Source organism: Amaranthus tricolor, chromosome 12 (assembly GCF_026212465.1).
Source record: "Amaranthus tricolor cultivar Red isolate AtriRed21 chromosome 12, ASM2621246v1, whole genome shotgun sequence".
In the NCBI taxonomy this organism is placed as follows: domain Eukaryota; kingdom Viridiplantae; phylum Streptophyta; class Magnoliopsida; order Caryophyllales; family Amaranthaceae; genus Amaranthus; species Amaranthus tricolor.
Window position 1 is genome coordinate 5,070,477 of NC_080058.1, and position 59,524 is coordinate 5,130,000.

Sequence of the window (59,524 nt, forward strand, 5' to 3'; positions counted from 1 at the left end):
CATCAATAGAACCCTTTATGAACATTTAAGGTTCCTTCAAAATATTCAAAGCACCACATTCACCAAAACACCTAAAACATTCTTTATCCAAAACACGTAAGGAAATTAGTGTCATTTTAATTAAGTTGGGAACATGAAGAAAATGGGTAAATGTTTTATTAACATCATCAAAAATAATGATAAATTTTCCATACATGTAGTTTGTTAGGGATAACAAAATAGGTCGTTGGATACGGTATATCCTCCCCTATATTCATATTTATCTAAAATTTTCATATTTATCGGCTACCACCTATCCGTCAACTATGGCGGTTAAAATTTTTATACCCACGCCTACCCACATGGGTATGCATTTAAACTCATCTTTATTCACTATGACCAACTAAGTATACCTATCATGAGTATACCCACCTGTTAAGTATACCAATAAGCCAAGGAGATATATACGATCCCAAAACCATAGGCAATGGGAAGAAGGGCTCTAATAACTTATAAAATGTGCACACCTTCTTTCATTTGTCGATATGGGATAAACCATTCCAACACCTGATACCCACCTCAAATTCACTCCAAGTCCATGTGATATATATACTTTATAAATTCTTACAAATTTAATTATAAATCTAATTTTAATTTTACAATATACAATGTAACAAAATAAAATTAATATCCTTAATTTTTCGTCAATAGTTTTTAATAAAATACGAAAATGATTTACATTAGTAAATCTTAGATATAGGGTGGAGGGCTATGGGGCACGGCGGGTTGGTTTGGGATGTGTAACACCTCATACCCCCTACCCTCAGGGGTAGAACTTTTTATACCCATACGTGCCCATTTACTACCCATCAAAATCATGCTCATACCCACCCTAGTTAGGACGGATGCGATATAAAATGTATAATTTTATCCACTTATCATCCCTACTTATACTGACATTTCTACTTTCAATCAATTCATAAGTTGAAAAGAAATTTGAGTTATGAGTTATGACTCATATGGTAGAAATATTCTTTCATAATCTTACGCTCATCATCCTTGTACTCATGAGTCATGAGTAACTACTAGAGCACCAAATTATTCTTCAATAAAATCATTTTGATGGAACTAACTTTTTTGGACTCAATCATTAGATTATTCACTTTTTAACTTCTTAAAATCTTTTTAAGATGATCTTTTTTTCTACAATAGTTGCAAGTTATACCTCTCTTTTCTTCGGTTGACTTCGTGACAAATATAACATCATTGGACTCATTAGACTATTTTTATGCAAATTGAGAATCAATAACAATAAGGTCCTTTTAAGCTAACACTTTTTTAACATCCTCACTACACAAAGTGTTTATGCCATATAACAAAGTCACTCTAAAATTCTTATACGAGGGTGACAATGAATAGAACAAGATAACCAAGTCTTCAACCTTAATAGAAACCTCAATGTTGTGTAAATCTAGAATAATAGAGTAAAACTCATCAAGATGCAATTTCATAGGCTTACATTCTTATAATGGGGATCATATAAACAATTCTGTAAGAGAAAACGACATGTTGAATAACTTCAAAAATGAATCACCAAGAACATCTTAAGAACCTCAAAATTAACCTCAGGGTACGGTACCAATTCAAATGCTAGGTGTACGACCAAGTGAAAATGAAAAAAAAAAACCAAAAAAAATGTTTCGCATCAAGTTAAACCAAATAAGAAATTACTATATTGTAATAAAAAAAATCCCATTAAGTTAGCCAAAAGTCCTCCCAACTTTGCATTGAGATTTATTTATTTTTTAAAATTTTTGATTCAAGCTACAAAGGTAACGAAAATGTTTCGCATTGAGATAAATGTATTTCTCCTAAAGGTGGTCTGTACATTGTACATATGCTATATTAGAAATAGGTTAATTAGTTGATATTGCTAATTGTATTGGTCACTATATTATTCAATCTATCTAATTATTAATTAATTTACTAACAACTAGACGGCATAAAATCTTGCTTCCCACATGAAATGTATAATCCAAAGAAGATTGGGTATTTGTTAAAAGAATTAAAAAATCATATATCAGACGTCTTTGTTATTTTGATGGGGTTAAAAATTTATAAATTTTTTTGTTTGAGATTATAATACATATATTATATTAAAATAGTTCATCAAAATACGTGCACTTTTTATTTGTTATTAAGGGTTTATTGAAAACAACGTTGCTCTTTGTTATTATCAATAAGAGTAAGGCTGAGTCTATCTGAGTCCCGAAATTCGCATAGGTATAAGTCAGTACACTTAATGATATTGAGATAATAAAGTATTGTTATAGACGATCAATGCAATTATGATGTCATTTGATAAAGAAATATTTAATTAAGATTGTCCAAGAAAATCTAAAATTCTTTAGTTGGTTTTGACAGTAATTAAATAATTAATTAATGTACTTTAAATCTCTAAAAATAAATAATTAAAATAAGCTCAAATCTAAGAAGATGGAGTACTTAATTTTAATATTAATTATATTATAATTACATTAAACGAGGTACAATCTTGATTATAGTTTAGTCTCTAGGTGTTATATTGGTCCATATTCCATTACAAGAATCAATGTCTTATACCTTGTGCAAAGCATAAAAAGTCGTGGTAATATGCTGTAATTTTTTGGCATTATTATACATTTTATTTTCTTTATTAATTTATAAAAAACCCAATTCGTAATAAAAGAATCATTTATTTGTCACCTTCTAAAATCCCTTAAAAATATTTAATATTTATATAATAGGCTCTAGACTCGATATCGTACATTTTCTTGGGATTTAAGGACCGTCAACAATAGACAATTGCATGCAGCCATGCACATCCCAAAATGATATTCCATGCATTTGTAATTTTAGTTTTTTTTTAAGTGAAAAGAAGAAATTGGATTGTATTTTAAACTTTTTCTCTTTATTAATTTGTTATATGATGGCCGATAAAATTTAAAAAAATCGAGTAAAATTCAGTTGTCAAAGTAGCAGAAATAAAACTTGAGATATGCAGTGTTTTTTAAGCAAAAAGAAGCAATTGACAGTGGCAAAAAGGGGCATTTTCTCATTGTAATTTAAATTCAGACCCTCTCATTAATCTGCTATATAATGGCTAATAAAATATCAAAAATTGTACAAAAATCAATGGGCAAAGCAATTGAAATAAAGTTATATAATTATTTTGAAAAATTAAGTTTATTTTGGAGTTATTGAGTTGAAATGAATTCAATATATGTTGCAATAAATCAATTCAAAATCCAAGGGAAATAACATGATGAGCATAGAATTTGAAAACGTGAGTGTTTTTTACATAACGTGAGGCATGCAAGCAAGCAAGCAAGAAACAAATGATTCTTCAGAACAATGTTTGTGGAGCAGGAATAAAGATTTCTTGATGAACAATTCAAAAAAATATTTACTTAATGAAGTATTATGTTTGTGGAGAAATGTCGGGTTACTTAAATGGAATCACTAAGGCTTGGTCGATGCTTAAGTTCGTGGTGTTTAGTCTCGAGCGAGTATTATGCTCAATCTCGATCTTGAGTCTTGGTGAAGACTCACCCAGTCTCGGTCCGACCAAGACTGGTAAGGGATGCGCAAATTAAAAAACAACGATTATGTTAATTTTGTTTCCAAAATCCTAATTAAATTTTTTAAAGGTGATTTACCTTAAAATACTTAAGGTTAGGGTTAATAGAACAGGTATTAATTTAGAGTCGCAAATTGAGAATTTTTGGTGAGCATGGGAAAACTTCTTTGCCGTCTTTGTTTCTTATCTTCTTACATAGTAAAAGTTTATTCTCAATGTTTATGTATTTTGCGTACGTAATTATTATATTGATAAATGGTAGTCCTTCAAAACTTAGTAAATTGATGTCTTATAAGTGTTATTCAATTCAGAGTGTATATAAATATAATATTGCATCTGTGTGAAATCTTGTGTCAAATTTTAATTGATTGTTTTACTTCTTTCGTTTCTTTTTGTTTGTTCGCTTTATCTTTTGCACGCATTTTTTAGCAAATTTTAAGTTTTAATATCTTTAAGTACATATCATAAAATAATTATATATTAAAAAACTTTACATCAACACAAATCTAACAAGATCACACATGAATGTTTTTTTTCTTTGATATATACTTTAAAAATCTAATTTAAATTTCTCTTTTAAAATAAAAAAACTTAAAGTGGACAAACAAAAAAGAACAAAGAGAATATTATTTATAGATTAAGATTAAAATAAAATTAAAATTAATCGATAAATTAATATTAAAAAAATCATATAAGATAATAATAATAAATAGTAGAGACTAAAATTCTAAACGAAACGATTCATTTGACAAATAATTATTGGCTAAAACAGACAAAAAAATTCATATAATATTTATTATTTGGTTAAAAGTTAATTTTTCATGTCTTAAAAGTTATTTGTTAAACATATATTCTTGCTCAATAAATCTTAATCGCTTACTTTAAAAAATTTTTTGAATAATAACAATATTGTGACTTTTAACACTCAATTGTATAATCTGATTTATAATTGCTCTAATTTTTAAACAAATTTAATTAGAAAAACATCCTTATATGTATGATTGGTTTATTTATTTGATTTTGGCCAACTTATGTTACATCTTAATATAATAATAATGTTATATAACTTTAATCCTAAATAATTGAGATTAATAACTAAATAAATTAATAAAATAGTTTTAATTGTACTCCACACGGATTTATAATATGCTTTTTGTTTATTCAGTTTAGTTTATTTTCATCCGATTAAGTTATATTTATTTCGACTTTATTTCACTTACTCGGCCTAATACTTTTACTTTCACATTTAACTTTACATCAACTATTTATTCAATTTAGTTCAACTCTATTTAGCTAAGTTTACTTCTATTATAAAATTTATTTTTACTTCAATTTTATTTAATTTGGTTTAGTACATTAAATTAAGGATATTGATATTTTGTATAAAAATTAACAAATTATTTTTATTATTAATAATTTTAACTTTTCAAGAGAATTTAATTTATAAATTGAAAAACAACTAATACTTTATATAATTATTTAACTTTCCAATAAAAAATAAATGGTCAACTGACAAAGTATGATTAAATTATTATATTTTCAAAAGCAAAAATAATATTAAATTTCATAAATAAATACTAGATTCTTTCTTATATACGAGGCACGGTTCAACATAAACAAATTTAATTATTAGATCTTACTTTTTTGTGGTCAATACAATACAACAAAATATTGTTCGCACGCACAAGTTAATAATTCCTTCGTTCTGAATTACTTGCACTTTTGATGGTGACATAAGAATTATAAAATATCATCTTCAATTTATTTTTGTCTATTTTATCTTCTTTTAAACTATAGGTGAAAAAGTAATATTGTAATTAATGAGAATAAAATAGGAGTAAAATAGAGAACTTTTTAAATTTCTTTTTGACAAAAATTCAAATAGTGCAAGTATTCTAAAACAACTAAAAAAGAAAATAAATCAAAAGAAATATAAATAAAAAAAAAGTACATCATAAATTAGCAACACTTCAATAACCCAACACAACATATCAATGATCCATTGCCAAATCACCAACACAACACTACATGATTTTCATAATTAATCATATCACTAGACAAAAACACACATAGTAAATTGAAGTCCAACATTAAATCGTCTACACAAGACAACACAATTTTCATAGTTAATCATATCACTTAATAAAAAACATAGTAAACTAAAATCTAACCCCAAATCGCCTCCACAACACAACACAATTTTCATAGTTAATCATATCACTAGACAAAAACACACTATATAGTAAACCGAAGTCCAACATCAAATCGCCTGCACAACACAACACAATTTTCATAGTTAATCATATCACTTGACAAAACACACTACATAGTAAACCGAAGTCCAACACCAAATCACCTACACAACACAATTTTCATTGTTAATCAAATCACTAGACAAAAACACACTATATAATAAATCGAAATCCAACACAAATCGCATGCACAAAACAACACAATTTTCATGGTTAATCATATCACCAGAAGGAAACCCACTATATAGTAAATCGAAATTCAGCGCCAAATAACCTGTATAACAAAACACAATTTTCATAGTTAATCATATCACTAAACAAAAAACACACTACATAGTAAACCGAAATCCAACGGCAAATCGCTTACACAACACAACATGATTTCCATAATTAATCATATCACTAGACAAAAAACACACACAATATCATCACTGCATAACACAACACGATTTTCACAGTTAATCATATCACTATTAAAAACACACATAGAAAACTGAAGTCCCATAATTTAAAAAAAAAAAAAAAAAAGTCAGAAGCACCACCCCACATCTCCTATCACGTGACCCCTCACTGGTAAGTGTGGAAAGAGAAGAGAAGAGAAGAGATGAGATGAGGTAAAGACTAAAGAGGTGAGGGACCCATCACCATCACCATTACCCATTAATTTACAATCTCCACAAACAACCTCCCATTAAACCCCAAATCAAAAACCCTTCCCTTTCATTTCATTTCATTATCTCTCATCTTTATATACCCCTCCCCCCTATTCCCTTTCCCTATTCCCTATTCCCTCCCCACGCTGTCCTCTCAGTCCTCAGTTACAGTCTCAATCCCTGTCTTCTCTTCATGGAGTCTTTGTGTTTTTCTTTCTGATTCTGTTGCATACTCATACTGTTCTTTCAGACACTTTTTTTCTGCTCTTAAATTGTAAAAAAAAAAACAATAAATACAAGTAATTCTCATACTATATTCTTCTATTTGCTTTAAAACAAGCTATAGTAATAGTAATAGTAATAGTATAGTAGTAGTCTATACAAATTGTTTGTGTGTGTGGGGATGCAGCAGCACCTGATGCAGATGCAGCCCATGATGGCAGCTTATTACTCCAACAACGTCACTACTGATCACATTCAGCAGGTTTTTTTTTTTTTTTTTAATAATTTTTCTTGTTTCTCTCTCTATAATGATTTGTTTTTCTGTTGATTTTTCTGGGTTTTATTCTTTTTTGATCCCGGAAAATACCCATTTCTGGAAATAAGAAAATATGGACGACGTTTTGATTTTGTTAATTTAGTTCATTTAATTGGTGATATTGCACTTGGGTGAGATTTGGAATTGATTTTTGTTTTTATTCTTCATGTTTTTATGTTCTTCCTTATAATCAATCATTCTTTGAGTGCCTAATAAGTTTTAGTACTATTTTTAAAGTTCATTCATGATGCTCTGTTATTCTCTCCGTGATCAAGCTTTGTGGTAAAAGTCATCATCATCCTACCGGTCTATCTCGCTTATAGAAAAACTATGAACAGGGTAACAGACAAATTAAAACGGGGAGTAGTAGTTTCTAAGTATTGTATTGATAAAAGTACTAATGATGAAAACTTTATAGTTTTTTGAGCATATTATGAACTTGTACTTCTATATTAGCTTACATCAACTCGAAAATTTTGATTGAATTGGTTTCTTAACGGAGGTTCAATCTCTTCCACCTATAACCTGTGTTGCATTCACAATTTTAGTCTATAGACCTTACGCATAAGGGGTATGATATGATTGGATATATATTGACTTAATATTTTAGTTGAATCAGTTTCTTAATATGAATTCAAATCTCTCCCCCATTTATTTTTGCAGTGACTTGTGTTGTATTTACAATTTTAATCGGAAGACCTTTCGGATTAGCTTAAATTTTTGGCTGACTTATACACCTCTATGAACAAATAGATTAACATGTTCCATAGAATTTTGCCATAACATGATATTTTGACATGGATCTTATTAAGTCATTCTTCAAAGGTATGTAACTTCTGTGAAGGGTCACAGTCTGCTACAACCATGCGTATTTTTATTAGAATGGTATGGTCAATTATGTGTTCCTCTCCTCCATCATTTGTGTAAGTTTTCCCATCATTTTTTTCTCTATTTTTGCCCTTTAGATTTTCAAAAAGGTAAGACTTGTTTATGAAAAAGAATCTAGTTTTGCATGCACCTTTTTGTGTTTCTCATTGCCTCCATCTCTCCCAACACTTCTCACTTTTGTTGTTGCTAAACTTTCTTAGGACAATTTTCCCTCAATCTATTTTCTCCCCTTTTATTTGATCCCACCATTTTTCTTTTTAAAAGTTTATTGTAGCAATCTCATTGAAATAGAGAAATACTTATGAGTTGTTATTTGTTCATTTGAATTTGCTATATTAATACTCCCTCTATTCCCCTAAAATAATGCCTTTTTTATAAAGCAAAATTCATTGGGTCAAAGGAAGTATTCAACGAACCATCATTTTGGTTACATAACAAAGTAAATTCAAATGGATAGAAGAGTATATTGATCTGTATTTGTAACTTAAACATTCCTTGAGAAGTTAAGCTTATAGTGGTTTTTTTAATCAAGGTTTATTAATTGTTTGTGGGGTAATAAAAAGAGAATGTTGACATCTATTGGGTTTTAATTTTTACTTTCCTTTTGGCCTACAAAATGTTAATTGCTCTAATTTCCAATCACTTTCACGTTTAATTATTAATTATAGTTTTTTTTAATTGATGTTTTTTAAAGGTTGAACCTTTTTTAAATTGATGGTTCCTATTCTTATATTTTGGTTTTCTATATGTCTAAGAATGTTGTTCATACTTCATGAAGTATCATCCTAACTTACCTTTGTTCTTTTGATCTAATAGCTATGCAATATTTTTTATTTCTTACACTATAAAGATTAGTTTTAAATGAACCAAAATTTTTTAACAATGTTCATCTATCACTCTCGATTTGAATTTTATTCTTAATTTATATTTTAAAATATAATCAAGTTGTATCTTTTTTAATTCGTATAAAAGCTTTTTTATTATCAACTTTGAAGTAATTTTTAATGATATAAGGTTTGAATTAGTATATTGAGGGGACACATAGGGTGGAATGGAGGGAGTACCAAACTGATTGGGCTTTTTTCTTAGTTTCCTACATTAAGTTATTACCCTTTTAACTTTCATATTGTTCAAGCTTTTTTAAGCCATAGTATTCTTTACTTAATTATATAACTAAAAATTATAAAGTTGATTTTGAAAACTATATATTAAAACGAATCAATAGTGGATAGTGAATATAAGGAACAAGATTAGTGGGTGAATAGTAAATACTAATTGTACTGAAGGAGAATTTGTCACGTTGTTAAAAAACTCACACTGAAAGTCTCAATGTAATTAATTCAAAGGGACAAATGAGTATTTAGTAAGATAATGAGGGGACTACTTTTATACCGTTTTTTAATCATAGTGCAAAAATGTTGTAACGTAATGTTGATGCGATAACAAAAGTATGCAATTATTATATTGCCAAATAAAACAGCTGAAAGCATGGCATGTCCCTGCCCAATATGTTTTTTTATACTTCCTCCGTTCCATAATACTTGCTACATATTTTATTTTTGTCAATTTCATATTACTTGCTACATTTCTGTTTTTAGTAATAAAACAATCATTTAAAGTTCTATCTACCCCTATTTTTATCCTACTCTATACTCTATAATAAAATATATACTATACTCTATAAAGTAACCTAACAACCTATTTTTTCTTATTCTTTTTCAATTAACAATAATAAAATACTATACTTTATAAAGTAAACAATCAGCTACAGTGTAGGTCAATCACTTTTCTTAATTCCCGTGCCCATGCAAATGTAGCAACAATTATGGAACAGAGGAAGTACTTTTACAACCCGAAATATATCAGTTTTTCTAAAAGTTTTACAACGCGACCGTTGCTATGTGACGTAATCTTCTTTTTTCACTTGGTATTAATATAATTTTTCACAAACTTCTAAAATCTACAATCTCCAGACTGTACTTTTTTGTTGTGTGAGCCTACAAATTTGATTCTTGCAAATATAATAACCAAAATATTGTGAACTCTCCCAGCTTCATTTCTCATTTGTCATTTCATTTGTATAATAAACAAAGAAATCATGTACTTTATCCGTTTTGAAATAGATTACTTGTTTAAAATTATTTATTATTTAAGCTTATTTTATATTTTGCGGCTAATGGTTAGAAAAATACTATCAAGAATGATCTTATTTGATACGTTTAATTACATACTTTCATAATATTAATTTAATAATAACTTTTAATTATGTATGATTCAAGATATATAGTATTTTCAAAATAACGTATTGAACTGCGTAAAAAGTGAAATATAACAAGTATAATAAGACAGACGAAGTACATACCTCCATTCTAAATTATTTGCTACATTACAAGATAATTCACTACTCATTTGTCACCATTAATTTATGATTAATTTTTTTAATCCATAAGTTAAAACATACTCCGTGAAGTTGGATTTTGTTTTACTCGTTTTAATGCAAAGATTATTAATTTTAAATTCTTATAATTTTTTTATTATACTTAAAAGATTGAATTAGCGCATTATATCGCGTAAAAAGTAAAATATAACAAGTATAATGAGACAGACAAATATATTACTAAAATACTCTTACTTTGCTCATCATTTTTCTTGTGATATTAAATTACCCATGTGTTGTTTAATCCTATTAGTGCATGAAAATTAGGCATATCATGGTATAGTATCCTAGCATTAGAATTGTCTTTTCATTAATTGCTCACCGGTCAGCATATGCTCTATTTTAAAGTAAGTAGACTCTAGTAATAGGACAAGCTGTATCCCTTAAAAAGTAAGGAGTAAAACTCACCTTCCATTAAAAATCTGATGTTAACTTGTTCAAGTACAGGTACTTGCCACGTGTATGGTTGGATATGGTGGATGTTAGTGGGGTGTTTGGGTAGGGAGAATCCTTGCTAAAAGACGAGCTAAGGTCTTTAGACTGTAGGGAAGGAAGTACTGTTTTGCTAAATATGAGTACTTTGGTTTGTATGAGATATAAATGCTGCTAAACTAACTTATTTCCATAAAAATGGGTATGAAAAATGCTATTCAAAGGGTTGAATTGAACCATATATGATTCATTTGTTCTTGGGGAAAAGGTTGATTGGACTTTTCATTAAGTTTTACCATTATAAGCAAATATGGGAAACTTTTTGTTCTCATAGAAATGGTTAAAGATGAACAGTTTTTGATGTACAACTTCTTAATGGTTGTTTATGTGTTGGTAGTCAGAAGTTGTATGTTGTATGGTTGTACTTGCTAAATAATGGGATTCATGCTTTTGACCACTTGAAGAATGGAGTAACTAAGGTGTAATTACATGAGCTTTTGTCTCTTGTGTGTACTTTTGTTTTTGGTTGGTGATGCACATGCCCTTTTTGTGGGAGCTCTATTCTCCGTATAGTGCAAAAATGCGGTAATGGACGAAAGCATAGATATCTATTAAAACAGCTTAAAATGCGGTTTTTTAACACCTTTACATCGTAAAAACATTAGTTCGGTATTTTTGAAAAACTTTACAACGCAGCCTATGCGATGCTGCCTTGTTATTGTACTATGCTTTTGAGAACTCAAAACATCGGTTCGATATTTTTGAAAAACTTTACAACGCGGCCAATGAGATGCTGCGTTGTTATTGCACTATGCTTTTGAGTACTTTTACCAAAAAGAAATTTAGGCTAAGAAATTTATTACACGGAAATTCAATTACAGTTATGGAAATTTAGGCTAACCTTTCTTTATTACTTGGTACTTATTTCTCAAGGTGAGAAATTTGCAGTTTTACACTGCAACTCATGGTTTTTACTGGTTATGAGTACATCAATAATTTCTTTCCCTTTTCATACTCCTTCAATGTGATGAGCTGTGAGGCATTAGCATTGCTATCCTCTTAAATTCTATATGTATCATAGAAGTATTAATCACCAGCTATCAGCTTGATTGTTGCTGGCATGCTCTACCTTCAGAGCAGTGAACTCCTGGCCTAAGATCTCTTTATGGTCCAAACTTTCCTTTTTCCGGAAAGTCGAAAGTGAGTTGTTTATGAACCTGGACCACCTATGTTACCTGGATTCTTATACACATGTCTGACTTGGATACGTATCCAAGTGTCTAGCATGGCTATTTTCTGAAATATTTCAATATTTTGAATCAAATTGAAGTGTCAAATGTCATACCCCCGGTCACATTATTCACTATTTTCCTGGCGAATCGCGAATTAAATTAAGCAAAATATGGTCGGTTTTAGGCTATTTTAGTGTCATTTTGAGCGAATCGCAAAAGGCGAATTAATTGGCTTATTATGCAACACTGGTCATACCCAAGTCCCGAGTGTAGTTTTAAACAAAGGTAAAGAAAGTGGAAGTCAAGGTAACTATGTGGACCACAACTAGAGAGGAGAAAAAGGGGGGGAGTATAGGTTGTCAGTAACTCAGTCTAATCATTGAAGTGTAGCAAACTTGAATCTCACAGGTACTTCTAGAAAGCTTTATCATTTAGTCATCTGTGTAAGAAATTTTTTTTGCTGTTGAGAATTGTAGTCAAGCTTTTAGAAAAGGAGGCATCTCAGTATTTCTACTCCCAAGTAATGATGCCTTATTCAGTTAGCATATTGTAAAATAGGTACCTTTTTTGATAAATGCCCTATTAATGGTGGTTGTAATGTTGATGGTCTTGAACTTTTTTACAAACCTAGTTTCACAAATTTTTTTCATACCCCATGCCAGGAGAGATTTGGTGGAAGAGAATGGGAATTGAAGAAAAGAAAGTCCCAAGTCCTTGTTTTGGTGTACCGAAAGCACTTAAATTTGATCAAAGTCCCCAAGAAAATCGTCTTGGAGGGCATGTATTTAAGGTTGAGATTTTATCCTAAATCTCAACTAAAAGATAACATAAGACTATAAGAGTAATATTGTGCACATCTGACCTTTCAAACTCTGGCTAGGTGAGAGCCCATTGTTGGCACTGGAGTAATGGAATGTCATTGTTCATATCCTACTTTCTTGCGGGCATCTAGTAAATTTGCATTGTTTGAATCTTTCCTAAGTTATGTTGATTTGGGGATATGTTGTACTAGCAATTTCCGCCATCAAACCATTAGAAAAGATTACCAAATATTAATTCTCTTTTCATAAGGAAAATGGTAGATAGCATTGGAGAATTGCATAAACTTTGAAGGCTATCAATAACCGTCATTCCTCGAGGACAAGGTTACCTATGGCCACGTTCTTTTCCCTTCAATTGGCTTGTGACTGGGGTTTGTAAATGCATTGTTTTTTTAATCTCAATCTTGGGGCTCGCTGTTGAGAAATTGTTACATTATTCTTTGGTTAACAATTCGTCCTCGAGGAATGAATCATGGATGTACAGACATTCTGTCATGCAATACAGCTAAAAAACAATATTTGAAGAGATTTATTTTATGCACTAGATGATTTCAGTCGTTAGCTGCTTTACCTAGAAACAGTGCATTCTTAAATATGATCGTTGTAGATTACTGTATGATCACTCTATATTTTTTGTAATCTAACGCTTCCTTACATCTTGCTTTTGATCTATGCAGTACTTGGATGAGAACAAATCATTGATTCTGAAGATTGTGGAAAGCCAAAATTCTGGGAAGCTAAATGAGTGTGCTGAGTAAGATACACCCGCAAGCTTTTGATTGTTTTAATTTGATTCGTATTAAGTTGCAGCATCAGAGTTGAACTTTTTTGTGTTTAAAAGCATACTCGTCACACATATACTTTTCTTGGGTTACAATTTTCGAAGAATCAGATATGGTAACACTAATCATTTTCATTACATTTACATGGTAATAACTTGAGATGTGATATGGTTTAAGCCCTTCGGTGTGTATTTAGATTGGATTTCTGATGACAGACATGACACTAGAATATCGTTCTGTTTAAATTGTTCGGAACTCATTTTCATTGTAGATTATGTTATTTATGACCTAGTTTAGGAGTGGAACACACTTCACAGTTTATTGCGTAAAATTTCCTCTTCATTTGTCGTCCACCCGATGTATTAATACTCTTATGTGGAAAGCGTGAGCGTGTTCATCGCCATGGCATATTCATTGTTGTGCTGTTTAAACCATTGCAGAAATCAAGCTAGGCTGCAGAGAAACCTCATGTACCTCGCTGCTATCGCTGATTCCCAACCCCAACCTGCTACCATGCATTCCCAGGTACAAATCTTAAGGGGCTTCCCCGTTTTTCGTGCTCATTGAAAATCTATTGCAGGATTCGCTAATTGAAAAAAGCGAATTATGGTCGGTTTTAGGCTATTATTGAACCATTTTGAGCGAATCGGAATCAAAAAGGCGAATCAGCTAGCAAATTATGTTTCACTGGTAGTTGAGATATAGTAAACTTCGTTATGTGTATATAATCTGAATTTCCGTGAACATCATGCAGTATGCTCCAAGTGGAATGATGCAGTCCGGGGCACACTACATGCAGCAGCAGCAGCAGCAGCAAGCTCAATCAATGTCACCCCAAGCAATAATGGCGGCACGCTCTTCAATGCTATACAGCCAGCAAGCATACCCAACACTTCAACAGAGTCAAGCCCTGCATGCTAGCCAAATGGGGATGAACTCTCCTGGTAGCTCAGGCCTAACAATGCTGCAAGGCGAACCTCATAGTTCGTCCAGCAGTGGTATGCTCGGAGGATATCATGACTTTGGACGTATCAAGCAAGACATCGGAAGCTCAGATGGTCGTGGTGGGAGTTCAAGTGATGGCGGGGAGGCGCTCTACTTGAAGTCTGGTGATGATGGAAACTAAAATCGTAATTGTAATAGTAAGTAAAGCAAGTTAATAGCTGGCGAGTCGGTCTTGAGGAGTTTAGTACTTAAGTAAGTAGTACTTTGTAGGAAAATCTAGTAATGGTTTTTTTAAAGAAAATATTGCTGCTTGAAGGGCTAAATTTTCTGTGATGGAAAACTTTGATGGGTATTTGCTCGGAGTTCCATCTTCTTGGTTCTTTTAAGTAGTGAAACTCGAATCGGAATTGCCCTAAGCTCTTTAATTATCATGTAAATTGTAGGTTTCAGTTTTCTGTTTCTTGAATATTTTGTGCTTGCATATTTTAAGTTTTTCCCTCTATTTTTCTAAACTTTCACCAAGACTTGGTAGAAGTTGTCCTTAATATGAAGTCTAAACATGATACTTTACTATAAGCCAATTATGCTAAACCTAATTACATAAAAGGTTAGGTTTGCTCTTTGTGCTTGGTTTTTTATAAACGATTAGATTAGATGATTGTTAAGCTTTGTTAAAGAGATTTAAATCAAAATCAACTTGATTTACAATAGATTAGGTTAATTTGATTTGACTCGCTTAATTAGTTAAATTAAATTGGTTTTAAGTCTAGTCATAGGGTGATGTTCTATTTGTTTCATTTGGGTTTGAGTTGATTAATAGTCGACTCTAATCTTTTAGATTAAGACTCTGGTATTATTATTGTATGGGTTTGAGTTGACTTGATGGAATGTGTATACCAAATTCAAGTTAAGTTTGAATCAGGTAATGTCCTATTAGAGTTAAGTTTATGATATTGTTCTAAGTATAGATCAAATTCAAGTTGAAAATAATAATTTTTGTTCGAATTTCAAAAGACTTTACATAGAAAACATCATTTGCAGTAAATGTTGAAAAAGAATTATACTTGTTTGTGAAGAATTGTAAAATCTCATAACTTCATATTAAGTATTGACTAAATATTTCTATAAATGAATAATTCTACTATATGTATGATTTTATTTTCAAAAAAAACTATTAATTTAATCGGTTCAAAATAAATACTACATGAAACTAGTTAGATTGTTTATTCAATTATTTGTTCAAATTTTGTCAATAGTCAATACTATTTCAATCAAGTTAGTTTTCGGTCTTGGTATTGGATCAATTTGTTAGGTTAACACAATTTAGGTACAAGTCAACTATACTTTCGTTTATATCACATTTGATCAGATTTATTATTAAGCCATTTTTGTTGATTTAAATCTGGATCAAGTTGACATATAATGACCATATCAAATTTTTGTTAAGTTTGCATGTATCATTACAAGTTTCATAGACTTTAGGGCACTTTATTATTGGGGTGGACATTAGGAAAGTATGCAATTACTTGTACAATTTGTCGTGAATCAAAAACTCACCTCCATCATCAACATCATCATATCCTGTATATCTCGCTCATAAAAGCTAATAATATTAGAGATGCTCAAACTCAAGACATCAAGCAATAAAGTTAAGTGTTCTAGCCGCCGGGCTACAATCCAATCCTTTATCCTAAAACTCTCATTCATATCCTAAAAAGTTAGTTTTTTTATTGTTCCATCAGGCCGATTTCCGGTCAATAATAGCACAACACCATCAACCTACAAATCAAAAAAAAAGTGACCGTAGTTGATTGATGGTGTTGTGCTAGACAAAAACTGTATATGGTTTGGTATCAAAGAAACAAAACTAGAATTGGTCGGAACGTACATATTACATATGGCATATGATGAGGTCCTAGTAACCCAAGGGGCATTCATTGAAGAAGCAAGAGAAAAACATATGCTCTAGAAAAGTACAAAGCAGAATATATGTTGAAAGCTTTATTGACATCCCTTCCTTTTAAGGGAGTAAGCAAAAGCAGACAAAAACTCCAATATTCTATCTGAAATACATAAGAAAAACCCAGAAAAAAACTCTGCCAATCAATCAAAAACGATACAAATAGCATATATGTATTCTAATATACAGTCTTAGCACATATCATACATTGTCAAAACTCAAACGCTGGCTTTGTCAAGCTTCAGCAACTCCATAGGTTCTTGCAGGGCGGGATTAATTGGAAACAACTCACACTGTGCATACTGTGCCATCAGCTGATCGACAAGTACCAGCGCCACCATTGCTTCCACCATTGGTACAGCTGCAATCACATTTTTACTAGATTAGTCAACAATTACCCGAAAAAACTACTAATCGGATTATTACTATTAGTCCTGATTATCAAATAACAATCACTTGTTGCAGTAGATGCTATTTGAAAATTTTTATCTGAGCACTTAACTATTGAGTAATAGTATATCATGATTTTTCTGTTCAAACAAGACTGGTGTAACTTAGTAAAGATACTTTCTGCAACTAACCAGATTAATTACCATCATTTTGTTCTCGTCTGTTAAAAAGGGTATATAAGCACTACTCATCTCTCCCCAGAAACACACCAGTTTGGTTGGATATTAGATCTAATACACACCACTATCAATTTAACTCAAACATTTCAATCATCAAGCTTTGTTGGTTCATTTGCAGATATTTATGAAGGATATTTAATTGTAGAAGTTGGCACTATCATAACATTGCATTGCATTTGCATTTCATAGTAGGCATTAATCGAGCCACACCAAATGCAAACAAGTATTAGCGTTCCAGATTTGTGAAACACAAACGAACAATTGTTTAAAAAAATACCTCGTGGGACAACACAAGGATCGTGACGCCCTCGGGCAATAAGCTCTGTTTCCTCTTTACCTCTTGTAACAGTATGTTGTTTTTTCTGCAACAACATTAGACAAAATCAACAAACTTTCTTGCTCTTTTCAACACAGGACCATGTAATCAGTAATTGTGTGAGCAAGAACACAACAAAAAAAAAAGACTCTAACCCCAATAGTAGAAGTCGGCTTAAATGCTATTCTCATGTGAATAAGTTCACCGTTTGATATTCCTCCCTGTTCAAAGAAAGAGCCAGTATCAACAATCTCAGGAACTTTAAAGAACTACAGTTACTAACTTACTATTGCAAAATTAATGATCAGGTTAGCTAGAAATTGGCTTAACCTGTATACCACCAGAACGATTTGTTTTTGTCCTGATCCTCCCATGGTCATCCATGTAAAACTCATCATTGTGTTCACTCCCGGTCATAAAGGTACCTACCGATAAACAGATCATATTCTAATCAAACAGCTGTAATACTAAAAGAAAACTTTCTCCTAGGACATAATATTACTACAACAACATTGCATTGCCCCAACACCACTAAAGTAATTTCCGAGGGACTCTTGATAGCAAACATCATATGCAACTTTAAACACCTACCTGCAAATCCACTCCCAAACTCAAAACCCTTGGTTGCAGGTAATGATAGAGCAGCTTTAGCCAACTCAGCTTCAAGTTTGTCGAAAACTGGAGAACCAAGTCCCTGATATAACATTATTTGTTAACAAATTCAGTCAGAAACTGTGATTTGAGCTTTGTAAACTAGCAATGGATCTTAAAACTATCATGGATTGCAAGACTGAAGGGATCTTACACGTGGAGCATTTTTAACTATACAAGTGACAACACCACCTACGGAATCCCCTTTAACTCGAACAGCATCTATAGCTTGAATCATTTTTTCAGCATACTCCGGATCTGGGCATCTGACAATATTACTCTCTACCTGATAAAGATTTGAAACCAAAAACACTGTTATGAAAGATAGAGTTAACTATATAACCTAGTTCAACCCACATAAACATGCTTCTGCAGAGTACAAAAGATTATTGGAAAGTAAACAAACATGGGAATGTAAACTTTATTTAGTGAATGAGAGGGGAAGAGGATTGAAATTGCCTCTTTCAGAAACCAATCTAATTTAGCTTCAATATTCAAATTCACAAATGATGAACCTCACAATAAGCTTAAGCCATAATATAGAAGCTAAGAAATGTGAGTCCAGTTAGCTAGTTGCAGACGAATACATAAGTAGCCCAACGAATTATTGAGTCAAAAAGTAGATCACTAAAAGTGGCCAGAATTCTGATGCCAGGGTGTCTGGTGGACAAAGAGCTTAATGGTTTACATATGGACATACGATATAGTATAAGAAGGTATAATCTTCAGAGTGTGAGCATAAAACAGCTTGCTCCCAGATTTGGTTATTGGTACAGGACGGGGACTAGATGATACTAGCCACATCCATTGAGTAGAACAAAAACAGGTGTATGTAATTGGGAATAGTTCTACTTGATGGGTAACAAAATTTATTAATCAACAGTGGTAAGTTGTACATTATATGAACAAATTGCTATAAATCAAATTAGGTATCACTTGCAAATTAAGGTTCCTCTTAGGGTGTTCTCTGGTCCAGAAATGAGAGGAATAGGGTTAGAGTTTTGCAACATCGGCAATTTAATTATGGGGGATTGCACTTTCAGAGGGAGCCATAAGATTGGCAGAGCCACTCAAAATTTTCAATGCATTGCATCAATATTTCTTGTAAACTCCCATCAATGCATATCAATTGGAAGCCATTAAAAATTATTAAGAACAATCACTATCTCAATCTCAACAACCAGAATTTTAGTCCTAAAGCCCCTTTGAAAAATTTGTTGCCATGGTTGAAGACATGAAGTCTTTGTAATGAGGTAGGTTCTCTTTTTCCCTCTCTAGAAAAAATCATGGCCAGCCTACATGGCATAAGAAAAACTGGTTCTTGAGTTTGATACTTTGATCTGTGATAACTCTCAACCATATTGAGGTACATGAAGGTCTAAATGTTACAACAAAAATATAGACGTAGTTGACAATTTGATGACCAATAGATCTTGGGCGTTCAGGACACCGAATAATGGTAGTATATTAGCCAGTAGCATTATTGATTTTTACATGGTTAATGGTTCTGTAAGCCCTTCCCAGTTTTCCAGCAAGTTGCACATTTGCTACAAAAGTGAATGTCTTTGAAAAATAATTTGATCTCAACACAATTTTGCTGGGTCATTCACATATTTAGATACCTTATTAAGAGAAAAGATCGGGATAGAAATTCTAATAATACCTGTTCAAGAGTCAATGTTTCATTGTTAATCAATCCCTCTGGCAGTACAACCTTGTGCACTTGGGATACATAAGCAAGCACCTGAAGAAAAAAAATCATTTGTCATCAGAGAGTTATATCAAACCAGACAAACAGAAGACATGACCGGAGTACTCTCTACATCTAAGATAATAAAATGATCATCAAGCAAGCAAGCAAGAAAAAAATTACTGACTCCCTGAGAACTATGGTCATCATTGCGGTAATGTAGCAGTTTCACATATGGGGTGTTTAACAAGTATTAACATAAAGGCATCAGTAACCTAAGTTGAGAGATTTGCAACACCTACACTCTAGCTTAAGTTTAGTTTTTACATATTCTTTAGAGGTGACAAAAAAAACAAGCAATTTGTTTCCAGAAAGTTAGTTGCTAACATAAATTTTGATGCTACGCGCTGAATTAAATCGATAAGTGGCATATACTACATACAATATCTCCGTAAAAATTTTGTTAAAAAGCACAAGCTTAACAAAACAACTAAGAATTTAAAGAAAAAACTGCACCTCAGTTCCTGCGAACTTCTTGAGTATCTGCTTAGCTATTGCTCCAGCTGCAACTCTTCCAATAGTTTCTCTGGCAGAAGATCTTCCACCACCCTGCATGTCCATTGGAATGAAGATTAATAAAATACATAACAGAGAACACTTTGGTCATGCCGCTTTCTGGAATAAAGAAAGAAGATCAATTCATTCGGTCAGTGATTACCTGGATAGACCTAACACCATATTTGAAATCATAGGTTGCATCAGCATGCGAAGGCCTATAAGCTTTAGACATCTCACTATAATCCTAGTAAGAAGCAAGAGGAAATGAATTTCCCGTCAAAAACTCACAGAAACTATGATATTTCTGAAAAAAATATATCAACACTCCGTATTTTTATTGAGTCCCAGAAATACATAAAACACTTTAACACACAGCCAGAAATCAACACAGAAAATGACAAAACACAGTTTTGACATGCAATAAGAATTACTTACATGTCCTCTTTGGTCAGTATTAGGTACATTTACAGCAATTGGTGATCCAGTAGTGAGACCTGCAATGAAAACAAGACTGATCAGGCACCAGAATCTTAAGTTAATACAAATAATGTCTGCATATACCCGATACATATTTCAGCAGGCTTCTACAAAGCAAACTAACCGTCAGCAATGCCGGAAATTATTTTGCATGTATCCGTCTCTTTCCTAGGAGTAGTGATTCGGCTTTGACCAGGCCTCCTACAAAACATCATAAATAAGTCCATGAAAACAAGACAAAAAGAATATAAATGACACACCTAAGGGGACATTTTTTTATATGTTTCTTAAATACTTTGTATCACTCTTACCAAACTCACTAATCCTATTGCAAATCGTGAAATAAAGTGATTTTTAGGCCACTTTATGCTAATTTTGGAACTTTAGAAGAATTGTGAATCCATAAAAAAGATTAAATGCTCTGCACATTTCTCTTTCACTTAAAAAATATTTATCGAGTCTCTAGGAACAAAAAATGACCTTTCATAGTTCAATTAAGAGTGAGCGCTAAAAAAATGACAGAAATAATTTGAGTCATTTCACTCCATTATAATTATCCATATTTTTGTGCACGGTAGCCGAACCCCCTAATTTTGATTTTCCTCAGTTATTAGCATCAAGTCAGCAAAGAAATTTACTAATCAAGCCTGAAAACCTCCATGTTAAATACCTTCTATCAAGATCTTTTTGTAAATCTTCCTCACACAAGGGAAGTCGGGGAGGGCAGCCATCAACGACACAACCAACACCACCACCATGTGATTCTCCATAAGTTGTAACACGAAAGTAATTCCCATATGTGCTTCCAGCAGCTTGAACTTCTGCAATGTATAGAAAATCTCTTGTGAGGTAAGAATATGTTTTGAAGAGTCGGATATTTTTTATAAGGAGACAGTACAACAACATTTCAAAACCTTATTTTCTAAAAATGTAGTTGTGACATCAACCCATAAAAACAAATAGGGAAATTAAAATTTTGTATTTCTAATTGGTTACCAAAATAAACAATAGATATCATTTTCATATCCCTGCATGTACTTGAGCTCAAAAGACAAAAATTCCCATCATGGGAATCTAGATTAAATTAAGAAAAATTGAAGAACGGTAAATTTTTTTAAAAAAATAAACAACTAAAGAACTGTTTTATGCATTTAAGCTACCACCACAATTACACAACACAACTACACAACACGTCAACATGAGTACACAACTGACATTTTGTAAATTCGTTCTGCACTAAAGAAACATAACACAGCTTTAACATCTCAAATAGGTCTATGAAGTCAACTCAATACCATGCGAGGGATCTAAAATGAATCAAAAACTATATTCCCAGTTTTATAGTTGCATGTTTACCTATAGTTTCCCGTCCCAATGTATAGTCCAAAACTTCCAAGCTCTTTCATACAATTCTGCTATCTAGTACCTGGAACTGCTGTACTAAGAAGATTAAAGAATCCGACCCTTGGAGAAGCTAGATTATGATTATAGTAGACTCAAAGGAGAAATGAATTTTGGAGTTTGGGAAGCTAAATTAGAGCACAATCATTAAAAGTTTATTACTGTTCATTTCTACATGACTGTATAACCTAGTTTTAGCTGTATATAAAATTTTTCCAATCTATCCCCTTTAATCTTCATCAAATTACTACTCCTGTTAATGTATATTGATCAGCATAACTTCTAAAAATCTTAATAAATATTGGTTTAATGGATTAGAGAAATACAATTCTTCAATGGATGACCTGCACACAAGGTGCAGACTGTTATTAACTATAGCTAATTATATACGAATTTCAAGATCATTACATTGAGACATTATTGATGTTTAATTTTCTCAACGGAAAGCAAGTAAAAATAGAATGAAATTGCAAAATACCCCAATATCCTTTTAATCAGTTTCATCCTCTCAAAACCAAACCCAATTATTTAGTTAATCCACAGGTCAAAGCAGAATCAATTTAACCTTAACAAGAGAAACACATGCAATTCCAATAATCCACAAAAAATTATCAACCATAAAACTAAACAAGAAGCTAGGTTTACTAATCAAAACCCAATCACTAAAAATTAAAAACAATCTACAAAAAATCAAAGCCAGCAAAATTGAAATGATGACAAGAAGCTGTGAAATTACCGAATCTACGAGTACGACGAAAGGAGACTTGGGTTTGAGTCGGAGGAGTTAAGAGATTAGAGAAGGATGAATGAGTAGATCCGAGCGTTGATGAAGAATTGGAACCTAAGAAAGTTTTAGTGGAGAGAGAAGACGCCATTGAAGTTGGATAAGGATGGAAATGGAAGAAATTAGAATAAGAGTATGAGAAGCTTATCAATGGCGGGTGGAAGTAGAAGAAGAAATGAAGGTTCTTATGGTGGATTGGAGGGTGGTTGGGAATTGGCAGGGTAGGTGAAGTCGAGGGTAGGTAGTCAGGCTTCTGTTTTAGACCAACAATTGTATCCGCATTTTTCCTCTATGAGAGTACTGGATATAAAGCTAACAACAACAAAATTCATAAGAGAATGTCACAATTTGTATAAAAAAATTAAAAAAAAAAAAAATATATATTCGAATAACTATAAGTATAACAAATTTTCTATATAATAATAATTTTCTTATAGTATTACAAGCTATAGAGAGATCGGAAAAGAGAGTTTTTTTAGGTGTAAACAACAACGAAAATTTCTCAATTGAAAAGGAATTAAAGGTAGCTCATATGAGAGCTTGTAAAGCTAATTGAGAGCTTCAAATTGTGAAAATTTCAAAGGTAAAAATTAGTGAACAATAAGAATGTGTATTTAATTGATTTAGATTTTTCATTGACTATGCTTAGTTTATTTAAGATATGAATAAATAATGCAATTTTCATAATTGCTTAGGAGATAGCTCAAGACCTTGGTATAGTTAACATTAAGGCCTTAGCTTAAGTTGTGGAGGTTTTTAAAATGTGAGTTGAAACGCGTTAAAACTCATCCAAAGAAATCCTAGCAAATTCGTTTGAAGAATCTTGATTTAATGCTTTTATTCTGCATGGAACATTTATTACAAGCCTCGTAATAGCTAGTATGACTCAAATTTATTGTGGAGAAGGTGCTTAATTTTAAGCCCTATGTCAAGTCTTTCATTAAAGTGAAGTTACATTATTTGTAGTTGTTGCACAATAACTATCTTAGTCTTAATAAGTTTGAGTTTACGTGTCTTTAAGAGTTTTAAAATAGTAATTCAATATGGACTTAATTTTAAAAGGTTATGCTTTGTAATTAAACCGTTTATTTTCAGCAATTAAGAAGATATATATTTTTGATTTTATTAGAGAAGCAAGTAGTTTAATGCTTGTAATTAATTGTCTTGGTTGTTTGTTATAGCCAAAGCATTGTAGTTATTTTAGAGTCTTAATCATTGTATACCATAGCCTATATATGGCAAAGTTGAAATGGAAAAACAATATGAGAATTTGATGATTAAAAAACAAGTTTTGCTTTACAAATTTTGGGTCAATATCATGCAAAATTTGAATACAAGGTCTCTATGTGTGAGTTTATTCATATTTGATGAATTTGAGTGGTGCAAATGATTCTTTCCACTTTAATTGGTAATTTCTAACTTTAAGGGTGTGTTATCTCTTAAGGACTAAACTATTTTAAAACTCTTGGAGGATCTTTGAATGACTTGAAAATAAGTTTCTTTCTCAATTTTTTACTTCAGAAAACAACGCAAATATAAACCTCTTTTATACCTAAATCTTTCTCGGCTAAACACATTTCTTTTCTAATCTTACAAGTCCCCCACTATTTTACTCATCAACGAACAATATAAACATGATGCTAGCTGTTACAAACACTAATATTAATTTTTTCGACCTTTTTTATTTAATTTGATTTGATGCGAATTTAACAGCTATTTTAGCAAATCATAATTTCCAAGAAGGTGAAGACCAAGAGCACTGACATAAGTCAAACCCATAAAACAGATGTATTGGAAAACAACAGGATCCTAATTCTATAACAGATTAACTAAACCAAAATGTCTACCATTAGGATCCTATTCTTGAACTGTCTGCCCTTGATAACAGCAGAGTACATCTAGTTTAGTTTATTTTGGCCTGAAAATAATGGATAAATGAAGATGGAATCAAGAAACAGCCAAAAGATGCTGCCTACGCCTTGAGGACGGACCGACGCTTGGGAAGGAGCACACAGTCAAGGAGGCCTCATAGATCGCCAATCACAGAACAACGGCAAGGCCTACCTTTTTCGGTTCAATTTTGTTGCCTGGAAAAGCATTCCGTGATACATCCACCAAAGCCTTGAAACTATATGGCTCATGCATGGCCAGTTCTGACAGTACCTTCCTGTTTAATTGAATATTCTCCTTCATCAGCCCATGCATGAAGTTACCGTAATTTACCTGCCAACGGAAGGCAAAACCAGAAGCAGATTTATACGACAAACTTGGAAGAAGATTTTTCAGATAATGTGAATGTGCAAGTGCAAAACGTTAAAAAATAACCCAATGATTCAGATGTCTGGTACTTTAGTGAATAGAAAACCCAAACTTTTCATTCAGACCTTTAATTTCGCTCATTATAGCCCTAAAAAGAAACCATTGAACAAACTGCAACAGCTAATAGATAAAACACAGGCGCCAAGTTAGAAGTGTTGTATTCATCATGAATAAGACAATGAAAAGAAGCGCTAACAGATCTCAGTTGATATGTTCTCCGGCCATGATTTTAATTTACTGCAACAGCTAAGTGTTAAACAAAATCATACAACTTGAACAGAAAATCAAAATCTGTTCTATTTGAGACAGACCGTAGTTTATAGTACATAATTGTCACCCAGAAAATACAGCAACATGAGATAGCAAAATGTTGCAGTATCCAGTCCCCAAAAGTTACACTTTTCTGTTTCAATAAACTAGGGGGAAAAAAGACCGTATGGGAAAAAGGACAACCGTACGAGCAAACACCATAAGTTGCAAGAGCATCACTCTTCATATTATACTTCAGATGTAGAGTAAAAAAACACTCGAGACATGTTAATTGAGAGCGGGATGCTTTTACACTATGTTTGGGTAACATTTTTGAAAAGAAAGGGGAGGGGAGGGAAGGGGATCAAAGGGAAAGGGAGGAGAGGGAAAATTGGTTCCAAATCTTACCAACGTAGGAGGAATTTGTTATGTCTAAAATGTGAATAAACTCCTCCTTCCAATTCTCTTTCTCCATTTTTCTTTCATCTCCTATTGGTATCTAAATGAAGGAAATGCAATACCTCAATTATCCTCCCCTTCTTTTCCCTTCGTTTTCTTCTATTCAAAAATAATATTAGAATACAAAGACATTGCCAATTAGGCCTAGCAAACAAACTTTCCTAAGCCCTTTACACAAAAATTTCTTACTTCGTCACTTAGGCGATTGATCTTATTACAAGGACGGATCTTCTAAGGAGCCTGAATAGGCCCAACCCCTTGAAAATTTTAAGTTTATTCATAAAACAAAAATATTGTCAACATTTTACAATAAAAGGATAAAAGAATGTAATTCGGTGGTTTAGAGTATAATTTTTAAACAAGAGGCTGGGATTTCAAACATTCGCCCACTAGTTTTTTGTTTGGATTTGGCTCCCTCTACTCAAGATCCGCCACTAGATTTTAAAGTCCAAGCAAAAACAATTTTAAATAAGATCAAAACCCAAAACATTTTCCAAACTATTGTCTCCGGCAATGACTTTCTAGAGTTGAACTCAAACAAAACACAATTCAAATAGGAATAAAACCCATACAAAGTACTCAAGTTACAGTGAGTTTAATCAATAATATAATTTCAAATCATTAATAAGAATAAAAATGTATATATGAATGCTCAAATATAATAAATCAACAAAAATAGTAGTACCCCATGTTGGCGAGCACCGGCATTGATGCGTTCAATCCAAAGAGAACGCATATCACGCTTCTTGGTGCGACGATCTCTGTAGGAATATTGAAGCGCTTTCTCCACTCTCTCTCTTGCTATCCTTATACAATTCTTTGCCCTACCTCTAAAACCCTTTGCTAATTGAAATACCTTCTTCTTGTTCATTGTTAATGTTCTCTCTTTCTCGAAGCAATATGATATTGAATAAATGAGAGTGGTGTATCCGTACAATGCTAGTATTTAGCTCTATCACAAAAAAAGATCTTTAACAAGTTGTTATTTAATATTAAGGGAACAAAAATACAGTAGTAGCAGCAAAAATTAGAAATAATTGTAATAAAAGCCTAGCAGTTAAGTAAAGGGTAGCTGCAGATGAAAAATCACAGTTTATAACCACAAAAACGCAGAAAAGGTGCCAGAACACACAAGAGCGCATTTGCAGAAACCAGTAGCAGCAACAAAGTGATACATGATCGATTTTGGCCTTTTGGACAATCAACAAGCGAAAGAATGGATATTCTTAAATTAGAAATTCATGGGAGAAAAACATATCGGACCAGCAACGATTGGGAAATAATTAAGCCAGTACTTATAAGAGGAAAAAGCTCAAAGTCACATTTCAGAGTAATTGCATGAGGTCATCTACCAGAAATACTAAAACCTACCAAAGAGTTGAAACTAAGCAATCAAACAAAGCACAAACAATTGCAACAATTAAACATAACAAATAACACGATATGATTCGTTTCAACCCAAATTTATCAAAACATTTCAATTTTACATTTCATCGAACACTTGGTTAGTGTGCAACAATAGCAAAATACACAAATTCTCATATACATTTCATCGAACACTTGGTTTGCACTGATGATGATGTAAACCGAACAAAAAAAAATGTCGCAAATGAACTTCAAATCCATACCATTCACTAAAAAATAATCTCTACCACAATTTATCACTCTTGAATAGTGATAATTATCCAAAATCAACAATAAAACAGTCATCTCAAGCAATTTTCACATCACAAAAATCAAACAAAGAAATCCAAGATTTGTTATCAGACCCCTAAATCAACAAAATGTTTGATTGATACTTCAAAAACCTTAAACATAGATGAAGAAGAAAGGAGTAAAGAGAAGCCAAAAACTAACTCTATAATGCGACGGGTGAAAGGATCAAAGGAAATGGGGGAATTTCGGCGTTTGCTCACTGGCTGTTGGTCGAGTCTGCGTACCGCGGGGTGCTGAATGCGAATGTATAAAGTGACGTGGTTCGGGATTACACTCGTTGATTTATAAACAGAAAATTTACCGTGGATAATAGATATTTTTATTAATTTCTCCACAATAATATCAATTTTTAATTAAACAATTAATAACACTAAGTTAGGGATTTTTTCTAAAATAATACCTATTTTAGTTTATTAACTTATTTATTAAATTTTTTTTCATATAATCTCCTATATTTGATTTTTAACATGTTAGGAACATTTTAGAAAAATAAACTCTTAACTTAGTATTATTTATAATTAATCAAAAATTAGTATTATTGTAGAAAAATAAGTAAAAAATTGCATTATTTTTGGTAATTTTTTCTTTATAAACTTGTATAAAAAAATTAATTACATATTCGAGAAAACGTACCACGAAAATTGAACTTGAAACCATTGTAAATATGATAGAGCTAGAAGATCTTGATTATATATATATATATATATATATATATATATATATATATATATATATATATATATATATATATATATATATATATATATATGTATATATATATATATATATATATATATGTATATATATATATATATATATATATATATATGTATATATATATATATATATATATACATATATATATATATATATATATATATATATATATATATATATATATATATATATATATATATATATATATTCTCATAATATGCATCACAAGACAACAATATATATATATACTTCCTCCGTTCCATAATACTTGCTATATATTTCATTTTTGGCAATTTCATATTACTTGCTACATTTCCATTTTTGGTAATAAAACAATCATTTAAAATTCTACCTACCCCTACTTTTATCCTACCCTATACCTCTCTAACTTTTTTACCTACCATTATTTAATCTTTATTTATTTCCAATTAAAATTAATTTTCCCTCCATATTTATTATTCTCATTAAAAACTCAATTAATCTCCTATAACCCACCATCCCAATTAATTATTTCCTCCATTTAAATACACTATCTCAATTAATTATTTCTCCCATTTAATACAACCTTCCCAACTTCTTAATATTAATGGTGGGATTAATATCAGCCGTTCGATTTTGTTTGCCCTTGATCTAACCCTTGATTATTTTCCTATATAAACTGACGCCTACCCTTTCCTAACCCTAATCACATTTCTCTTCCTTTGCCGTTTCCCCCTCTCTATCTCTCTCATTCTCTCTGGAAACTTCTAACCCTAAACATCTTTGGCTTTCTTTGTGATTTCAATTCTTTGGCTTCGTTTCAGATATTAAATTCTTTGGTTTTCTTTCACTATTTCTGACGAAAGGATGGATTAGATCTGGTTTTATTTCTGATCTTTGGTTTTGTATTTGGTTAAAGCTTTACATCTGGGTTTTCCGAAATTTCTCTAGTTCTTCTGGTATATTCTTTATACTCTTTGCTTTAATCGTCATCTGGTATGCTTTGATCCGAAAATCATGATCCTCTTGCATGTTCTTCGTATTTTGATTTTTTTAAAACTTTGATCTGCTCTGTTTTCTTTTTATTTCATGTTTATTTTTATACGTTTATGATTTTGTTTTAGTTATTTTCTTGATTATGTTTTTGAGCTGTTTTTAATCCCAAAATCATGATCTGGTTTTAGTCCTACACCAGATCTGGTTTCAATTATGATATTGTTGCATGTTCTTATTTCGATTTATTTAATGTTGGATCTGATCTGTGTTCTTTTTATCTCATGCTTATTTTAATTTGATTATGATTTTGTTTTAAATTACGAAAACGATGATCTGGTTCTAGCATTCGATGAGATCTATTTTGATTAATGATTCTCTTGCATGTTCTTTTTTTTGATATTTTTAAACTTTTATCTTCTCAGTTTTTTTTTTATTTAATGTTTATTTTAATACGTTTATGATTTTGTTTTAGTTATTTTCTTGATTATGTTTTTGAGCTGTTTTTAATCCCAAAATCATGATCTGTTTTTAGTCCTTCACCAGATCTGGTATGATTTATGATATTGTTGCAGGTTGTTCTTATTTTGATTTATTTAATGTCGGATCTGATCTCTTTTTTTGTTTTCTCATGTTTATTTTAAATTGTTTATGATTTTGATTCTGTTATTTTTTTGATTCTGGTTTTGGTTTGTTTTAAATTACGAAAACGATGATCTGGTTCTAGCATTCGATGAGATCTGTTTTGATTAATGATTCTCTTGCATGTTCTTTTTTTGATATGTTTAAACTTTTATCTTCTCTATTTTTTTTTATTTAATGTTTATTTTAATACGTTTATGATTTTGTTTTAGTTATTTTCTTGATTATGTTTTTGAGCTGTTTTTAATTCCAAAATCATGATCTGCTTTTAGTCCTTCACCAGATCTGGTATGATTTATGATATTGTTGCAAGTTGTTCTTATTTCGATTTATTTAATGTTGGATCTGATCTCTTTTTTTGTTTTCTCATGTTTATTTTAAATTATTTATGATTTTGATTCTGTTATTTTTTTGATTCTGGTTTTGGTTTGTTTTAAATTACGAAAACGATGATCTGGTTCTAGCATTCGATGAGATCTGTTTTGATTGATGATTCTCTTGCATGTTCTTATTCTGATTTTTTTAAACTGTGATCTAATCTGTTTTTTTTTAATGTCTATTACTAATGATAAGATTTTTATTATGTGTACTTCCTCTGTTATGTTTTTGTTGCTACATAAGATTATTAAGGAGATGGACACAAAGGAAAAAGCGTGCGACTCATTAACTGAATCCCAAAGAGAATGTAATAAATATGATAATACCTTTGGTTCGTGGTATGATCATTATTATTTGAAATGTTGGGAATTAAATTGTGTTGATGATCCTGATCAATAACCCCCACCTTGGTACTACGATTTACCAGATGAGGAGGATTATGCATTAATTGATAAGGTGGAACCTAAGCAAAAGAGGCCACGCAAGACGACAATTCGTGGTCTTAACTCATGAGCATTCTAACTTATTTAATTATTATTGATGATGTTTATATTTATTGAAAATGTTTTTTTTGTTAATATCTCAATGATGATTGTTATTTGCTTGATGAAATGTGTACATAGTAGTGTGTTTCATTGCCACCTTAGATTATTGGACATGAGCAGGAGATATTAACACATGGTTAATGTGTTTTGTCTCATTGCCGTTTCAAGCACTAAGATGAGGCTGAAATACCTATATTTGCACAATTTCAAATGATGTTAATCGTTAAATCTGAGAGTTAAATAAACGTACACAAGTGAAAATTGGAATGATGAATGATGTTTAACTTGCTTAGTTTTTTTTTGTGACATAACTACCTCAATGACTAAATGGAGAGGTATGCATAATTGTATAGTTACAAAATGTTGTCATAAATACTGTTTCCTTTACAAAATGTGCACATATTGATAATTAATTTCAATCATCTTGCGGAAGATCATTGAGATTAATTATACCATGAGCTAAAAATTTGCGTGCTGCATCAATTAGTTCTTGGGGAATTTCTAATTGCCTGGGCAACAGACCCAGCCTGTCCAGTCTCTATTTTCCAATGTGTGGATTCTTATAGTTATTACCGCCTTTAGCTTTTAGTACCTCTATCATGCATAGTTGATATTGTATCCAAGTGTAATTTAAAAGCTTTGGTTCAAAAGTGTCGTACGCATCATTGACTGCCTTTATCAGATCATTGAAGTCTTTGGGAAATGACTTGAATTGAATTGATTGTAGAACACTAAACAATCCCAAGTCCAAGATGTTCATATCTGCACTAGATGCCGGTTGACAAACTAGTCTAATGTTAAATCCGTCTTTCTTGGCTTCTTCATTGAATGCATGATCATTTATTAAAATATGCGGCTTGGCGTTATCTTGTTGAATCCAAATATCTTTCACCCCATTTGCTGGCCATTTTGATCTTATTGCTGGTAGGACTTCAGTGATTAGTTTGTCTCGTAGAACGTCGCGTGTAACTCTTGTTATTGCTCGTAATTGTGCTGTACCCGCTGGTCTGTTTTCTGACCTCCTCATTGCATAATAAGTTTCTGTAAACGGAAAAATTCCTATTTTGCCATCCCACAACACTTCACCAGCTGAATTAATGTGAGGTCTTGCAACAGCTGCTATAAACATCACTTTGCCTATGAAATTTTTTGTAACAGCCCAGTTTAAGTGACCCGGAAATATCATGTGAGAACATGAATCCGGCTCACAAACGGACGCAAGAAAACTCATCTTTACTCGGATCGTCAACGTTCCAACGATAAAGGAATATGGTCAACAAGGTAAACAAAACAAAACAAATCAACGGAAGTCTTTACATACAACTCGAGAGCCCACCGGCCTCTAGACTAACTAAAATTGTACGAGATAAAAAAAAAACATCATAAACTTTGGTTACATAAACTGAGTTATTTAGACTCATTACAAAGTAAGTCTAGACTTGATAGTTACGAGTTCTATACTGAATCCTCACTCCAGCCCCCTCCTGCAGTTAACCTGCTGCACGTCGTATGATAACACGTAGCAGGTTCCAAAGAACAACCAATACACGTCAGAGACTTCATACATATACTAAATAGGTTGAATACAAGCATTGTGTTTACCCTAGCATGCAAAGGCTCTATTAGGTAATCTTTATTCATTATTTCCAACCTTGTAACGTTGCTCGTCCTGTTCGGGTCGTCCAAGTCATATTTCAAATTTGTTTTGGTGGAATACACTTGGGAGAGCAAATCCCAAGGCAACCACCTACCTAAGACGTTGCCCGTCCTGTTCGGGTCGCCAAAGGCTAAGTATGCATACCCCCATGGTGACCATAAAGATCCCTGAATGCCATGGGAAAAATAGTTGATAGTTTTCCAATTTATTTGTTAACCCTTTTGGGTAACATATCCATAAATTCTCAATTTCCACATAATTATTTCATATTATTTGAGGTGTCTAATCCTTATGTGATTACAATGCCTCGATTAGGAATAAAACAACATTACTTGCACAACCATATAAACAGTATGGTCTAAGCGTGTACCTTTGAACGTTGCAAACACACGTTGTTCAAGCACAATTAAAATTTCGCCCTCTTATGAAACGAGGTCCTAAATAACACAAAACGATCACGTATTAGACCGCGTTTACACATTAAATCCACTCAATACCATTAAGATATCACTAAGACTTGATAATTTCAAATGTTTTCATCAAACTCCAATAGTTCCAAATTTTACATTCTGACCAGAAACTTTTATGACCATTTTGGACAGTTTAGAAAATTCAAATTAAAAATCCGACTACACCGCTGCGTCCGGAACGCATCAATTATCTTGGGTACCAAATTTCATAATTTCTAGCATCCGATTACTATTTTTAATTATTTTAAGCGTTTTAACGAGTTTTAAAACGCATCGGTTAAATAAAACAACAACGAAACACACCCAATACTCGGATCGGGGCGCCATTACCGAGGCAGCAGTTGCTGTCCGAAATTCCTTCTACTTAAATTATTTTATTTTATATATATTTTTTTTTCTATTTAAATTATTTAATCTTTTTTTAAATCTCCATACCAAAATACACCTAACCAAAAACCAAATTTACATTTTACTAAAATAAAACAAATAAAACCAAATCTCCTATCACACCATCCACTTGATATTTCCACACATGTAACAATACATAAAATCCCATCAACAATCTAAACCATCATCAAAAACATAAAACTAGCAACTTAAGACATACTCATCCACAAGATCCTTCAAGAGCAATTAAAGTTTCATAAACCCTGATAATTAAATTAAATACTTGATTCTCTTATCAAATTAAAATTTTGTAAAGAATCATACATCATCATTTTAGAACCAAAACATATATATAAGGACAATCCTTTAAACAAATCAAATTTTGTTAAAGGATTTATAAACTCATGGATACCTACATTACTTAATCTATACGAACTTAATTTCTACTAACAAATTGAAATTTAGTTAGAGAAATTTAAACCATAAAAGAAATTTATTTGAATACCAACAAAACTCAATTCTTATAACAAATTAAACTTTGTTAAAGAATATAAATCAAGAACAAAACTTAATCCTTTTAACGAAATTAAAGTTTATTAAAGGATTGTTAAAGAGAATTACATAAAAATATACTCAATCCTCCTCAAGTCATAGGATATCACCATACATAAAATGTAATTCATCTTAGAAAACCTTGTATATAAAATCTACAATTAGTAATTCTATTAGACTTACCCTTTTGATCAAAAGATAGGATGACAAAAACAAGAGAACAAATTTTTTTTTTTTGTTTTGAGGCTGCCGAAAACAAGGCACAAGAAGAGGAAGAAATTTCTGATTTTTTTCTTGTTTACTTGAGGTTTTGAAAGTGTGAGGTAGTGTGAGGAAGACAAATGATGCTTAGGATTAATAAGGATTTTAAGGACCAACTTAAACACTCCTAATTACACCATTATGAGAGGAGTTACAAAAACTCCTCCCATACTCCCCAAACCGGCAGCCCCTTCTAATTCCCACCTATTTATTTATTTTTTTAATTATTAATTAATTAATTGAGTAATTATTGTGTTATTATCACAATCGAAACAAAACGTCATGCGATAAAACTTGTTACCGTTAAAATTAACCTACTTTGTTACTTATAATTAACTATGTAAAATAATATAATTTAATATCACTTATTTATTTTATTTTGTTATATTTTATTTTATTATATATTATTTATTTTTAAACCCGATAAATTACGGGGTGTTACATTTTTATTTTGCACACATCTATATGGTTCCTCCTCTTCCCAAGGGAATAAATAATACCTCTGTGTTGCCCTACTCATGTAGAACCATTTTTCATCTATGTGCACGACATTATACATAAGTCCGAATTTTGGTATATTATCTATAGTGGGTGGTATTATTTGGGATAAAATGAAGTTGATTCTTCTCATTTTGTGGTCGTGAGAAAGTTTTGGTTTAATTGAATTTGTGTGTGCTCTAATATTACCGGATTTCATCATTCTATAAACTTGTGAATGACCAATGCCTAATGCAGAGGCCATTGCTCTAATTGTGGTCCTCTTTTCAATTGGTACAGCATTGAGCAAATTCATGTCAAACACTCTTGGTTTCCTACCAACTCTTCCCCTTTTTCTGCTATTAACATTAATTACAATGCCATTTTGCATTGATGTTTTGGCTGATTCCCACAGCCTTGCTATTGTCCACCTAGATGTGTTATGTTGCAATGCAATTGTTTTAATTGTACCTCGTGGCAAACGTCTATCTGGTTCTTTAGAAAAAGTAGTTAACTGTTGTACAATTAACTTTCTGGTCTGAACTGGTAGTTCCCTCTTACTACCTACTGGTTACTGTCTTAATGTTTGCTGTTGGTTCGGTTCAGTTTCTGTTTCCTCCAGTGTTAATGATTGAATATGGCTTATGGGTTCCTCTAAACTCAAACTGACATCTATGTTTCCATAATTCTCATTTGTGTACTCATCATAAATGTCATATTCAGAATCTATATTAAGGTTTTCAAAGTAAGAAATAAATACCTCAATATCAGGATTAATGAATTCCTCTTCTTGAATTTGAACCTTAGCCATTTGCTATTTTTGATTGCTTGTTGTTGGTTTTGTAGAATTGATGAAAGAAATAGGATTGGATCTAAATGCTTATGAACAATTTAAAAGGGGAGGACAGCAAATGAAGAAAATGAAATGAAGAGGTGTTGATTTGGTTTCATACACAGTTTGATCGATTTATAGACAGATCAAATGTGTTGAAAAATTTATGTTGACTTTTATGTAAAAATTTTTTACTTTTGCTGAAAATTTGTAATATTGGAGGGAATTCTAATATTTTAGGGGGAAAATCTTTTTTTGGGGGGAAATGAAACTGAAATCTAACTTAATCTAAAATTATGTTTCTCATCTAAGCTATTTTTCCTTTTTTTTAAAAATTAACAACAATAAAATATTAATATCCTATCAAGTGAACAGTAACCTACAATTTAGGTGATCAGAATCCTTAATATTTGTGCCCATGCTAATGTAGCATGTAATACAGAACAGAGGAAGTATATATATATATATATATGGGTTATTTAACTGAGGCGTATTTCTTGATGAGACCGTTTAATATAACATTTTGTTTTTTTTTTTTTACTTTCTGCTATTAGTTTCATTTCAATTTGCAAAACTATATATTAAATGGTTGGGATCACCTAACTTGGATAAAGAAGGGGTGGTGCAATTAGAGTGATTTACGCTTTAGCGAAAAAAAAAAAAATTACTCAATCAAAAGAAAATGAAATGTTTAGGACATTTAAGAGTAAGTAAAGTAATATTAGTTAAGATAAAAATGAAACGTTTTAAATAACTAAAAAAAGGGGCTAGTGTGAATAAAAAGTATTTGGGAACATATTTTATTTTAGGTTATTTATTGAGTTTACATTATCTATGAAATTCCACTAAAGCCTAATGCTACTATTTATTTTTCTTTCTCTCATATACCTTTTGAAAAATCTTATTTATCACATGACGGATTCTAAAAATCTCATCCTTACATTAATATCTAAAAATCTGACTTTAGTAATATTTCTATCTATAAATATAAATAAATTGTAATCATATCATAAATACTAATCATCATGTTCAAATTTATGTCATTGAATCTTTTTTAAGATAAGTTTAAAATTATGATTGAATCGTCAATAATAATTGATTGTAATTTTAAATACTAATTATTAAGTTTAAAATTATGTGACTGAATCGTCAATTTTAAAATAATTAAAATTTCTCTTCAAAATAAATAATATGAGGTCTACGTGATAAAATTCTAAAATTTTCTTGATAAAATAAAAATATTACAACTCTTGTTCAAAAATTATTTTTGTATTTTAGTTTAGAGATAAGTTTATGATTTTTATAAAATGTAAAACAAATTAAAAATATACGAAATTAAAATTCAAAATTAAATTACTAAATAAAATATATAAGAAAATAAAAATTATAAAATGTACTAGTTTTTAATATTAGGGATTAAACAATGATTTGCGAATTCTATTGCATGAGAGCTTAGAGATTAATTAGCTATTTCGAAGGTCAGCGAAGTTAAAGGGTACATTACAACATGTCACTTTTTCAAACCATTTCTAATTTTCATTATCGAAGAGACAGAGAATTAGGATTCTTTCCATTACGTAAAAAATAATAAATACTTTAATAGTTAGTTTAATGGTTAAAATTGTTTGATGGAGGAAAATAAGGAAAAATTTGGAATTTTTTTGTATTCTAAATTAATTGTCAACATTTTAATACGAATAATGGTGAAAAAGTGATAAAAGCTAACAACAAACAAAAAAATTACTTTCTGCTTTTTCTTTGTCTTGAAAATTTGGAAACTCTAATCAAAGAATTCTCTACTTGCATTTTTTTCATCATTACCAATTCTAATTGGTTTATTATCATCATCAACCAATATTCTGCTCGAAAACAATAATTGATTGGATATGCTAATTTTAAATTCGACTATATTTGATTTATTTTGATTTTTATCAAATGGTATGTGATCTTATTCTCAATTTTAATAAAAATTGAATATGTGTTTTATTATATTATTTTATTTAAATGATTATGAAATTGTTGATTTCAAATATTATATAATTCTATTGCATTATATATGTGCTTAGATATTAAAGTGTTTAGATAATCTTCTCAATTAATAGTTTGAGACGAATCAATCTTCTCGATTATGCTAAGTCTAATTTTGATTATTAAAAGAATGATAATAAAAAAATAGTATTATTTTTAGGAGCAATAACTATTGTTCTAATTTAATTATTTCATTATCTTCACCAAATTTAATACCATTTAAAAATGTGATATCAAGTAATCATAAAAAATATAATTTTTGAATAATCAAATATTAGTTTAAATTAGATTTCATTTTTGAAATGAAAGCTTATATGATGTTTACAAATGAAAAACAAGATGAAAACAACAAATAACAATAAGGAAAGATGAAACACAATAAGTATGAGGTATCTTGGATATTTCTCCCTCAACAAATGTTTATTTATATTGATTTTAACAATACAATATAAATAACTCTCACTATCTTGAGAAGAACCTCTCAAGATCACAAATACTAACTCAAAGAAAAAAAGCTCTTTTGGTTGACAACCCTATCTCCTCACTATGAATTAACTCTCACTACAATTTGTGTGTTGTGTTGTGATGATTTTATGAATGTGTATGCACTTTATATAGAGGGTATATCACATTCTAAAATCATACAATAACTTTACATCAATGCATGACAATAAACTCAAAATAAAGCCCCCTTCAATGCCTAATGACACAAAGAAAACTTACCGTTAAGACTACTGAACTACCGCTCGTTCAAGCCACTACCTTATTCGTTCGAGCAAGCCTTTTGATAAGCTACTAATTGCTGCCGTGAACTATTCTCGAACGAGCACCTATCATGCTAGAATGAGCACATTGCTCTTGCCCTTCTCTATTTGTTTGTTTTTCCTTGTTGCCTCGATCGAGCAACCCACACACTATGCCTTACTTTGTTGATATGCCTTGCGTCGTTCAAGGCATGGTCAAATAGTGAAGCCTCATTTGCCCCATGTCGATCATTTCATGTATCGACCCAAACCTTAAAATATCATAACTCGGCACATCTTCATAATTTTTCTTCGAAGTATAAGATAAAACATGTTTGATTATATGTTTAAACTCACCATCATTTTCAAGAATTTTGAAACTTGCATATTAACAATTTCCATTGTTTCCATTTAGTACCGATAACAAATCGAACGACAGTTACTTTGCAAACATGAATGAGAATGTTGTTTGGTGAAGTTATGAACAATCAAATCCTAACATTTAGTCGCCCAATTCCCCGTCCCTTTCGCCAAACATCCATTTCACAAGAAAAAATACTCGTACTTGAGATATGAGGATAGTAAATATGCAACCTTCCCTTTGTTCTTTCTATGAGACACTCTCGTACAATGGAAACTTCGAGAAGGTGAATCTTCAATGTTTTCATGGAAGAAGGCATTCAATGGAGTTAGGAGAACGAAATTTAACAACATTTCAGGGTATAGGTGTGTTCAAAGAGTTGAAAAGGCTAACAACATATGAAAAAATGGCAGCACTAAAATACTATTTTGATGGATATCTAGGTTTTGTTTTTGTCGTATTTTGAATCTCCTTGTCTTCTGTTAGTGTAAATGTGGTACTTTACATTTTCTTTAACAATGATAACTGATGTTCGGTTCATTTTTTGGGTTGCAGGGAACTCCAGTTAACATAATAATAGGCTCCCATGTCTGGGTTGAAGACTCAGATGTAGCTTGGATAGCTGGAGAAATTGTAAAATTAAATGGACAAGAAGCTGAAATTGAGACTGAAAATGGAAAAAAGGTACTCTCATAATGTGTAAATATCATGACTTGATTGTCAGTGTTATACCGTCACAGCTAATCTCTCTAGAATCAGGAAAAGTGAATTGTGGTCGATTTTGGACTTTTTAAAGCTACGTTGAGCAAATGTTAATTCAAAAAGGAATTAGCTGCTGAATAATGTTACATTGGCCAATTCCTTGAAAGTAACTTAAAAGGATGAAGATTTGAAGTGTCTTTGATGATGAATTGTGGAATAGGTCAACTATCTCAAATTACACTTTATCTTGAAGTTCCACTTAATTTGATTGAGCTTTAGTTTTTTTTTTTTTTTTTTTTTTTTTTTTTTTTTTTTTTTGATGTTTTCAATGGTAATCTCTTGGTGAATCAATTTTATTTGGGTCTTTTATAATGAATAATGATTCTGTTCGTGACACTATCTGGATTGTTTATGTTTGGAGATGAGTTTTGCTTTAGTTTAACTATATTTCTTCAAATAATTCAAATCTACAATAGGCCTTTACTTTTGATGAGAATCTTTATTTTGAGTGGAGGGTTTAATGATCAGAGTCGTCTTGAACATTTTGGGGGCTGGAGCAATATTAAAAATGGGACCCCTAAACAAGAGATGATGCACTGTTTATGAGCTTGGTTATGGAGGTTGCAAGAGTAAATGAAGGCTATCATTTCCAAAGCAAGAGAGAAGAAAAATAGAAATAAGAGCACCCATCTTTTCTAGTTTTCTTTTGTCAGTAGTGCTAATAAAGTAGAGTAGGTAAACTTATTAATAAAATAAAGTAGAATTTCAAATCATCATCATCATCAACCCAATATCCCGCTAAAGTAGAATTTGTACTACTTAAGTGACTTAGAAGTAGCAATACGTAGGGTAGTTTTATCAGTAGTACAAGAGTTGCTTCACATCTATATCGAATACCGATATATATATTAAAAAATAAATCTGAGTTGGGCCCCACAAAATGGGGGCCCTGTACTCAAGCTCATGTAGAACATGACTATAGTCGGCTTTGTTAATGATGCTAGATGTTCCTTTTGAATGGCCCTTTCATCTTGTTTGCGAAGTTTTCTATTCTATTTCTTTTTATTATGAAAAATGCATGGGTTCAAGTAATGATGTTCCAATGTGTGATTAAAAGGTCACGAGTTTGAGTTTGGAATGCAATCTCTTGTAGAAATGTTGGGTAAGGCTTTCTTGCATTACATTACACCTATGTGGTGGGACTCTTCCTCGAACATTGGCTGTGCGGTGACGCTTTGTGAACCATGCTGCCCTTTCTAAAAAACCGAAGTGTAGCCTCGTTGTCATGCAAGTCAAACAACTTAGATCCCATATGCACATAGAATATAACCATGACTTATAATTGTCTCGGAGCTTCTTACTTTTTATTTCTCAGTCACGACATTACTTGCTTCTATTAATTGTTTCTGTGATCAGATACTGGACTTGACCCAAGATTTGTTGCATCACGTCTGTAGTCTTAGGATATGACATCTTATTACATTTAGTGTTTGAATTGTATGTGCACTTTGTTCTGGATGATGTATAGGTTGTTGCTAAATTGTCAAACATACACCCTAAAGATATGGAAGCTCCTCCAGCTGGGGTTGATGACATGACTAAGCTATCTTATTTGCACGAGCCAGGCGTTTTGCAGAACCTCCGCACTAGATATGAGCTCAACGAAATCTATGTAAGTACAATAAAGATAACATGATAGTTAATATGTTTTAGATTTTATACGAATGATGTTCATATTAATGTGTTGTTTGTAGACATACACTGGAAATATACTCATCGCAATTAACCCATTTCAAAGACTGCCTCATCTTTATGATTCTCATATGATGCAACAATACAAAGGTGCACCATTGGGAGATCTAAGCCCTCATGTGTTTGCTGTTGCTGATGTTGCTTATAGGTACGTAGTATTGGTCCCTTTTGCCAAAAACATTCTGTTTTAGGTTGCAAGTTCCTAAGATGAGAAAATTGTGCACAGGGCTATGATAAATGAGGGAAAAAGCAACTCAATTCTTGTTAGTGGTGAAAGTGGAGCTGGTAAAACGGAGACAACAAAGATGCTTATGCGGTACCTTGCTTGTTTAGGGGGCCGTGCTTCAACTGAGGGGCGTACTGTTGAGCAACAAGTTCTTGAGGTATATTTGATATTTTAAAATATTTCATATATATGCTTATTATTTTTTCTATTTGTCTCTTTTCTAATGTCATGTGAACGGAATTTGCGCAACTAATTAAAATGCAGTCAAATCCAGTTCTTGAAGCATTTGGAAATGCTAAAACAGTCAGAAACAATAATTCCAGGTGAAGAACATATCCTGTTGCTAATGAATTTTTTCAATTATGATTGCACTAATAATTGTACGAGGGAATTTTATGATTCCTGTCCAGATGTCCGTCATCGAATTAAACTTCTCTGGACACTTTTGCTTGTTATTGCAGTCGCTTTGGTAAATTTGTGGAGATTCAATTTGACAAGCGTGGAAGAATATCAGGGGCAGCCATCAGAACATACCTTTTGGAAAGATCTCGTGTTTGCCAAGTCAATAATCCCGAGCGAAATTACCATTGTTTTTACCTGCTTTGTGCGGCTCCACAGGAGGTATTATCTAGTTCTAAGTTTCTAACTGTTACTATAACTAAATTGTGTGTTTTACCATGCATGTCGTTAACTGATTAGATTTCGTTATGTGATACTCTTCTGGTTTCCAGGAGATTGAGAAATATAAACTAGGAAGCCCCAAAACATTTCATTATCTTAATCAATCAAAATGCTTTGACTTGGATGGTGTGAGTGATGCACATGACTATCTTGCCACTCGAAGAGCAATGGATATTGTTGGAATAAGTGAAACCGAGCAGGTATTATTTTTAGCTACTTGATATACATGAAGCTGTGTTTCTATCAAGGGTCAATTTGCAACAACCTCTTCATCATCACTAACAATGATAAAGTTGGTACATCCGATCCCCCAAAACCCTGCCTTGGTGGGAATCATCAATGGCATCAGGGTAATGGAATGTTGTTGGTATACATGAAGCTGTGCATCCTCTTATCCTCACTCTCTTTTTCAGGAGGCAATTTTTAGAGTAGTTGCTGCAGTTCTTCATCTTGGAAATATTGCTTTTGCAAAAGGAAAGGAGATAGATTCATCAGTTCTAAAAGACGACAAGTCAAAATTTCATCTCAACACAGTTGCTGAACTGCTCATGTATGAATTGCTTCTAAATACCAACAATTTTTGGTCCCATTGCTAACTAAGATGAAAATTACCCTTTTATTTTGATAAATATTAGGTGTGATGCTAAGGCATTGGAAGATGCATTGCTAAAACGTGTCATGATTACTCCGGAAGAAGTCATTAAAAGAAGCCTTGATCCTCTTAATGCTACAGTTAGCAGGGATGGCTTAGCAAAGACAATCTACAGTCGACTGTTTGACTGGTATGTGTTTTTGGAGACATTGCAGTATCAGTTTCTGAGGTTCCAATAAATATTTTGGTTTTAATCTCGAAAGTTTGTTCTCATGTTTGCATGTATTGTGTCCTTTTGCAGGTTGGTCGATAAGATAAATGTATCAATTGGACAAGATCCTAACTCAAAGTCTTTGATTGGTGTCCTTGATATTTATGGTTTTGAAAGTTTCAAGCACAACAGGTAAAAATATACAAAATTGGTACGTTAATTCGCTGTAGTTTAAACTGAATGTTCTTATTTAGGGAGTGCCGTGTAGTTCTGACGGATTTCTTGTACTTAGAGGTTGGATGTCTGCAGATAATTTATTCACTTTGTCATAAATTTCTCTGTACCTGTTTTGCATAAGCCCAGTATTTCATCTGTTGTGTCTGTTTTTGTTTAGTTCTTTGTGTATAGTTTCCTCCTGTTTTATATCAATGTAAAATGCTTGTTTCACAGACGGTATTATTTGATAAAGGTGTGGCATGAATTTTATGCTCGTACTACCTTTGTTTCTTTTGTTAGTCCATGTTCCAGCAAGGAAGGTGATGTGGGGCCGTGGGGTTGTAGTTTTTTGCATGTGTGTATGATTTGAAGAGAAAGTGTGAGTAAATTTTGATATCCTGGATACTAAATGGAGAAGATGGGCCAAAAATTGAAAAGGTAAAGGTAGAACGGAGAAAAACATAAGATACAAATACCTATAAAAGATTCCAGAATGCGAAAAAAAAAATAATAATAAAAATTAAGAGGGCAGAAAAGAAAAAAGGCAGCATAGTTTTGTCGGATCACTTTTTGTCAGCTCGTTAGTTATGTACTCCATCCGTCAACAAATGATAATGTATATAGGTCTTAGATTGAGTTGTCGAAGCCCTAAGGTATGTGAAGGACACAAGTCACATAACAATTCTTAAGCTAATATTGTTTAAAATTAATGAAAAATTTATTAAGGATTTGGGACGATGTGAGCATATTCTTAGATGGAGGAACTATGTCTCCTTTTTTAGTTTTTATTGTAACAACTGTTTGTAGTACAAAAACATTTTGGGAAACTTATATTGTGGTTTCACTTTGTTTAGTTTTGAGCAGTTTTGCATTAATTTTACAAATGAAAAGCTGCAGCAACATTTCAATCAGGTGAGCTCTTTCATATTTATTTGATTGCTAATTTCCTGTCACTCATTCACTCACTGTGCTGATTTTGATTTACTCTTGTGGAGATGTGCAGCATGTCTTCAAGATGGAACAAGAGGAGTACACAAAAGAGAAGATTGATTGGAGCTACATTCAGTTTGTTGATAACCAAGATGTTCTTGATCTTATAGAAAAGGTAAGTCTTGTTTCTCTTTTATTTTCATTTTTTGTTTCAGCCACAAATTTCAGTACGAAATGACAGGCTAGGAATATCAGGGACTGGGGTCGTGTTAAAATTCACTTTCAGTGTTTAGTCTTAACAAGAACAATGCTAAACCCTTAATACCAACAATATGTGGACATCTACAAAAAGCAAAACAATTCAACGTGAGAAATCGTTGTTGACAACACCTCTGTCCTCTGTTATGATCCTTCATGCTAAAGCGACATTTCATGTACTCTATCTTACTTCAACTTTTTAATCCTTTGTTAGTATTCACACCATCTCTAGTTCTGTCTACTAATATGATGTCATCAAAGAACATGTACAATGAAAACTCTCCTTGAATATGGCTTATTATCTCATCTAGGACTGCAGCAAATACCAACTTCTTATCTCCAATTACGAACGTCTCAACCCAAATTCAACGCATATATTAAATAATTTAGAAGGTCATCCTTACTTTGAATCATTTATGAAATGTATTATTTGCTTGATTTTTTAAATCCTTTTTTCTACAATCATTTTGAATTGTTGATAATGTATAATCTTAATTTAGAATAATCAAATAAATTCACGATAATATTGTCAAAAATAAAAAAAAAAATTCATGGTTCTATAAATGCATTTTTATTTATTAATTTTTTTTTCATATTATGATATACATTTAAAAGGATATCATTCAAAATAAAACATAAGAAAGGACCTTGGAAATCGGAGTCACAAGTATTGAAGACAAAATGATTTCTACGGCACTTCTTGACCCAATGCTGGCTTCCACCTAGGGTGGAGTTTTTTTGGGGGTCGTATATGGGCAACCTTACTGTTGTTAGTGATAATACTAACATAGAGGGTGGAGTTTTTTTGGGGGTCGTATATGCGCAACCTTATTGTTGTTAGTGATAATACTAACATAGAGATTTTTTCTGATTGACCCTTGATAAAACATCATGTGCAACTTCACATAAATAAGAAGTGCACGTGATTTAATTAGCAATTTTACTATAGTCTATTAAGATTCTACATTGGTTGAAATTTTGAGTAGCTTTGAAGCGCGACTGGTATGTCGAAGATGACTTGGATAAATCGAGTGAAATTTGACATGAATAATTGAAATTTATAGGACCATATGCCAATAGTTAAAAAAAAATGAAGGAAGAAGTTATTATATAGATGATAATTGGGATTGAGTTTGTTAGTTCATGATTTGTTTTGGTTCATGAGTCAACCCCATATTGTTGAGATTAAGGATGTGACGTTGTCGTGTGATATGATTATTTTCATGTCTGCCTATTTATAAATGGGTCAAAAATGCCAACCTAAATGGCCCTAGTAAATGACGTTGAAATTAACACAAAGCATTGAAAAACTTTAGAACAGTAAAAATAAGAGTCAAGTGTTTTAGTAAATTGAAAGTGTATATTGATTTCTTTAGATCCTAATGAGAAAGTGAGACAGTCGCTTGGAAAGATGTTAGAGCCCTTGAAAAGGACATGAAACACTTCATTTTGCCAGCACAACTATTGGGCATTGAGTAAATTGAAAACCGATACAACTTCATTGCCACCTAACTAAAAGGATACCTTGAAAAGGATATTAGAAATAGATATGCACCATAAGTGGAGATTATAAATGGCCAACTTTTGATCTAAAGTTAAAAATGTAGCTTTAGGGAAAGAGAAATCATGTTGAATTGATGTTTGTATTCTAGATAAAAGGGAAAGTGAACTTGCATTGTATTTTATGTACTAGCGGTTTGTTTAGAAAACCAACATTCAATGTCATGAACCTTGTGAAGGGTAGGAGCTTAATAATGATTTTGGAGAAAAGGTTAATTACAAGAGGAGTTATGGCCTATGTATATGATGAGGCTCATAAGGGATCTTTTAGTATTTTGAGAATATTTTCCAACACAGAAAAGGCTCTTGGCCTATATATATGATGAGTATGTTATTTGTCCCAACTTTGATTGTCTGGTCTTCTTACAGTTCTTTGCTGATAACTATATCTTTAAGAAGAAATGAATGAAGAACAATTGTGCATTAGCCGATTGTTTCTGATCAAAGGAAAATATAGACATAAAAGACATGGGAACAAGTTATAATAGTAAGTAATATATTCTCCACCTGAATATATGATCTTGTACTATGTTTATTTGCAGAAACCTGGTGGAGTTATTGCCCTTCTTGATGAGGCTTGGTAAGAATTTTTAATAATTCATGTACATATCAAATAAGAACAATGCCTAGTATTTGCTACCTTGAATTCTCATGTGCTGTTTTAAACTTTGTGTAGTTTTAAAGAGGTGGTCAAGATTAAATACCTTAATTAATTGAACCCATGCACTGTCTAAAACATATTGTCTTTGTCCGTAGTATGTTCCCGAAGTCAACTCCTGAGACATTTGCGTCAAAGCTCTATCAAACTTACAAAAATCACAAGCGCCTTCTCAAGCCAAAGCTATCACGGACAGATTTTATCATTTCTCATTATGCTGGCGAGGTATGTGCTATAGTCAACCTATCTATTGTGCTTTGTCATTGGTGCAAAGATACTCATTTGTAAGTACTGCACTTTCGTCTAGGTTCTGTATCAGTCGGATCAGTTTTTGGATAAAAACAAGGACTATGTGGTGCCTGAACATCAAGACTTGATAACGTCTTCCAAATGTTCATTTGTTGCTGGCCTTTTCCCTCCAGTGGTTGAAGAGCCAACAAAATCCTCAAACAAATCTTCTAAATTTTCCTCAATAGGTTCTCGTTTTAAGGTAACGTGCAACATTTTTTACTTCTAATGAACTGTCTTTATTACTTGTAAAAGTGGTTTGGTAATTGTTTTTATCATTTATTTTTGTAGCTACAATTGCAACAGCTAATGGAGATCTTAAGCTCAACAGAACCGCACTATGTAAGATGCATAAAGCCTAATAATAAACTACAACCTGCTGTTTTTGAGAATGTGAACATCTTGCAACAATTGCGTTGTGGTGTGAGTGCAACTTAACTTCTGTATTTGACAACAGTTTATGTAGTAATGTATCTCTATGTTTCTTGTTCTCTATCCCCAATTTTACTTATAAACATCTACTCTGTTGGTCTAGGGGGTTCTAGAGGCAATCAGAATTAGCTGTGCAGGTTACCCTACTCGCCGACCATTCTTTGAGTTTATAAATAGATTTGGACTCCTTGCACCGGAAGCCATTGAAGGGAAGTACGTGTCATCTTCTTTGTACACATTAATAATTATCTGATAGTATTTGTTTTTTGGGTGAAAAAAAAATTATTATTACCAAAACATACCTCAGTACAATCTAAAAGGGGAGGGATAAGGATTATCTAAGATGGACCCCTCCCGAAAACAAATATGACGCGGACCATCTAGGATGGACCCCCTCCCAAAGCCGTATGGACTGATAGTTAAATGTAAAGCTTCTGCTTTGATTTGTGGACGAAGTTTGGGCCGTGCCTGCATCCTGTTCCTCTTACAATTGTTTTATTGGTATTAATATGACCAAGCTCATGTGCAGCTATGATGAAAAGGTTGCATGCCAAAAAATATTGGAAAAGCAAGGGCTAAAAGGGTACCAGGTATGTCTTAACTACTAATCTTTAGGAGATTACTGAAAATTCTTCACTACAGATTTATGATTTCTGTTCGATACTCAATCCATCATAGAAACATGCTGATGCATATGACGCGAAAATCATTGTGGTGTTGGAGTTGATTTCTGTACTCTGATTCCTTGTTACTTTTTGCTAAAATGTAGTTCATTTGATAGTTTTTCCTCTCAGTAATTTATGCTTAAAAGGTCTTTTGCAGATAGGCAAGACTAAAGTTTTCCTGAGAGCTGGTCAGATGGCTGATTTGGATGCCCGAAGAGCTGAGGTACTCGGTTCTGCAGCAAGAATTATACAGAGACGCACGCGAACTTATTATGCTCGTAAACAGTTTATTGCAACGCGTGAAGCAGCAGTTTGCATACAGTCTTCTGTGAGGGGTAGTTACTGATATAATTTCTTCAAGAACATAATTTGTTTTTTAGTGTTTCCATGTCAATCTCGAGAACAAGAGAAGGAAGGAAGAGTGTAGCTGTTGTTTTCTGTTGTATATGGAATTAGGAGAAAGGAAGGGAAGGGAATCAGAGAGATCACTTTTTCTTCCACTTGTTTTAGAATAAAAGATTCCTCCAAACATGGGAAAGATTACGAAGACAAAAGGCTTTTTCACTCCTTCAGTCTCCACCTTTTCCTTGCCATTCCATCTATTTGCCTCCCATTGTTTCTATCCAAAGATCTAGTTAATCTGAATAATTATTGTGCTCCGACATATCCAAGCTTGAGATTAATATGCATTTTATTTTGGGGTCATATATATATATATATATATATACACACACACTATGTGTAAGCATTAATTATATCACCTTAAATGTTTAAGTTAGCAATTTATGACAAAATCATGGATGTTATTAATTATTAATGCTAGGTGTTTTCCCTTTTAGGTTAAGGGCTATGAACATCGTTTCCTAACATTTTATTTTTAGCTCGTTCAAGCAAAAATATTGTCAACTGTTCTATTATTCTGTACTGTTGCTGAAATTTATTACAATCATTTCTGTGTGTTTCTTAAATTAGGTTGTGATGACTAGAATCAACATGTCATGTAGACCTTAGACACTGCAGTTTTTTTTCTATCTTATCAGAAATTAATGACGTAGCTCGATGAAGTTTATCATTTGCTTCATAAGGTTAATTCATATGTATATCTCATATGACTTCAGGAAATCTGGCTTCAAAATTGTTTGACAAGATGAGGAGGGAGGCAGCAGCTATAAGAATCCAAAAGCATGCACGTAGACATCAAGCTAGGAAGAAATACAGCAAACTTCGTGTCTCAGTGCTGGCCTTGCAGATGACTTTACGGACGATGGCTGCTCGTAAAGAATACCAGATAAGAAGGCGAAATAAAGCAGCAACTCTTATTCAGGTCAGATTTTCAGATATGTTAATTATCATAATTGGTTCTTTCTATCATGTTACTCTTTAGTTTTTGCTATATACAATAATTCTAACTCTGGTTCAAATTGAGACAGAGCCATTGGCGTTGCCATAGAGCTTCATCATACTACCGGAAGCTCAGAAAAGCATGCTTAGTTACACAGTGCCGATGGAGAGGGAGACTTGCAAAGAGGGAACTAAGAAAACTCAAGATGGTAATATTTCAAAATATGGTTGTTACTTGTTTTATGTACGTATCTAATGTTACCTGGTAGTGTTGCTTATCAGTCCTATGTCCTCAGTTGTCGACTGATACAAATGGAAGATTCTAAAAGTCTGAAGATTTCATGTTAAATATTCCCAGCAACTCTGTTCACTTTGTATCTCTGTTGGAGAGTCTTGATTTATTTTTGTTGCGGTAACTTGGAGAATCTTGATTTAGATGTATTGTTTAAGTTCTCATGACAGGACACAAGTAGTGCACTCAAGGAACTATAGTCCCGCGTGACATTACCTCTTTGATACTATCCTCAGCTCATGCTTTTGACTAATGGGAGCCATCTGTATTGGCAGGCTTCAAGAGAAACAGGAGCTCTGAAGGAAGCGAAAGACAAACTTCAAAAGCAAGTTGAAGATCTATCATTGCGTTTGCAGTTAGAGAAACGGTTGCGGGTATTACATATAAGCTTATATGCAACTTATGAAAGATTGCTTTTGGATAAGCAGTAGGTTTTTTAGTTAATACTGCTCTCAAACCAGAATTGTAGCTTCTTTGACGCTAATGATCAAGTATGTTTTTCTTGTTGCAGACAGATTTAGAGGAAGTAAAGGCCCAAGAAATAGCAAAGCTGCAAAATACTGTGCAGGCTATGCAAGGTAAATTAGATGAGACAAATTGTTTGCTTGAAAAGGAGAGAGAATCTGTGAAGGCCTTTGAAGAAGCACCTCCTGTTGTCAAAGACACACAAGTAATGGTTGAAGACACAGAAAAAATCAATTCTCTGCAAGCTGAAGTTGAAAGCTTTAAGGTCTGGATATAACCAACTTAAAGCCCATTTCTTTTTTAAAGTTTTTCTTTTTGTCTTCATGTTCGCATTTTCACTGCATATATATATTATCAAACATTTAGGATAACTATTCAAGTTCCATGCTCCTCAGGCCTTGTTTGAGGCAGAAAAACAAAGAGCTGATGAATGTGATAGGAAACTTGCTGAAGCACACAAACTGAGTGAAGAAAGGCACAAGAAGTTGGATGACTCAGATAAAAAAAATCAACTTCTTCAAGATTCTGTCAACAGGTAACATGATTGGTTGCATATGTCCGTCTTTTTTTACTGAAATAACAATGGCATAATCTCTCCGTAAATATCCATAGAAATAGACTAAGGTAAAGGGGTAAAGTCAGCTAGTTAATAAGCTTAGCATTCTAGATGTCCATGTTATTTGCATCTACCAAACTTTTGTCAGGAGCATCCTGATGCTTAAAGTGGAACTTGAGCTTTGCTGAAACTGTTTTAAGGTTAGATCTCTTGGAATTTTAACCATTTTGCATGTTCTCCGTACAACGTGACATCTTATCTGCGATGTCTCTGTTCTTTGAGCCTCTAGTAAAGTTTTAGTATGCTATTTGTGTTGTTGCATCCATGGCTCCATCCTCCCAATATCATGATCCTCACTTCAATTTTGAGTTGTAACTTTTTATATTTATCTTCACTCCTTTTAGAGAAAGCAATACTAACATTGGAGACTAATCCTGTGTGGGTTTATGGGCTTCTTTTATTTATGTCATGCAGAGCTCATTCGGTTTGATTATAAACAAGTTATTTTACACCTATGTCCTTTTTTCCTCTGTAAGACAATTGTAAGACAAAAAGTTCAGAAGAGAAAAGCAGTCCTCATACAGAAAAACATCAAAAGTCAAGGGATATCCCTTTTTCTCTCAACAGTTACTCTTCCACACAGTCTAAATTATTGCCTTTATTTCATTGCACTTAGTAATAGCCTTGTAAAATGAAAAAACCTGAAGGGAATTGGAGTCCTGAATTTGATAGATGCTTCTATCATACCTCATCAGCTCTGATTGCTTGGTGACGTGATGCACTTTTGAGAGTACCCCTTTTCTCACGTTGATATTTCCTCAATCAGGCTTGAAGAAAAGATTACCAATTTGGAATCAGAGAATCAAGTTCTTCGTCAACAGGCCGTCTCAATGGCATCAAACAGGTTTCTTTCGGGCCGTCAAAGATCAATGATTCAGGTATACATGGTCATGAATACTTATTATTAACTAATACAAAATAATTTCGGTCAGTTTTTGGCATGTTAATTAATTCAAGTGGCTAAATTGTTTAATAAATTGAACTAGATAGAGGGAGAAAGTAGAAACAACATTGTTGGAATCATGAGAAATAAGAGGTTCAAGTGATGCAGCAACATTTTTCTTGAACTCTGTTTGTGTTGCTCATTTTTCTTGTTTTACTGGCAGAGAGGATCCGAGAGTGGTCATTTTGCAGACACACATTTTCGGGTATCCTTTTCAAAATTTCCATGTTAATTACTCTGTATTGCGTGTACTACAAATTCCTTTGCTTACCCCTTTCTTTGAATACCCTAGGATTTGCATAGCTCTTCCATGAATCTAAGAGAAGCCGAAGTAGAAGAAAAACCACAAAAATCTCTAAACGAGAAACAACAGGAAAATCAGGAATCACTTATACGATGTATAGCACAACCTTTGGGTTTTGCATCGAACAGACCGATAGCTGCCTGCATTATATATAAATGCCTTCTTCATTGGAGATCATTTGAAGTGGAACGAACTAGTATCTTCGACCGAATAATACAAACAATTGGCCATGCTATTGAGGTTTGTAATCTTTGCTACTGTATTTTTAAGATGAGTGTAGGTGTCAACACCGCACATGTACGCACAGAATTGGACTTGTAAACTCCCAACGGCCCGTTTGGTAGGTGGTAATAAAACCATGATAATGGGAATGAAAATTAGTATAATTTTAGTTGAAAAATCACTTGGATGCCTTGATGGCCATGTTTGTCCAACTTCAATCATCTCATTTTATTTATAAAATTCATTTCAATGCATTACCATTGGGAGAGGTGGTATTAGGTGGTAATGAAAATTTGTAAACAACAAAACTTTTTTTATGATCAAAGTTTCATTACCATGGGAATGACATGGAACTTTTGAGAAAATTTTATACTATAAATCATTCCCATTGCCACCATTTAGTACCACTAACCAAACGGACTGCAAAAATTTTGAGGAATGTTTGTTAAATGTTAGGAAACTATTGTGAGTCGGAGAGATACACAAGCAGTAGAAATGAGAGGAAAAACTTCAAGAATAAGAACAATGGCAATGTATATTCAACATTAAAAATAGAGAAATACGGGGTGATAGACAAGTATTTTGGGTATCTTAGGCTACCACTTCAGACATTAATTGTATTTCATTTAGTAATATACACATTTGCATAAAGAATACAATACTTACAAATATTTACTATGTGTTTGTTTACTCAATCTCAAAACACTTTCAATGGTGTTTGCTCACATACATGGAGTACAAACGCTCTCAAGCGCTCTTTCTAGCTCTCCTGTGTTTGTACTCCCTCACATGTGTTTGGGCACTCAAAGATAGATTCACCAAGCTCACAACATGAGCTACACACACCCAAAGACAATGGAGATAACTTCAACAAGCTTCCCTCCTCGAGGCTCAAAGGTTGCTCTCCCTTATGTGCTAGCTTAAATTTTAAGATTAACTCTTGGAGCTTGATGAGCATCAACAAGCTTCACTAGCTTCACTGCACTTTGAATTCAGTATCAAGACCTTCTCAAAGACCACAAAAGTTTAAAGGAGTAAATCCTCGAATGCCATATAGCATTCATGCATGCTAAATGTTAACGAGGTTTTGACAGCCCCAGCTTGCCTGTGCACTCAGCTTGCTTGGCCGAGCAAGCATAGCACAAAACTTTCTGCCTGCTGTTTGACCATTTGTTCCCTACAAAATTTAGTTCTCACCCGAGCATTCTTCTCCACGGCCGCCCATATCTTCACGTTGGACTATTTGCTCGGCCAAGCAATGGTCCAAGCAACCCTTTCTGCGTTTGTGATGTCTTGGCCTTTGCAATAACATACACAGTTGAATATTTTCCTCATTTTTAATGACTGCTTTTCACAATACAAACTCATATGCACTGTTTTCAAGTTGTTTCGAAAAAGGGCATTACTATGTACCGCCCCTCTTAAATTATTTTCTTTCCCTTCTCTTTTCTCTAACTTTCATTCTCACCCAAAGTCCACCACCACTACATCCTCATTCTCCTTCCCTGGTGATGCCTCTTCCCCCATCCAGCCACAACTCTTTTCTTTTTCCTCCTTATACTATTTAATAACGAACTGTTCAAGATGATTGAGGTGTGAGGATGAAAATTAAAATAGTGAGCAAGTATATCACACATTTATTGGTGTCAAGTGTTTAAACTTGGATTTATAATACACAATGAAGAATTAAAGCAACATAGCATAGCAATTTAAGTGAACTATCCTTCTAAATGAGGATGCTCAAACTGATTTTTTTATTTTTGTTGTATAGAAAAGTCAGGATAACAATGAAATCCTGGCTTATTGGTTGTCAAATGCTTCAACTCTTCTTCTGCTACTGCAACACACACTGAAAGCAAGTACTGCTGCTGGAATGGCACCACAGCGCCGCAGACCATCATCAGCTGCTCTTTTCGGAAGAATGACTCAGGTGTGAAAGGCTCTCTCTTTGTAAATTGTCCCACTACAAGTAGCTACATGGAGTTGTATGATATTATCTGTGAAGTAACTGACTACCTGTCACTTTTTAATACTTGCTTCTGTAGAGCTTCCGTGGAACTCCACATGGAGTGAGTCTTGCATTCGTCAATAATGGCATGACCGGTGGTTCAGATTCTCTTCGACAAGTTGAAGCCAAGTATCCAGCTTTACTTTTTAAGCAGCAGCTTACAGCGTATGTTGAAAAAATTTATGGATTGATTCGAGACAATCTCAAGAAAGAAATTTCGCCATTGCTTGGAATGTGCATCCAGGTTCAAAGTTTGTCTCATTTTATCAATTCAAGTGGAAATCTTATGTCTGGACCTTATTTTTGATCAGAGATATAATTCTTTGTTGGAATAGGCTCCACGTACATCAAGAGCAAGTTTAGTCAAGGGTTCATCACGTTCAGTTGCAAACACTGCTGGCCAGCAAGCTCTGATTGGTCATTGGCAAGCAATTGTTAAAAGCCTCGGGAACTTTTTGAACACTTTGAAAGTCAATCATGTTAGTTTACCCTCTTTGTTTGTTTGTTATTCATTTGCTTTATTCCTAGCCTGTGCCATAGTGTGCAATAAGAGAAGAAAAAGGGGAGCAACATTAAAGAGTGTAAAGTGTAAACACATGGAGTGAAGGAAATATATAAATAGCGCAGGGTGCAGGGATAGGTCCAAATGGAAACCGCCTTTTACAGAATTCATAAGATTATTGATTTATCTTTTAACAAAATATATTTTCTAAATGCCTGCCTTTGCAATCTTAGTACTTTTCCGTTTCTTGTGCTTTCTTGTACCAGGTGCCTCCTTTTTTAGCTCGAAAGGTTTTTACACAAATATTCTCATTCATCAATGTCCAATTATTCAACAGGTCTTGTGTTTTGTGATAACATGGAATTTGTTTTTTTCTTTATAGAAAGTTTTACTTATGGTTCCTCCACTTCTTTGTGCAGTCTTCTTTTAAGGCGTGAATGTTGTTCATTTAGTAATGGGGAATATGTTAAGGCAGGTCTGGCTGAGCTTGAACAATGGTGTATCCTTGCGACCGAAGAGGTAACAACTTCCAAAATTACACAAGTTATGGAAATATGTATTTATTCTTATATTTTTAAAACTGGAAAGGATGCAGTATGCAGGTTCAGCATGGGACGAGCTGAAGCATATTAGGCAGGCTATTGGATTTTTGGTAATACCTCCTTCATTGTCTTTGTCCATCCAACATTGTTATTATTATGTATTATGTGCAAAAAGTTCGACTGTCGATTTTATTTCTGTGTGTATTCCGGTTTTTTTCTATTTCAGGTCATACATCAAAAACCAAAAAAGTCTTTGGACGAAATAAGCCGTAACCTTTGTCCTGTAAGTGAAAAGCATGTACAGAAGTTGATCACCATAGCTACCTCTATTGAAAAGATGTAACCACTGTTTATTTCCTCTTTTAGGTACTTAGTATACAGCAACTATATCGGATCAGCACAATGTACTGGGATGACAGGTATGGCACTCATAGTGTGAGTCCTGAGGTAAGCTTCACCGTCAACTTTTGTCTCCATGATAATGGAAGCACTTACTCAGCTTGTTGGAATTGACATGTTGCGATGTAAATTGTGGGTTTTAACCAGGTTATATCTAGTATGCGAGTACTAATGACGGAAGACTCAAACAGTGCTGTTAGCAATTCTTTTCTTTTGGATGATGATTCAAGGTCTGCACTTAATTCTAACTTTTGAAAGTAATGAAACAAATCAATTTCCTACAATAAGTTTGACATGTCCGAAAGTACAGGACCCCTAAAGTAGGAGCCCTGGAATGTTGAACATGTAATATAAGTATTATAAGATGAACATGTGGTAGAGGATTTTGATATGAAACATGTCGTTAATAGTGCACAAGGTTTACACATTTCAGTTTTCACTCTTAATTCTTTGTTTATCTGGTGCAGCATTCCATTTTCTGTTGATGACATATCGAAGTCGATGGAAAATATAGACATTTCAGACATTGAACCACCGCCTTTGATCCGTAAAAACTCGGGCTTCAGCTTCTTGTTGCCTCGTGCTGACTAAACTCTCGCATTTTTTGAGTTAGGGCAGATGTTCAAACATGTTCTTAAATAATTGATTAGTATTTTCTTGTTGTTCTTTGTTTTGTAATGTTTGATAGAAATAATCCTAGAATGTAGTTACATACATGGGGGGTGCAGCCTTAGAGTACCCTTATTTGCTTTAATTGTACTAGCAAATCAAGGTTTAAAAGGAATAGCTTGTAATTTTTTGCCTTTGGACTCGTGTACATGGAAAGTTGAGCTCCTTTATGCTTTTTTTTTTTAAATTTTTTTTGATTTATTTCAGGGAAGGATAATCCCTTATACGTAGGAGGGGAGAGAGGATTGATCTTCCGATTACTTATATGTTAAAAGCATTCAACATAACTAGCATTGCTCAAATTTTGTTATTACGAAATTATATATAAATATAAATTTAAGTAATATGCAGTTATATATTATCGTTATGAAATTATACAAATAATTGGCAAAAATCATAAGTTATATTAATTATTTATTTTAATGATAATATTATAATTAATGATTTTTTCCTATATCACTTTGTAGGCTTGTTAGAATCATTTTAAAAATTGCAATTTTTGGCAAATTTTTATGTATTACTTTTTAAAATCGATGTAAAATATTAATGCAATAAATTATAATTTTCACATGTTATAGGCTTGTTCCTCTATTTGTGTAATAATGTGCAATTAAATATACTACTTTATTTTAAAAAAATCTTGTTTTGTTTTTTTATTTAGTGACTTGTAGAAGGTCAACTGTCGGCACTTGCTATGGGTGCAATTCTCATTCTCATTTATTAAAATTATAAAATTGTATATATAAGATGACTTAGCTAATTAGCATTAAAGTCATCCTCATAATCAATAAATTAATATTCTTCCGCTTTAATAATAAAACAATCATTTTGTTTTTTAATTTCCATCATGATTAGTTGATTGAAGCAACCATCTTTTCATTAGATTGTTGATTGGAATAAAACATTGCATTGATGCTCCCTATGTCCAATCAAATTCCTCACATACATTTGTTGGGGAAATAATAAAAAAATGATAAAAATAAAAAATTAAGTTAAATATTTGAATAAAAATTAAAGAAATGTAAGTAATGATCAAAATAAAAATACGGCAAATTTAACACTTTATGGTGTTAAGACGAATTTTGTATACTATACTATATATTTCCACGTTACGGACACATATTGAGTAGTAGTCTAATTAGGTATAGTTTTAACATTAAAAATTAAATCTTATTTCAATTAAAACAAGTAATATTTTTTTAAATAAAATTTTAAATTTAATTCTTATTTAATCCAGCCTTCCCTTCGGCCTGTAATGAATAAGAAAGGAATATGATCTTTGGCATCAAATTCAATTCAAGTATTCAAAAATTGCAATGTGAAAGATGATTTTGATAGCCAACAATGAACATATACCTTTTATTTTCCATGGCCGGTGATATTATTCCTCCACCACTAACTACATGTACCACTCCTAATTTAGTTGAATAGGATAATATTTATATTCCTTAAGATTGAAAATTAAAAAAATATAACAATATTAAATATTTTGATTTACGTATAATTTGATAATTGATTTTTTATTCAATATTATTTTAAATAATGAATAAATTTATACATATATGTATTTTACAACTACATACAGAGTACTCTCACTATAACATAATTTACTTTTAGTGGGATATATTTAACGACATTTAATTTAAATATCATTTTTTTAAATTTCTACTAGTATATATAAATGATTTAGTGACATTTATTAGAACCTTTAGCAACATAATAAAAATCACATTAAAGCTTTTTGAGACATAAGATCTAATGACAATTTTCACAAGTGCCACTATAGATTATAGTAATAATTACATATTCCACTAAAGACCAAATAAAGTGTCACTAAATCACTTTATAATGGAACTTAAAATACAAACCAATAATTGTTAAAAATATAAATCAGTGACATTTTTTAAATGCCAATAAATCTAATATCACAAAAAGTAAAATTTGTTATAGCGCCCTCTTATGGGATTACTACATTTTTTTTCTTACTCTATTCCATAGCTTTTGTTATATTTTTAGTTTTGACCATAAATTACATTTTATTTTTACTTCTCATCTATACATTTTAACATTTTAACGTATTTTTTCATTCTATTAAAATCACACCTTTTAACCATTAATTTATACTGTTTTAGACGAGATTTGTACTCAGTAGCAATATATATATGGGAAAGACAAAGAGTATATGATAACCTATTAAACCAAACTTTTGTACGTTTATTAGTGTGTTTATTTAAATATTAGGGTTTATCTAGTGGTCCACATTTTCTTAATGCAAATTTTACGGGTTCTTTTTCAATGATGACATATCCAATAGCAAATATTATATTGTTGCATGAAAGTAAAAGCTTATTTGTTCTTTAGCTAAAAACTAAAAGCATGAGGTTAACAACAAGTCATACTCTTACGATACCGTCTTATTACGAAACAAGTTCATATAATTAATTTATTTCTCTAATTAATTACTTAATATTTTAAATAATCATTTAAGATATAAAAAACAATCACTTTAAAATTATAAATAATCACTTTATGATAATAAATTTTTAAGGGTATTATTAGATCAACTCGATAAAGATGATCTCACCATAACAACACCCAATGTAATCTAATCCCAATTTCTAATCCCAACTTGAGTATTAATTAATTTAAAATCTTAATTAACACCGACGACACGTGAATCCATGTGAAGGAGGGCCCTTTGTTTCCTTGGGGACATTTTGTGTATTTTATTAAAATAAAAAAGTTAAATAGAGTGATAGGATTAGTCGATTAGGATACATCATGGATGGTCATGGGTGGGTCTGGTCAGATTCGGACCCGAATCCGGTCTCTTTTATTTTTTATAGATTTAGATTCGGATTTGGATCCTAAGGTTCTAAAATTTTCAGACCCAGACTCAGACCCAGATCCTCCGGATCTGACAAGTCTAGGGTCCTTGATGAGTCTTTAATGGGTCTTAAACAAAGTCTCTTTGATTGTCAAAATTGAACCTCTTGCGATTTTTGTAAGCAACTTATTATCGTATTCCAAACACTTGTTCGAGTTCATAAAATTCAAATACAAAATAATTACTAAAAAGTAAAAAAAATATTTAATTGTATAGAGTCCGAGTCCGGGTCTGAGGGGCGGGTCTAGGGTCTGGGTCACGAGGTCGGGTCTGGGTCCGGGTCCAGGTCTGTACCTTGAGACCCGGACCCGTCAAATATTTTCTGCATCCAGATTCAACTCGAATCCGATGGGT

The 59,524-nt window shown here is 32.3% G+C and overlaps 4 protein-coding genes across 9 annotated transcripts; 2 read left to right on the forward strand and 2 right to left on the reverse strand.

Annotated features, from left to right (window-relative positions):
- The first annotated feature begins 6,528 nt into the window (after nt 1-6,528).
- On the forward strand, nt 6,529-15,078 carry LOC130828257 (GRF1-interacting factor 1). 2 transcript variants are annotated; one of them, XM_057694118.1, is made up of 4 exons: nt 6,529-6,987; nt 13,529-13,605; nt 14,074-14,158; nt 14,388-15,078. In XM_057694118.1, the coding sequence occupies exons 1-4, from the start codon at nt 6,907-6,909 to the stop codon at nt 14,757-14,759; spliced, it is 615 nt and encodes a 204-aa protein (XP_057550101.1). In that variant the 5' UTR covers nt 6,529-6,906; the 3' UTR covers nt 14,760-15,078. The 2 variants fall into 2 exon arrangements, with proteins under 2 accessions (XP_057550101.1, XP_057550102.1); XM_057694119.1 differs by lacking the exon at nt 6,529-6,987 and adding an exon at nt 10,456-12,438.
- A 1,474-nt stretch (nt 15,079-16,552) lies between these two features.
- On the reverse strand, nt 16,553-23,376 carry LOC130828258 (chorismate synthase 1, chloroplastic). Its single transcript, XM_057694120.1, has 13 exons — nt 22,997-23,376; nt 21,530-21,680; nt 20,984-21,060; nt 20,818-20,876; nt 20,543-20,626; nt 20,341-20,433; nt 19,798-19,878; nt 18,289-18,420; nt 18,075-18,177; nt 17,814-17,908; nt 17,639-17,704; nt 17,445-17,529; nt 16,553-16,899 (listed from the first exon to the last, which is right to left on the reverse strand). Exons 1-13 carry the CDS (start codon nt 23,133-23,135, stop codon nt 16,757-16,759), a joined length of 1,308 nt encoding a protein of 435 aa, XP_057550103.1. The 5' UTR covers nt 23,136-23,376; the 3' UTR covers nt 16,553-16,756.
- Nucleotides 23,377-24,651: 1,275 nt separating this feature from the next.
- LOC130828259 (uncharacterized) lies at nt 24,652-28,048 on the reverse strand. 2 transcript variants are annotated; one of them, XM_057694122.1, is made up of 3 exons: nt 27,929-28,041; nt 26,757-27,040; nt 24,652-25,267 (listed from the first exon to the last, which is right to left on the reverse strand). In XM_057694122.1, exons 2-3 carry the CDS (start codon nt 26,940-26,942, stop codon nt 25,085-25,087), a joined length of 369 nt encoding a protein of 122 aa, XP_057550105.1. In that variant the 5' UTR covers nt 26,943-27,040; nt 27,929-28,041; the 3' UTR covers nt 24,652-25,084. The 2 variants fall into 2 exon arrangements, with proteins under 2 accessions (XP_057550105.1, XP_057550106.1); XM_057694123.1 differs by having other exon boundaries at nt 24,663-25,267; nt 26,757-27,023; nt 27,929-28,048.
- A 10,780-nt stretch (nt 28,049-38,828) lies between these two features.
- On the forward strand, nt 38,829-56,649 carry LOC130828260 (myosin-9-like). Of its 4 annotated transcripts, none has more exons than XR_009047350.1 (38): nt 38,829-39,252; nt 39,365-39,493; nt 41,040-41,183; nt 41,266-41,411; nt 41,490-41,646; nt 41,754-41,812; nt 41,951-42,110; nt 42,221-42,370; nt 42,584-42,720; nt 42,806-42,952; nt 43,064-43,165; nt 44,044-44,101; nt 44,193-44,294; nt 46,480-46,517; nt 46,694-46,820; nt 46,903-47,085; nt 47,175-47,306; nt 47,419-47,528; nt 47,845-47,905; nt 48,138-48,315; nt 49,099-49,304; nt 49,411-49,530; nt 49,889-49,987; nt 50,125-50,343; nt 50,474-50,613; nt 51,461-51,572; nt 51,801-51,842; nt 51,930-52,181; nt 53,935-54,093; nt 54,209-54,415; nt 54,507-54,650; nt 54,940-55,010; nt 55,093-55,192; nt 55,269-55,325; nt 55,442-55,498; nt 55,582-55,634; nt 55,762-55,844; nt 56,082-56,220. XR_009047350.1 is itself a non-coding variant. In XM_057694124.1 (38 exons), the coding sequence occupies exons 3-38, from the start codon at nt 41,076-41,078 to the stop codon at nt 56,203-56,205; spliced, it is 4,428 nt and encodes a 1,475-aa protein (XP_057550107.1). In that variant the 5' UTR covers nt 38,831-39,252; nt 39,365-39,493; nt 41,040-41,075; the 3' UTR covers nt 56,206-56,649. The 4 variants fall into 4 exon arrangements, 3 of the variants coding, with proteins under 3 accessions (XP_057550107.1, XP_057550108.1, XP_057550109.1); XM_057694124.1 differs by having other exon boundaries at nt 38,831-39,252; nt 55,582-55,662; nt 56,082-56,649; XM_057694125.1 differs by having other exon boundaries at nt 38,831-39,174; nt 55,582-55,662; nt 56,082-56,649.
- Nucleotides 56,650-59,524: the final 2,875 nt, after the last annotated feature.

Excerpts from the sequence above, each read along its gene's own strand:
- LOC130828257 (XM_057694118.1), top strand. The coding sequence starts at position 6,907 with ATGCAGCAGCACCTGATGCAGATGCAGCCCATGATGGCAGCTTATTAC. Across the intron at positions 6,988-13,528 it reads CTACTGATCACATTCAGCAG|TACTTGGATGAGAACAAATC; the intron begins GTTTTTTTTTTT and ends TGATCTATGCAG. Across the intron at positions 13,606-14,073 it reads AAGCTAAATGAGTGTGCTGA|AAATCAAGCTAGGCTGCAGA; the intron begins GTAAGATACACC and ends AAACCATTGCAG.
- LOC130828258 (XM_057694120.1), bottom strand. The coding sequence starts at position 23,135 with ATGGCGTCTTCTCTCTCCACTAAAACTTTCTTAGGTTCCAATTCTTCA. Across the intron at positions 21,061-21,529 it reads CAAAAAGATCTTGATAGAAG|GAGGCCTGGTCAAAGCCGAA; the intron begins GTATTTAACATG and ends GATGTTTTGTAG. Across the intron at positions 16,900-17,444 it reads TCCTTGTGTTGTCCCACGAG|CTGTACCAATGGTGGAAGCA; the intron begins GTATTTTTTTAA and ends ATGTGATTGCAG.
- LOC130828259 (XM_057694122.1), bottom strand. The coding sequence starts at position 26,942 with ATGAACAAGAAGAAGGTATTTCAATTAGCAAAGGGTTTTAGAGGTAGG. Across the intron at positions 25,268-26,756 it reads CCGGTGCTCGCCAACATGGG|GTAAATTACGGTAACTTCAT; the intron begins GTACTACTATTT and ends TTCCGTTGGCAG.
- LOC130828260 (XM_057694124.1), top strand. The coding sequence starts at position 41,076 with ATGGAAGCTCCTCCAGCTGGGGTTGATGACATGACTAAGCTATCTTAT. Across the intron at positions 42,371-42,583 it reads GAATAAGTGAAACCGAGCAG|GAGGCAATTTTTAGAGTAGT; the intron begins GTATTATTTTTA and ends TCTCTTTTTCAG. Across the intron at positions 48,316-49,098 it reads CATACAGTCTTCTGTGAGGG|GAAATCTGGCTTCAAAATTG; the intron begins GTAGTTACTGAT and ends ATATGACTTCAG.